Raw genomic sequence first — 72089 nt, 5'->3', positions numbered from 1 at the left:
AGAATTTCAATTCCAATTCAATTCTAATTCTGTAGAACCAAACGCACCCTTAGGATAATTTATGAATTTTTAATTACCAACAAAATCTAGTCGCATTCACATATGTGTTCGTAAAATTAAATTAAAAAAAAAAGAAACAAAACAGCAGTTAAATTTAAACAATAGCATTACTCACATGATAACACGTAAGTAACTAATTAACCAAAAAAATAAGGACAAGAAATTTGTTAAGCTATATGATTTCTTCAAGCTAGTGAACGAGTACTCTAGCCGGCGTTGGAGCATCTGGAGGACTCGGCTAATGAGGAATAATTTTAGTAACCCTTGGTCCGTCATCCCACTTGCGGCGGCCCTTGTGTTGCTTTATCTTGCTTTTGTGCAGAGTTTTTTTTTTTTTTTTTTTTTAAAGTTAAGGACTGTCCTTAAATCCTACATGAAGTGGTGGCCCATCTTCTGACACCCTAAAACAGATAATTCAAGGGGTTTTTCCTACAAAAATGAAATCATGATCTTGTGCCTGTTTCTATCTTGTTTAATCAGCTCCTTTTTTTTTTTTTTTTACCAAGAGGGACTTCGTGCCTATTTAATTAGTTGCTTGTGGAGTGGAACTCATATAAATGTTACAGGGGAGTTTTTGTGCATTTATTCTATGTGCGTAAGAATGTTTTGGTTGAGCTTGGACTTACCAAAGTCTAGCTCAAAAATCCCAGTTGACACAACTAATCATGAAACCGTTCAAGTGCTATTGATTGTTAAAATTGACTTCATGCCTTGCTGGTTTAATTTAACACTACTTTCTCGAGAATGTAGACAAAAAGAAAAAAAAAAAAGAGAATCATTTTCTTTTCAAAAGTGAAATATTAAAAAAAATCTATTTTTTCACACAATTTCTTTATAGTTTCTCAAAGTCTCTTCACCTCCTTTTGCGAGTATATCGAGTCGAACTATTTAGTTTTTTGTTCAACTCGACTACACAAAAAATGCAATCTATTTTTTTCAAAATATTTTAGGAGGGCAATGATGCAATTTGAAAAATGAAGAAAAAAAAGTATTTCAACTTTAACTATTAGATCAATATTTCAGCAACACAATTTGTTATTACTTTTAGTTATTTTCATTTCCTTTTCTTTTAGAATAGGGCGGCTGACGTAGCACTGTCATGGTGGCAAATTGAAGCACGGCAGTGGCACTATCAACTATCCCACCAAATGCTGACCCCGGCCACCACCATCCGTTGTGATTACCAATTCAAAAGGAAAGAAAAAATTATATCACTTCATAAGCAGCCCGTATTAGCGTGATGTTAAATGCATTACGGCACTAGCACCCTACCATGTTCAATTTAAGCCACAAATAAAGAGGGGACCGATTGATAATCTTTCCTGATAACTGAAAATTCCTCTTGGAGTTAATTCCCTGCTGCATCATTTAATTATACTTAAATCCCTAGTTTGGCAACTAAACGAAATGGAAATCAGGTTTTCCGTTTTTTGAAATATACGAATTTGGTTCGAATTCGATAATGAATTTTTTGAATTCAAAATCAGAAATCGAATACCTATTTTGATTTCAAATTCGTATGTTATATATATATATATATATATATATATATATATATATAGTACATGTAACATAAAATTTATATTATATAATAATACATCTAACTAATAATTGTATTATATAACAACACGATAATAAGTCCTATTAAGTTAGTTGTATATTATCTTATAATTATAAACATATATTATACAAAAGTTAGCATTTAGTTTAACAAAACTTATATACAATTCCAAAAAAAAAAATTAGAAATACAAAACAAAACTCCAAAAAGTTCCTAATGAATTCGGTGAACCAAATTCCGAATTGAATTCGGATTCGATATTTGTGAAATCAAAATTGAAATTGGTTGAAATTCCTAATGTCCGAATTTCGAAAGATTTCGAATTCAAAGTTCTGAATTACCGAATTCGATTTCGATGAACACCCCTATTTGTTATACGTTAGTATTTCCTACTTATGTACAAAATTTTGTCTTACTTTATTTCTTAAAATATAAAATATATCTCACTTAAGTGTAAAATATGTCCTATTTCCGACAATCATTTCACTTAAGTAGACAAAAAAAATTTTCTTAAGGACTAAAGGATCCCACTTTAGAACTTAGAAATTAAAGTGAAAATTCAAATATAGTTGAAGAGTGGGAATTGGAATTAACCGTTGCTCTAGTGATTTGAAATGTCTAGTCTTGACGTATCATAGTCAATTGATAGAAACCTTAAGCTATGCTCCCAACATAAGTCCGAATGATCAGTGTGCTAATACCCATTCATCACATCTTGAAATTGTAAGAGATATCCCATAGGGGTCACTTTTTTTGCAAGATAATCATCTGCAGGGTCCTTACTGACGGTTTCTGGAACCTTGTAACAGATATTTGTTCCTATATTCACCTTCTAATTATACTTTTGTTATCCCAACTTCAACCCCAAATGCACATCAAGTTCATAACCAATGGAGCAATTAATATATGACATGAGAGAGAAACACGCTGGAAATCATGGGAACAACTTCATTGTTTGTGACCTTACTATGAGTACGGTTATGGGAATAACTTCATTTCTTTGTTCGCCATTCCAAGGGAAGAAAATTCATCAGTTCTATTTTTCGTTTGATATGCATATCTACTAAAGAGATACTGTAAGTCTTGCATCCTAGAAGATTTGATGGGGGAGATGATGAAACAACTAAGAGGTAGAATTTGTCTCAAAAAGAAGGAAGGGGAGGAGAATCTTCTGGAGGACAAGGAGTTTTCAGATTGGGAGAGTTGCAGGAAGTGTCAGTGGTGGAACAAAGGAAAGGGACGAGACTAATGGAGTTGGGTGGGATGGAAGAGGTAAGAAGGCGGTGTTCATAATGGTGGTGGTAATTGGGTGGATTGAGGAGAGGAGACGGAGAGGAAAAGCTGGGTTAATTGCAATTTATTCTCTTGAGGTATGCCTTGATTTTCACTTTATCACTTTATTTTGTGCCATTTAACCCCCCGAAAGACAAAAGTATCCCTCAACTATGTAAGTTTTCTTTTCATTTTTTTTTCTCCCCACTTTTTTATTCCAAAATAGACTTCTTTTATCAAATTTTTATTAATAAGAAAATAGTAAATGTCTCCAATAGAAAAAATTTAGGATGTCCATTCTCTAATTTATATATATAAAAAATTACCAATCAATTTCATCTATTTTTCAATTTAAGAAATTAAGAAAAAAATTTTATTCTGTTTCCTTATAGTTACATTATTCAAAGTCAATTACCCATTTTGCTTATTAGGATCCTTTTTTGTCCTTTTTAAAAAAAAAAATCAATTATTAGTGTATTCCCTAATATATGTACTCTTCTCATGCGAAACTTTATCATCACCATCAATTAGAGTAGTCAAAACCAAATCACAGGTTAAAGTTTAATGATTATAGGAAGTAGAAAATTTAAAAATAAAAGCTTAGCATAATAGAGGTGTATTTTTGTGTCTTAGGGGTGAAATGACAGAAAATAAAGATTAAGGGATAAAGTGAGAGTCAAGATAATATTTTAAAGGGATAAATTGTCATTAACCCGGAAAACCTTGAAGCATCCTGTCATTGATAGATTTTATGAGGAAGAAAGAAGCTAAGAATGAAAAGAGAACGTGGCACATTATGGGTCATTCAGTTTACAAGTGGGGTTGTAGATTTTTTTTTTCAATAATAGGCATTTACAGAGAAAAAACTAAACAACACTCAGGGCACACCCAAGAGAGTCTCACTCAACCTAAGTGGGGTTGCAGATCTTGTCGAACCGAGTTTTTGCTAATCCTCAAAAAGCCACCATCACGTCAGCACAATTTTTTCAACAAATGTAGGCAATATTATGACTATTATGTATGAAGATGATGAAAGTAAGGGTCTATTTGGTACGACATAAATTATTTTTATTGGGAAAAAAATTTCATTGGAAGTCATTTTCTAGGAAAAAAAAATTCTTGTCTTCTTTGAAATTTTCATGTGTTGGGTTACTTCTGAAAAATACCTGTCCTGATGAATAATTAATTCAATTTGTCGCCATATCAACCACTCCTCCCCCAGCATCCTCCACCTATTCCACCCCTACAATCATTCTCCAATCAAGAAGAGAATAAAGCAATAGCCACATGATTGATCTAAAATTATTGAGATCTAAAAGATCTAAAAGATCTCATCATGGATTGAGATTTCCCAAGCAAAAGCATTGTTATTGCCGATTCATGTTGTTGGTGAATCCCGTCAGAACAATTTCCTATAGGCCTTCGACTTCTTACGTTGATAAAGGTGACTAAGGCCCCAGGGGATGAGAGACGCGAGGGTGGAAAATAACTTGGGTAAGTTTGTAACTGAAATTATTTACACACACCTATGCAAGAGGTTTTATTAAGAGAAACCATTTTCTCGGGGTTAAATATGAGCTAAAAAGCACAAATTAAGGAAAATATTTCGTTTTTGAAAAATTTTCAAAACAGTCCCTAAATTGCTCAACTATTCGGTCTTAACCATGTCAAAACTTTCCCCTTCTCAAATAGTTAGAAAGCCAAGGTGGCTCTTGCACTGTAAATACTGCTGCTAAGGTACTTGATCTATCTCACCACAACATTTTAGGTTTAGTACTCTCTTCACTCAGCCTTACATAGCAGAATTCTATTGTGGCATAAGTATTATGGACTTGCTCAAGCTCCTCCACTATCTTAATTTTTAACTTCGTGGTAATTTTGGGCAGTAGGGAAACTTAATTGCTGATAACTTCGATCTTTAAGAAAGTCATTACTCTTTTCTAGAAAAGCTTGCCTATTTTTTTTTTAACAAAAATTAACGCCGGACTAGAAAAAACAACACCTAATAAACACTAAAAGGTGATCATGATCCTATGCAATTCTTTTTGCAACCGAGTCAAGCTCATTACTTGAGAAATTTAGTGTCCTCATTAAACTTTTTTTTTCTTTTTGGATAGATAAAGATACAGAGATAAATTTAACAATTGTGTATAAAAGGAGACAATTCGTGAGTCTAAATTGAACAATTGTGTATAAAGTTTACAATGAGCAAAAAGTCTAATTCTTTTTTTTTTTTTCAATGCAAACCCCGTACACGAGGATAGGATTTTGACTCAAATTTTATTAATAAAACCAAAGAGATTATAAGGATGGGGATATGAACCTTACCTCCAAGAAATTACACGAGTAACTGACTAAAAGAACAAAATTAAAAGAAAAAAAAAACTAGCATTTCTTACACGATGATGGTAAGCCTAATCTATCAACTCTAACTTCTCCTCTAACCAAACGTGGAAGTTCTGCTTCAAAAGAATAAATCTTTGGCAGCCCTTTGGAACACCCGATATAAGAAAGCAAGTCCGCAGGTTTATTAGCAATGATATATCCCAGCAAAATTAATGAGCTGCAACTGACTAACTTCATGATGTAGAGTCCATGGGCAAGTAAACAACGTCACTACCTTTCTATCCGGATTTAAGTTCAATCTATAAGTTCATAATACAAAGTTGTGGAACAAGCTGCTGCAACCCAGATTTAAGCCCCAGCAAACAGCTCAGTCTGCTAGGACACTAGAAGCAGACACCTTGCTTCTTTCCAGTATCTCCAGTCTCTAATGATACCCTAAGCCCGGTACTGCGCTACTCAGGGGTGTTTGGTAAGAAAAAAGGGTTTCAAACCCCTAGACAGGATACCCATATTTTGTATTTGAGTAATGCCTATTAAAATAAGTTAATGGGAATAATAAACCTTATCCTATGGGTTGTTCAATTCCCCACTACTTTGAGGACTTTCAGCTCATCCAGCGTTACTATATATTAGTGAGTGCCAACTAACCATCTTCCTTCAAAATTCTGCAAAATTAACCCGTCCTCTAGTTCCATCTCAACACTTTGATTGCCTCGTATGATGTCTTTGCTGAAGGTATTTTCATTTCGATTGTATATGCCTATGGCCATCTGCTATCAATTTAAACCACATATAAGTAAAGGAGGATGGGACCAATGGATAAGAGATTGCTCTTTCCTATTCCAAGATTCATCTTGGAGCCCAAAAAGAAAATTCCACAGGTGATGTGAAATGTCTACGTCTCTAGCTAGGGCGCAATAGCCAATTTCAAGAAAGCATCAAGCGTTGTCCGCGACAAAATTCGAATGGCTGTGATTAATGTCCATTGTTCTGACCTGTTCGTCATATATATCTTGAAATTATGAGATATTTTTGAAGGTTCCTGCAATCAAAATCTAGTGCTCTGGACATCACATTAGCGCACATATATGGAAAAGATGAAGTTCATCCTTAGGAGCGCACATATATTGGAAGTACAGATTGCAATTCTTGTGCATACAATACAACTGATTAAAACAGTAGTATTTTATATAATCTTTGCTATATTAACCTAATTCTAATTATACTTTTATGTAGACGCACATCAAGTACGAAACTGATGGAGCAATCAATATATGCGAGGTATTATAGAATTCAGGAGAAAGATATTCAAATCATGAAAAGAACTTAACCCATTAGCATAGGGCACCTTAACTAACAATGCTCCCAGCAAGAGTCCGAATGGGTATGCTAATGCCCATTGTTCTAATTACCTATTCACCACATCTTGAAATGATAAGAGATATCCCCTGGGGGGGGGGGGGGGGGTTACTCTTTTTTTTTTTGCAAGATAATCATTTTCAGGGTCCTTTCTGAGGGTTCCTGCAGACTTGTAACAGATATCTGTTCCTATATATATTCACCTTCTAATTATGCTTTTATTCACGCAACTCCAAGCCCAATTGAGCATTAAGTACACAACCAATGGAGCAATTAACATATGAGAGCTATGGAATCCAAGAGAAACACATTGGAAATAACTTAACCCTTTGTGACCCTAATATGAGAAGGGTTATCTGATCATCCAGAAAACATATTGTGTCGGCAGACTTAGGCTCTGTTTGCATAAACTTGGCCCAGATTAAAAGACAAAGGTAGGAAATAAGAAAATATATATATTTCAATCAAATTTTTAGAACCTCCCATGATATCACCTGCCAATCATTCATTTATGAGTGGGGTCATGGACTATGTAGTCCTCAAAAAGCCACCATCGCCTCAGCAAAAATTTTTCCACTGACGTGGGGAAGATGCTGACTATTATATATGTTGATACTCCAGTCGTGCATACCACGAAAATTGAACAGTACAGGTTTTTTTTTTTTCTCACGTAGAAGTATCCCAAACTTTTGATCAGACTAATTTTCTAGGAGTTTTTTTTCTTTTCACTAAGGATCTATTGGGTACAATGTAAATAGTTATATCTGAGAAAACAATTTCATCGGAAGTCATTTTCCGGAAAAATAATTCTTGTTTTCTTTCTAATTTTCTTGTGTTTGCTTACTTCTAGGAATAGCTGTCGTGGCGAGTAAAGAGTAATTTAATTCAGCTCATCACCATATCAACCATTCCTCTCCAGCCTCCATCACCTCTCCCACCCAGCTATCATTTTCCGACCGAGAAAAGAATAAAACCATAGCGACATGATCAATATTAGCTTTCCAAATCAACCATAATCAGTCATAAGAAATTGTAGATGACGATGCAAAAACCAAGTCTCACAAGAATATTTTGCTGCCAAAATTATTTTAAAGATTTAAAAGATCTCATCCAAAGCAAATGCTGGACATTATTGTTGATATATAGAATTGTTCATCTCCCTCCTCCACAACCAATCTAAAAACACTCCCTCGGTTAGCACAAGGTACCTCATCTCGCCCATGATAGGGTGACTTGCTGCAACCATTTTGTTACCACCAAAAAAAAAATAGAGTATAAAAGCTACTATTGCTAATATCTTAAGTTAATATTTTTACTTACTAATCCTTGAGAAGAGACAATATTCATTGTATTGTTTAAATGTAGATTAGATAGCATCTGAGAGAATTAATGAAGCAAAGAAGACATGATCTTATTCAAGTTATTAGCTTAAAAGATTAATGTCTTTAGACATGTTTCGGTTGTAAAATGTATAAATTTGTATAGATTGTTGTCATATAATTTCTTACTAGATTTATTAGTTAGTTGTGACTTCTTTTTATGGAGAAACTTTCATTTTCCTGAGTTGTAATTAATTACCAGGATCAATAAGGGTAATTTGATTTTTAATTTCAAATTTTTTTTTTTACTTTTCTTAATTTTTTAGTGGCATTTCAAAGTGACAGGAAAGTTTTAATATAGTGGCATTTAAAGTTGTATCGAAACTCAAATTGATGGCATTTGCAAGTATCATAAAATAATGATGTAGTGGCACCTTGTCATGACACGTATTCCTGATATAATGGAATGCTAAAATGTTACCATAATAACCCAGTGGCACTTAAGGATGACAATGGAGGCGGATGCCTGCGGGGCTAATGGGGTAGGGGGCGGGGGTATTATAATAAATTAGTTATAAAATTTTAATCTAATGGCGTTTCCCCTGAGGTTTTTTTGATAATTTGTTTGGTGTACAAGAAATTAGTTTTAATTCAACCCTCTTGACATCAAGTCATGGATACTTGTAAATTGTAATATGGACCTATGCTAAAGGACAATCTCACATTAGATGTGGCCCTCCAATAGGACCAAAATGCTGGTAAGGTTTTTGTTTGCTCTTTAATAATTGGCAACACAAATATTACACCCCCCCCCCCTCCCCAACACACACACACACACACCTGTGTTATATATGGGGCTAGAGGGAAGGTCCGTTTAGATTAGAAGGGTGTAGTGGCACACACTAAGTTTTTTAAATTCAAAGGTATCAAGACCTTCGACTTACAAGTTACAACTCAGAGAGAAATTTTATATCCCTTCAGGGGTCCAAATTGGTTCTAAGCTGTTAGTATGACAGTTCAACAATACTCAATTATGACTTAAACCTTTTTAAACTAGTAGACAATATCAAATTTAAAACCATTTGAACTTATAATCCCCCTCTAAGTAGATAATATCAACTTGGCTTGGGAGTGCGACTGATTATCTGCCCATAAATAAGTAATTCTTGCTTAGCCTCTTCTCTGCCAATGGTAGTATCAATTATGTCGGTGTAATATTTCCTCAAACGTAAAGGTACTCGATGAGTATTATTGATGGTTGATGTACAAATTATGTGTACTATTTTACGTTGTATGATAATTGCAAAGTAGATCCTATAACAAAATATACCAAACTTTTGGATGAATCTACAACACATATATCAACCTTCTGGACCGAACCTGACCTCTACCTGTATCCATGTTTTTAAAAAAACATTTTCATCATCAGGGGAGAGATACGACTTAAGAAGCGCGAGGGGTAGAGGAATTTAAACCCAAAATCTTTAATTTCTAGAGTTTCAATTTTAACCACTAGACCAAGGCCTCCTTGGCATTCTGTATCCATGTTCTTATATAAACTTTTTCTTTCTTATGCAAGTTAATCTACCATAATAACAGAAATCTTCTAACGGGCGAGCTTTTACCTACTCTATTATTAGGCCAAGTTAATATGGAATCTACATAGTGATAATTGTATGTGTGTTTCATTCCAAATTGAACATTTTATTTCATTTTCCCAACCTTGCAGCAAAATTTACACTAGATTAAAGCATCTTCATGTGGATTGGAAGCATGCACAAATGTTCTTAAAGTTATAATTATTTTATTTTAATTTTTATTTATTCTTCAAATATGTAGTCTCCGTACTTCTTAGAGCCGTTCTTTAATGTTGGTGTATGATTGATGATGTAACTTCTGTCATTAGTGCAAATTTTAATAAAATTATGATGAATGTGTTTGGATAGGAGATTATTTGAAATAATTACTATAACATTTTTTATGATGTGATGTATCTAAGATAAAAAAAAATTATTAGGAACATACAATGTTGATTGAAAATTATAATTGTTATGCAAGTAAAATAGTATTTGATAAAAAGAATTGCTATCCAAACACACATTATTTTTATTGTGAGTTGAGCTTGGCTTGTCAAAGTCTTGCTCAAAATTCTCAATTGACACGCCCAATCATGGGACCATTTAAGTGCTATTGATTGCTGAAACTGACTTGATGCCATGCTGGTTTAATTTAACACTACCTTCTCGAGAACAGAGGAAAAAGAAGAAAGTAAATTTCTTTTCAACAGTAAAATATTAAAAAAAAAGTCTATTTTTGCAACATAATTTTTCCGTAGTTTCAAAAAGTCTCCTCACTTCTTTTTGCGAGTATATCGAGCTAAGCTATTTAGTTTTTTGTTCAACTCGACTACACAAAGAACACAATTTGTTTTTCTTTTTCCTCAAAATATTTTAGCCGGAGATGAATGGGATCTAAGAAATAGGAAAGAAAAAGGAGGATCTCAACTTAATTATTAGACCAAGGTCTCGTCAGCAATACAATTTGTTATTACTCATTAGACATCTATATATTTTTTTTAGCTATTTTCATTTCCTTTTCTTTTAGGCTGAGATGGCATCGTCACGGCGGCAAATTGAAGCACGCCAGTGGCACTATCAACTATCCCACCAAATGCCAACCCCGGCCGCCACCATTCGTCCGTATTAGCGATGATGATGTTAAATGCATTATGGGCCAATTAAAGCCACCAAAAAGGAGGGGACTGATTTATAAAAGATTCCTCTTTCCTGATGCCTAAAAATTCCTCTGGGAGTTAATTCTATGTTGCACCGTTTAACTATAGTTGAATCCCTAGTTTGGTACCTAAACTTGAAAATGAGACACTTTTATATCTAAAATATAAAATCTATTGAATTTAAGTGAAATTTGCCACACTTTAGTTCTATATGTATATGTGTATATATATATATATATATATATATATATATATATATATATATATAAAAGAAATATCCTACATATGAATAAAATTTGTTCTACTTTAGTTCTTAAAACATATGTATCTCACTTAAATATAAAATGTGTCCTATTTCCGTCAACCATTTTACTTAAGCACACAAATTTTATTTTTTAAGGAACAAAGTATTCCACTTTAAAATTTAGAAATTAAAGTGAAAATACAAATATAGATGAAAAGTGAAAATTGGAATTAACCGTTGCTCTTATGATTTGAAGTGTCTAGTCTTCACGTATCATAATCAATTGATAGAAACCTTAAATAATGCTCCCAACATAAGTCCAAATGATCAGTGTGCTAATGCCCATTGGTCTAACCTTATCATCACATCTTGAAATTATAAGAGATATCCCCTAGGGGCTACTTTTTTTTTTGCAAGATAATCATCTGCAGGGTCCTTCTGAGGGTTTCTGCAACCTTGTAACAGATATCTGTTCCTATATTCACCTTCTAATTATACTTTTTATTCGCCCAACTTATACCTCAAATGAACATCAAGTACAAAACCAACGGAGCAATTAATATATGTGAGAGATAGAATCCAAGAGAAACACATTGAAATCATGGAAATAACTTGAACTTTGTGACCCTAATATGAGAAGAAGGGTTATCTGATTATCCAAACCCCATTTAAATGGTGAGTTTTTTGGTTGTCTGTATAAAATTTTGTTGTAACTTACTGTAAAATTTGTGAAAAAACTTTTGTATAGTTAGGTATTTAAGAAATGTGTAAAAAAAAAAAAAACTTTCTTTTTTTTATTTTTCTTTTCCTTTTCTCCCCCCCCCCCACCCACAAATTCTCCCTCCTCCCTTCCTCCCCACTACTACCACCACTCTACTCCCTCCACTGTCAACTACTACCACCACTCCACTCCCTCCACCGTTCGCACCATCCAACTCCATCCCTACCTCCTTTTTTTTTTCTCTCTCTTCTCCTTCTTCCTCTCTCGATCTCCTTCCCTTTCTTTCTCCCTCTTTCCTCCTCCTCCTTCCCTTCCTTCCCCTGCCACCCCCTCTCCCTTCATCGAGCCCCTCCTCCTTCGCTGCTGGTCATGTGACCAGTCGAGGAAGGCGATGGGAGGGTTTGGTGAAGGGGAGGGAGAAGAGGGGATGGTAGGGGAAAGGAGGAGAAGAGAGGAGGCAAAGGGAGTGAGATAGAGAGAAAGGAAAGAAGGAGAGAGGGAGAGAGATAGAGGCCCTAGTGGTGATGAAGGTGCCTGTCAGCACGGGCCAATGGCAGAGATGGTGATGGGTCTAGGTGTAGAGAGGAAGAAAAAGAAAGAAAAGAAGGGAAAAATTTTTTTGTCTGTGTTTAGTTATTTTGAGCTATATTTTAAAAACTTTGAAAAGTTTTTTAAGGTTCCTATATATCTAAAATTTTTAAAAAATTTGTAGAAGAAAAACTACTTTAAAAACCTAGGTGCCAAACAGGTCCCATATTATGTGGATGCACTTATGCTCTGTTTGGTTAAACTTGGCATAGAAAAAAAAGTTAGAAATAAAAAAAAAAAATTTTTTAATCAACTTTTTAGAATGTTGCATAATATCTTGTGCCAATCATTCATTTATGAGATCATATCAGCAAAGCTTTTCAACTGATGTAGGCAAGATGATGACTATTATGAAAATACTCCATTGTTGCATATCATAAAAATTGAAAGGTACAGTGACTAAGGGTCTATTCGGTACCATATAAATTATTTTCTCTGGGAAACTAATTTCATTGGAAGTCATCTTTTGGAAAAAATTTTCTTCTTTTACTTCTAATTTTCATATGTTTGGTTACTTCTAGAAAATACCCGTCCTGATGAATAATTAATTCAGTTCGTCACCATATCAACCACTCCTGTCCAGTCCTCCACCACCTACACCACTCAGCGCTATTGTTCTCCGACCAAGAAGAGAATAAAGCAATAGCCACGTGAATGATCAATATTTAGTTTTCGAAATTAGCCATTATCTGCCACAAGAAATTGAGGATGATAATGCAATAAAGTCAAGACTCGCAAGAATATTTTACTGTCAAAATTCTTTTAAAGATCTAAAAGATTTCATCGTGGATTGAAATTTCCAAAGCAAAGGCTGGACATTGTTACTGGTATACAGAATTGCCGACTGATGTTGGTGAATCAGGCCACTGTACAATTTCCAATAAGCCTTTGACTTCTTGTGTTGATAAAGGTAACTAAAGCCAAAAGAGACGAGATACGAGGGTGGAAAATAACTTCAGTAAATTTGTAACTGGAATTATTTACGCACACTCATGCAAAACATTTTACCAAGAGATATCGTTTTCTGGGGTTTAAAATGAGCTAAAAAGCACAAATTGAGGAAACATTTTCTAAAAAAATTTTTCAATCGAAACAAACAGACCCTTAATGCTCAACTGTGCAGCATTAATCATGTCAAAACTTTTCCCCTCTCAAATATTTAGCAAGCCACTGTGGCTCTTGCACTTGTATAAATACTGCTGCCAAGGTTCTTGAGCTATCTCACATCAACATTTTGGTTTTAGTATCTCTTCACTCAGCCTTACATAGCCGAATTCTACTGTGGCATAAGTATTATGGACTTGCTCAAGCTCCTCTACTTTCTCACACTTGTTTCTGTGAGTGTGTATATATATATATATTTCAAAGTTACAGGCTATCTTAATTTTTAACTTCGTGATAATTTGCTTGCATTTTGGGCAGCCTGGAAACTTAATTGCTAATATATTCTTTTTGGGTATCGTGAAATTTATACCAGACAGGAGTTGTAGCAAAGCATGCAGATCTCGAAGTTTATTGGAAATCCAAGCTTCCAAACAGTCCGATGCCCAAAGCTGTCAGAGATATCGTACGCAATGGTTTGTCCGAGAACTGCTCCTTTCCAATCTTTATTATTTATTCCGCTTCTTCTATTGCTCGCCCAATTTCCTGTTTGTTTCCCCTAGATTTCAAGGGTTTTAATAGACACTAAACCAATTTCAAAAGCTAAAGAATTTTGAGAAAATTTACACCACAAATTTCTAGTTTCACTAAAGGGAAAACCAAAAAAAAATCACAAAATTATGCTCACAAACACAATAAATCTGGTCTTTATATTTCAATTGTCCCATTCAAGGACCAATAATGAAATGGGTAAAAGAGTTAAGGGTTTGTCCAACGAGAGTGGACATTCATTAAGATTGAGTTAATCTCTTAACTTTTTTAAAAAATAAAGTTAAGTGTAGGGATGGGTTTAAATGTAAAAGAGTATAATAATTGTTAGTATAATAAATGGAGTGCTGATTAGGTATTTGTTAGAAAAATCTAATATTTAATTATAAAAAAAGGGCAAATTACATTTTACTCTCCTATGGTTTAGCGTTTTTTTTTACATAACCCTCCTATGGTTTTAAAATGTATACATAACTCTCTCATGGTTTGAATTAAAGTGTCAAAGTGACGGAAATAGTCATTCGTAACGGAATCTAAAAATGTCAAAATTACCCTTATAAATACATGACACATGAACCCCGTATGATTTTTATATTTTACCATGTAACCCCCTTACGGTTTAATATTTTACCATATAACCTTCATATGGTTTTTAAAATATACACATAACCCCCCTTGGTTAATAAATAATTTTCAACTTTACATAAGAGTATTTTTGACATTTTAGGTGACTCCGTTGAGAATGATCATTCCCGTCACTTTGATATTTTAATCCAAACCATAAGAGGGTTATGTGAAAATGTTAAACTACAGGGAGATAAAGTGGAATTTGCCCTAAAAAAAGGGATTTGGTTAAATGTTTTATAATTATTTCATATTCATGCACTGTGTAAAAGCTTTTACCGACAAAATGAGTAAAATATCTTGAATTTTACATAATCATGTACACTACATTTAGTTCACAAGATCATACAAATATAGTGGTCCAGCAGAATCCCAGTTATGAAACCCAAAGAAAGTGTCACAACTCACAACCGTTCCCAATACTCGCTACAATTAGAGGTTCAGCAAGAGGGTCTAAGCTGTAAAAAAATTTAGATATATTTTCTATAAATTTAAACTCTTACCCCACAAAACTGTGAAACTTTTCTATGTTGCATATTATTAGTTTAAATATGTTAAATTTGGTCCCTCAAATATTTGGTATTTCACCTTGTTGCTCATCAATTAACTACAGGAAAGCCCCCGGGAGTTGGCAGTTTCAGCGTAAGACCAGACATATCGCCGTTGAAAATATATAAATACATTGCGCATTATAGTCCTACCGAAGACCAACTCCATTATCACCAAAAAGTAACAGCTTTCTTCTTGAAAAAGGACCTCCATCGCGGCTCAAGCGTGAATATGCAGTTTATTGAATCAGTGAATGATACTCCGGCCTTCTTACCCCGCCAGGTGGCTGATTCCACTCCCTTCTCATCCAAATCTGTTCCTGAAATTTTGAATAAATTCTCAGTGAACCCACATTCAGCACAAGCCGAAGCTATCAAGAAAACCATAGCAGAATGCGAGGAGCCTGCAATTGAAGGGGAAGATAAGTACTGTGCGACATCTCTCGAGTCGATGGTCGATTTCACTACTTCAAAGCTCGGCAAAAATGTTCTAGCATTTTCAAATGAAGCACCAAAAAATGCAGGAAAAATCCAAAAATATGGTATTGTGGATGTTTCCAAGCTGAACAATGATAAAGCAATCGTTGATGATGAATTGGTTGCATGTCACAAGCAAAACTATGTCTACGCAGTTTTTTACTGCCACAGCTTCCAGAACATCGATGCTTATATGGTTAACTTGGTTGGTTCTGATGGAGCAAAAGTCAAGGCTGTGGTTGTTTGTCACAAGGACACGTCTTCATGGGACCCCAGGCATTTGGCTTTTCAACTGCTCAAGGTGAAGCCTGGAACTGTTCCAATCTGCCATTTCCTTCCCGGGGATCACATTGTGTGGGTTCCAAAGCACTAAATATTCCGCAGCAGCAGCTTGTTGATATCGCACGAGTGATCAATATTTGTCGCTTTGATGTTTTGTGTGTGGTCTTCTGCAGCCTGGGACTTCTATTAATTATCTTCCCATAATTGAATAAATCCTTGTTTAGTCTCGTTTCTTCTGGTTGTATTAATTATCAATTATGTCAGTGTAATATTCTCCAAATGTAAAGGTACTAGGGGAATCGAGTATTTTTATTGGTTCAGTTGTATGCAATGTTTTTAAACCCGGATCGAGGAGTGAAACGAAAAATCTTTCGATTTACGGTTCAATCGGTTCGATTTCGGTTTAAAGGTTTAATAATTTTTTATTCATTTTAGTATTAAACATTTTGAATAAAACTAAAATATTTATTTTAAAAAATAAATACTTAATAAAATCGGTTGAACCTCCCCGTTTTTACCAGTTTTGACCGGTTCAATTAATTCTTTGAATTTTTAAGTAAATCGGACCGGAGGCATGATCGGTTCGCAGTTCAACCGATCGAACCAACCGATCCAATCCAATTTTCAAAATATTGGTTGTATGTAGTTGATCTGTATATCTACTATTTTACGTTGTGTACGATCATCAACATATCAAACTTCTGATGAATCTACGTCAAATACATCAACTCTTCCAGACCAACCCTGAACTCACCTACCGGTTTTCAGATCATGTAAGTACCAGTCAGGTTGTGCTAAATTCATACTGGCAAGTGTATCTGTGTTTTTTTCAGGTGAACTTTTATCTTTTTGCAGAAAGTTGACTTACCTGGTATTAACGAAACTTACCACCGAACTAACAAAAACAAAACGCTTCAGAAGTGGTCCCCGACATGAATACTACAAGATGATCGTGAACCCATGAAAATCTTGTCAAGCTTATCAATTGAGAAATTCAGTGTCCTTATAAACAATTATTCATGAAGTAAACAACGAGCAAAGAGTCCCATTCAATCTTGAAGTTCGTTATATTAAGTCGATGGAACCAGCTGCAACCTATGTTACTCAGGCTCTTCACTTTGCCCCGCCGTGCTCATGTCCGACGCCTTCATTTTCCACTAAAGTAGCCAAGTCAATGGAACTCTATAACTGAGTCCGAATAAGATACTAAAAAGCACACCACAAATTTTTTTTTCCCGCGCGGGGACCGGGGGGGTGTTTAGGGTTTGAGAGGTTTGATTGATTGTATCGTAATTAAAATAGAAAATGAAAAGTGAATGAAGTTATCATGATATTATAAATATGTATATAAATTATGAAGATACAAAGAAGTATGAAAGAATATTGAAGAACCTGATTTCCCCATCAAGCTGAATCTTTTACTAGACCAATAATTGCTCGATCAAACCGGTTGAACTATTCAATCAGCTCCGAATTAAAAAAACACTGCCAGTATTCCCCGAAGTACGGCCATAATTGAAACCATAAATAATAGAGGGGACAAATAGACCACATGTGATTTGGGCCAATAGATGTAGACATTTGGAATGTCTGCGTCTTCACGGTATACTAGCCAATTTGACAAAGCCTTACGGCTCTGTTTGGATTGAAGGAAAGGGGAGGGGAGGAAAGTAAAGGAGAGAATTCTAGTACAAAAGAAAAGGAGAGTGGAGAAAATCAAAATCCATTCATTTTGTATGGATTAAGAAAGGAAAGGAAAAGAAACTATCATGCATTAGTTACAATTTTATTCATAATTTAAAAGTCTAATTCATAAACACATAAAAGATTTTTTTAACAGTAGGCAAGCAGCATATTGATTACTGAACACAAAATATGCATTAGTTATTTATTAGTACAACTATACATCCTTAGAAAGTGGAGAGCAAAAAGCTACAATTTGAGTATCCTCTAATCTCAAACTTAATTAGTAGTTTCAACTTCACAGATAAAAGATTTTACACACACACATATACACACACATATATATATATAGATAGATACATGTATTAAGAATATCAATAGTGGTTCTTCACTCACCTTCAGATAAAAAATTATATGTATGCGTGACCAGGTATTTATAATTGAATTTTGATAGATAAAAAAAATGAAATAATTAATTGAAAAGTATGTACAAAATTTACTTTTAAAGTGGGGAGGGAGGGGGAAGGGACGAATTAGGTAGTATAAGGAGAAGGAATGTAAATGAAAGGTCTGAGCTTGTTTTAACTAGTCAACTTGTACTGCTAATACAACCATAACAAGATGAACTTTACAGATTATCAATAGTAAAACAGCGAGGTCAAAAAAATCTAAAGAATAAAAGTTTTAATTTTTCATAAAGCAAAAATTTGGTGGAGGGCAATGCAATTTTCTCAAAATTTAGGGGGAGAAGGGAGAAGGGAGAAGGAGGAAGGTGGGCGAAGAGAGAATTTTAATGGAAATTCCCATCGTCCCCGCACTGTGCATCCGACTGCCCGCCTTGGTCACCACTAGTTCCGCCCTTGCGCAAATAAGAGTAAACATCATCGGAAAATCGGCCGCATGAGACGCATGAGAGCTTCCATCTTTTGCTTAATTATTCTGTTGCCTTATCTAAAAGAACCGTAGCCAACTTTGCAGCATCCATGTATAGTATATACCCTACTTTTACATGTGTCATGATTACGCTCAATTCAAGCTAGCTTAGGAGATAATGTTAGGTGCTTAGATTCATAAATTTTGTTAGAAAAAACTAGTTTTAAGTCTCGCTCGTTGCATGGAAATTAATTTGGAAGAAAGGAGGATCCTTTTTTATATCCTGATACTTGTCGAACAAACTCATGGATACGGTGGGACCGTAGAACTTCATGTCAAGTAGAGGGAAATAGAGTGAAAAGTGTTCAAAAAAACCACCAAGTATATTTGTTATTAGTCAAATTCATCATTTTTCTAAATAAAAACTAGGAGCACCAACCTTTAGTGAAACCTTTTTTACGTTATAGAAGAGATGGCAGTTGGGACGAGTGCTCCACGAGAGCTAATAGGACAAGAGTTGGCCCCGACCCCCCGTTAAAAAATAGGGTGGGGGCGATAGAGTATTCCCCTATCCCGCCACTCGTTAAAAATATATATATATATATATATATTATTTATTTATTTTAATTAGTTATAAATTTATGATCATGATATTATAACTATTATGTAATGTACATTAGTATATATAATATAATTAATATTATCAATTATACTAATAATTCTATATGTATACTAATAGAAATTATTAATTAGTTATGCTAAATTTATTAATACATTTATACTAAATTCCTAATTACACTTAACACAATAAAATTATTTTTTTCAAAAAGACAAACACAATAATGACTTGGTGATTGTATTTGTTTCAAAAGTAAAAATTTGACCATTTTAATTGTATTTGTCTCATCATGTTGGACTGTATTCAAATCGCTTTTGTTTGATTGTTTTTATGGGTTTTAATTGTGAAATTACAGTGAATAATAATTTCGTGATGTGTTGGTATTTTAAGTTCTTGATTCTTAACTAAAATTTGGCTACGATACAATTATAGGAAAAACTTTTATCAGACCTACGGGGAAGCGAGGCGGGGGCCGGGGGACTAGTGGCCACCTCTGTCCCGTTGCCATTCCTACGTTATAGCACAGTACTTAACATGTTTTGCCAATTTCTAATTGACCCCAACTAGAGCTGGCAATTATACCCAAAACCCAACAACCCATCCAACCCACCCACTATTTGAGAGGTTGGGTTGGGTAAGTTGGGTTTTGGATTAATTTTGGGTTGGGTAATAAAAACTCAAATACATTTTGGGTGGTTTGGGTATTTGTGTTGGGCACCCATTACCCAACTTAAGTTAAAAAAACAAATTAACAAATTAAAATCAAGAAACAAAAAAAATGACCAGCCTTGTTGGATCAAGCAAAACCCATATATGTACTGGTATGTATAATTATCATATATAAACTACTACTACACACTGAGAAGGATGATCAACGAGTAATGCTTAAAAAGAACGAAAATTGAGAAATGAACGGTGCAGCACAAATGTCAGTAGGATTTTTTTTAAAAAAAAAAAGAAAAGAAAAAAGAAAATCCTTGTACTTTTCGCTCTTCACATCCATCCTTTTGCCGAGTTCCGGAAAAATGCATCCTACTGTTCTTCTTTTTCTTTTTCTTTTTTTCATTCAAAATGAAAAAACAAGTCCCCCCCATTTATTGATCACTTCATCGAGATCTCTTAGTTTTGTTCCACCCAAAATTATTGCTTCGGTCTCTTAGTTTGGACCAAAACTATACCCAATTTGAAAATCCTTAATTGTATAAAAAATAGTGAGTTCATCCAAGTAGTTTAAATAGTTAGTATGTGTGTGTATTTGTGAAAGTATATTAGTGTGTATTGTAATGTGTTTGTATGTGTAAAAATAACGTATTTCAAAAGAGTTTAAGAAGTGAGTGTGTGTGTCTATGAGTGTTTTAGTGTGTAAAAATATGTCTATCTATGTGAAATTTTTTTTTTGTATGTGAAAATGTATTTGAGAGAGTTTATGTATCAAAATCTATTAATTAATATATTGGGTCATATTTGGGTCATGGGTTTGAGATGACCCAATATGACCCAACCCAAAATTAACCCAATCTAAAGTTGAGCAGATTGGGTGTCACCCATTTAAATGAAAACCCAATATCAATCCGCCCAAAAACCGCCCAATCAGCCCAATTGCCAGGTATAACCCCAACCGTTAAAAGTTTTCCAAATTATGTTCTAGCCAGATACTGCAATAAATGATTTGCCTAATTGAGGAAGCTTTTACAGCTAAGTACGCGTTTCTCATACATGTCGCCAAATTACTTATATTTCTTTTATGGTAACTAACTTATATAAAGAACATGGGCTAATGCTAAATATCTTGCAACTCAATAACTTCGAACTAAACTCAAATTGACAATATGAGCAACCGTACTATCAAAATTCTTTTCTCCTTGCTTCTTTCCTCTCTTTTCCTGATTCAGGGTACACAAGTTCTTGCTATTTTTGAGGGATATGGCGTTTATATAGTGAATAATTTTCCGATCAATTCTCCACCCTTGAAGATCCACTGCCAATCTTTAGACTCTGATGTTGGTTCTCGTACACTTCAACCAAAAGAAAATTCCAGTTGGCATTTCTTTATTGTGTGGGAGACGCCTAGATATCTCTGTCATTTTTGGTGGAATACGAAAGTCATAACTTTCGATGTATTCAATTCTCGCTTGGCTGAAGCTTGTGGAGGCAAATGGCAAGGAAACATTTGCTATTGGTCAGTGACTGAAGACACCATCTATTTTGCCAATAACAGTAATCCATCTCCAACGGATTTGGTAAAAATGTATGATTGGTAGCTTATGCTCCATTGAGTTCAGTTTTGATGTCAGAATTAGTATGAATTAGTTCATCTTTTGGTTTGTGCGCAAAACAAATATAATTATCCTCAGTATAATGCCCTCGATTATATATTATTTCTGTATTTTAAGATCTAATTCTTTTCGATAAAGTATATCCTGCAGACATTTCTGCACTTAGCATATAGCAGCTGAAGAGAATAAATGAGATATTCATTAGACTGATGGGGCGGCAGAGGGCCAAAGGAAATGATAGATACACAATGTTCAATCGAAGCTGATGAGTAACAGGAACACTCAACGTTTGATATCAATTACATTTCGAGCTTAAACAATCAATAGGAACTACAAAATGTAATTTAAAACACGTTACACCTGATCAGGCCAGCACCTTCTGCATTCTACAGAAACCTCTCAAAATTACTAGAACATAGGCAAACTCAAGTATATGCCTTGGTTGGGGTAATCATCATCCCATCCAATTCTCACAGCAAGATCTGGATTCATCTTGTGATTGTTCTTCTCAGCCCTCTAACACTGAAAACACAACGCTGGAAGTTTCACTGCTAACCTCAACCACACTGGTGCCAGTTGTCCAATATCCATCTCATACAGCTGCTACCAAGCCTGTTTTCCCAGTTCCACTTCTTCTATCACTTGACATACACAATAAATTTCTTTGGACTTCTTTGCAGTTCTTACATTTCCAACACCAAAATCCAGTAAGCAAGATGAGGAACTTGAATCTTTCTAAATTGTACAGAAGGGACAATCCCTTCTAAAACCATCAAAGCCTGCATTAAAAATCATCAAAATATTCCATGGTCTGATTTGTCATTAATCCTTGTTGACAACTGCTGCCGCAAATTCTTGGTGTTAAGATTCCCCAGTTGCAATTGTTTGGTTCTCACGGCATTGTTGTGGACTCCACCTAGTGATTGTCCTTTCTCCAACAATGTAACTTTCTAAACATGATGGCAATGTTGCATTCTCTCCACATTTATCAATATTAAGAAGCAACAATGTCTTTGCAACACTGCCACAAAGTCTAAGTGTGCAATGATAATCAGACCAAACCATCAAACGCCCATTTGTTTCACCATTATTATCAGACAAAACAATCACAGCATACTCCGAATGCACCAAAGATGGATGATGCCGGTATGCAACAAAGTCCACACCATACTGTGATCCTGATCTAACCACCCAATTCTTCATCCGAAGATGAGAATAAGCTTTGAATAAATTCAGAAAATTTTCCTTTTTGGACATCATGTACATCCACAACTCTTCACTATCAATTTCACAATTATTTTCGTTGACGATTTTGATGCATTTTAGGACATAGAAGAGGTAAAAAGCTTCCTCCAGACCTAATTGGAACCACTGCTTATCCTTCTCAGCTGTGACTACCGGGCGGCCAAAACAAGCTCGATTAAGTAGATCAGTTTGTTTGGCATCTGCTTCAAAGAGTACGCTGGAATTCATCAATAAACCTTGAGAGCTTGACTGAACTAGAGAAGATTGAAGCTGAGAAACTATATTGGAAATGGGATCAGCAAGTGCTTTTGCTTCTGCTCCCTTTCCTTTCCATCTTGGCCCCATCACATCCTTCAGCAGGAGAACACCTTCAGAAGTCATGAAAGCTGTTAGTAGTAACTTCAACAATTCTGCACCAAACTGCTACTTAAACTAAATGATCGTCTAGTGTTAAAAATCATGAGGCAACCTTAACCTTGAAATTACCAATATGACAAAATAACCCATATTATTACAATATAAACTGAACTAAAAACAAACAAATACTCCACCCAAAAATATATATATCCTTAAAGATCCACTGCTTTGAGTACCCCCCAAAAAAAAAGGAGGAGAAAAACGTTGCCATGATTTAATTCAAGAAAAATGATAAACGAAAGCATTAACTTACCTAAATCTTCGAGTGGTGAATATGTGGAATAAGCCATAAATATCAACCCCCCCCCCCTTCTTTTTTTTGTTTTTTTGGGAAACAAAATTTTCAAACAAAACTCAGAAAATCTTAAAAACTGAAGTTCATGCTGGGCCCAATTTGACACTATAGTTATTTTTCCCCTAAATCTAAAAAAGTGAAAACATATAGAAACATAAGAAAATTGAAGAGTTTGCAAAAACCACATTTATTATATGCACGCAATAGAACAACAATGAAAATAGTAACATTGAGCAGAACAAAGTTGCGCTCAAAATCTGCACTAAAGCGAAGAAAAAATTTTATATACACACATTCACACGCACGTTCATATCATTTCATCCTTAGTGGCACAGCAACTTTGGTTGGACTTAAGGGTTTTTCATATGAAAGCCGAGACAGAGAACAACAGAATAATGCCCATCCAATTTAAATTTCTTCAACCTCAATATGCCAATAAACAACAACATATAGAACTACAGGCTAATAACACCCAGAATGAAAATTTTCATCAAGCAAATGGGGCATCAGATTTCAAAAGTTTCTTCAGGCAAAACAACAAACAGATAGCACGCATTATTAGACTTCACATTTCACACCACATAATAAACAAGTTAATCGATAACTACATAAACAAGTCACCAGTTCGGACCTGAATTACTGCAACTTCCGAAATAATGATGATCTTTCAGAAAGTTCAGCTTCCAGCAAGGACTAGGCACAGTATTATCATAGCAAAACAATGTCCCCTCTCTCAAGAATCCATAATAATCCCAAAGCACTAACAAGATGATGGTGACAATACCCTGCCGGTGCAGCAGAATAGTGTCGCCGGAGGTCGCAACGACGGAGAAATGGTTAGAGAGCAATTGTCGTCGAGAGAATCCACAGATGGTTTTTATGCTTTTGGACGGGAGGAGTTTTTATTTTGTATAATCGCGTTCGCTTTATTTTGGGTTTGGTGGTTTTACCAACTTACCCATTTCATTGGATTAGTACGTACAAGGGCTAAATGCACCAAACCCCCTGAACTTTGCCTTTAATTATGTTTTGCCTCCCAAACTCATTAAATAAACACTTTATCCCGATATTTGATATTTTCGGACAAAAGTACCTCTCCATATTAATTATTGTGTAACTTATCTAAAGTCATCTATGGTAATTTATAAATTCGTACCCATTTATTGAACTTTATGTTTTATTTACTAAACTTTTTATTTAGCTAATGTGATCGCTCAACTCATTAAAAGTGCATCTTTTGTTGTTCAATCGATTAAAAAAAACAAACTTTTTATCACTCATCTAATAAAAACTTATATTTATTGGCTTTCAAAATGTACGAGTACATTATAATTAGATGAATGACCATAAGTAAAAAGCTTAATAATCAAGATAAAGAAATATTAAATAGTTTAATAACTATTTTTGGCATTTATTCTAAGACCATATAATAAGGATTATTTTTATCATTTGCTCTAATACCAAACAAAAATATGTAGGAGTACATTTTATATAGATGAATAACCATTTTATTTAAATAAAAGTTTAATAACCAAAACAATAAATGTTAAATATTTTACTAACTATCTTTACCTAAGTAGAAGGTTTTGGTTCAAAACTTTCCACTTACCAAAAAAAAAAAAAAAAAGAGACTATTTTTGCAATTTGCTCTATTGTTACATTATATAAGCAAAGCTGCACGTATGGCAGCTGAATTGAAGTAACTTGGGCCCGATACATGACATCCTGCGGCCCAATTACTTGGGCAGCTTGGAGCTAGGCCTCATGTTGTTTGCCCTTCATTCACGCTGAGTTGGCGTTCTAATAAACGTGAAGATTGCAATGAAGGAAATTTTGATTTATAATAAGAATGTTACCCAAATATTTGCAAGAACAGTTCTTATCCAGAATTTTGGGTTTTTTTATAATTGAGAACTTGGGCAATCACAATTTGACCCTTTGGCAAATTGCATATAAAAGTCGTATTTTTTTTTCCTCTTCTGGGAGAATACAGCAAAATGTATTTGTGTATTAAAATTGCGCTCTGAAACTTTTAATTTAGGTGACCAAAAATCAAATTTTAATAAGTAAAAGATTAAGTTGGAGTAAATATCTTGTTGGAGTTGAACTGTGAAATACTTCATTTTTTTTTGCCTTGGATATTTGTGCAATAACAATACCAGACCTAGACAAAATTCATCTGGCAAATGATAATTGCAACAGCCCGTATTTTAATTCCACCGCATTTTGCGTTAAAATGACAATATTGCCTCTCCTAAGTCTAAATTGCATTTGGACTTGAGAAGGGTAATTATGGTATTTTGTGCAAGAATGGTCGTAGAAATGGAAAAAAAATGGGCTGTGGCATTAATAGCTCCCAATTCATGAAGGCTTCAAAATTAATATTGCAATGAAGTTTGTATTAAATTGTGTACCTAACTGTAAACCTTTCAAAACTGGAAGTCATGCTTTCAATTAATGTCTATATACAGCTGAATAGCTCCTACAAAAATGCTAGAAGATACCATAATTTGAAACAAGAAAGGGCAGGCAAGAGGGACAAAACTTTACACTCAATCCTCACTATATCACTTTCCCTTGTTGAAAAAATGCATGTAATTGCTGTTCTTGAATCGTATGATATATATGTGGCCAGTGGCCATCCTAACAATGATATATCCCTTTGAAGACTCGTTGCCAATCGAACAAAGGTGATGATCTTGGTGACCGTTTTCTTCATGTAGGAGAGAAATATTGTTGGCATCTTCGGATGGATCTTCGAGAAAGCCTAAAATACTATTGTTTCTTTTGGTGGGGAGAGAAAACCATGCATGATTTTTTATGTTTTCAATACATTCATAGCTATTGCCTGTGGAGGTGACTTTTATGGTAACGTTTGCTATTGGATGGCCAGGGAAGATGGTTTTCATCCTTCTTTAGGGAATATGACAAAATATTACAATTGGCAATAAATAGTTTTCAACTTTGGATTTCTCTATGTAATTGTAATAGAGAATAATGGAAATTGGTACGGTAATGTAAAGAAATGGAGGGTTCAAGCTTCAGCACCATCCCCTTTCCATAAGATAATGATGATTTGGTGATCAGGAAGAATTTAAAACAAAAAAGAAAATGTCTCGATAAAACAGAACATTTTACAAATATATTTTTGTTCGAGAATGAAAATCTTCTAGTACTGTCTCAAATGGAGCACTTTAGGGGAAAAAAAAAAAAAAAACTTCAAGTTGTATACCATACAATTTCCAAATCTCTGGGGAAGTTTGTAATTTTTTCAAATCTCAGGGATTGTTTCATAATTTGGCCAAACCACAAGGGAGATAAATGTAATTAAACCGAAGAGTTTTTATTTCAAGTTTGCTTTATTTTGGGTTTGGTGGTTTTGCCATCTTACCCTTTTTTTTTGGATAGGTATAATTGTGTAACCTATTTAAACTCATTTATGATAATTTATAAATTAGTACCCATTTATTGAATATTATGTTTTAGTTACTAAAATTTTTACTTAGCTAATGTGATCATTCAACTTATAAAAAGTACATTTGTTGGCACTCAATTGATAAAAACCAAACTTTTTATCACTTATCTAACAAAAATTTATACTTATTAGCCTTAAAAAGGTAAGAGTACGTTCTAATTAGATGAATGACCACAAGTAAAAATTATAATAATCAGAATAAAGAAATGTTAAACAGTTTAATGACTATTCTTGCCATTTATTCTAATACTATATAATAAGAATTATTTTTATCATTTGCTCTAATACTATCCAAAAAATGTAGGAGTACATTTTAATTAGATGAATATCTACTTTAGTTAAATAAATAATTAGGGGGAGGGATGGGTTGGGTGGTTTGAAGAAAGGGAGTGTAAGTGAGAGATTTCGGGTTTGAACCCTCTCACTTATACTATTAAAAAAAAAGTCAAATAAAAATTTAAGAACCAAAACAAGAATTGTGAAATAGTTTAATAACTATTTTTGCCATTTGCCCTATTGCTAAATTATACAAGGAAAGATCCACAGGGGGTAGCTGAATTGAAGAAATTTGAGCCCTATTAGGCAATATTCTGCTGCCCAATTACTTGGGCAGAGAGCCCCGGTCCATCCATGAAACAAGGCAGCTTCGAACTAGGCCTAAAGTTATTTGCTTTTTATTCGCAAAGAGTTGGCGTTCTAACGAAAATGAAAATTGCAGTGAAGGAAATTTTGATTTGTAAGAATGTCACCCAAATCATTTTTCATCCAGAATTTTGGATTTTGCTTAAATTGAGAACTTGAGCAATCACAATCTGACCCTTTGGCAAATTGCAGATAAATGTTGTGTATTTTTTTTCTCTCTTCTAGGAGAATACAGCTAAATGTATTTATGTGCTAAAATTGCACTCCGAAACTCATATTTAGGTGATCAAATTTTCATAAGTGAAAGATTAAATTGACATCAATAGCTTGTTGGAGTTGAACTGTGAAACTTGATGAATACTTCATTCATCCGCTTTACCTGAGATATTTGTGCAATAACAATATCAGATCTAGACAAAAAAAAAAAAAAAAATTTCATGTGGGAAATAATAATGCCACAGTCCATAGGACTGTCAATGGAGCTGGGTCAGCCCGAGTTTGGCTCGTTTGGCCCGACAAAAAGCCCGATGAGCCCTACCATTTAGAGAGCTGGTCAGAGTTTGAGCCTAAAAATTAGGCCCGAATTAAATATGAGCCAAACTTGGGCCTTATTAGGCTCAAACCCGATATAGACCCGACCCTTTAATTACCTATATATAATATTTATATTTTGATATTATGTATAATCATATATCCAAATATATTATTACTAAATACTAAATATATATATATAAATTACAAAGTACAAAAATACATCTAAAGACTCTTCTATGAGCTTTCTTGAGAACCAATATTAATAATGCATAACTAAATGTCTAACTTTTCTTATTGGTTGAGTAAATTTTGTATTGGCATAATATTGGTTGATTTCTTTTTGGTCTACAAACACAAATCATCAAGCATATTTGGATTTAAATCACAAGATTATAAAAAAAGTTTCAACTTTTAAAGATGTCTTGGGTTATGATCGCATGTTTTATTACTATTTTTCATGCATTTTGAACGAATTAAATATAAATATTGTTGAAAAAATTTTGGTTTATATACTTTTTAAGAACTATTATTTGTTCATGTTTAGTTTTAATATTATAGTCTTGTAAATGTTAAATTAGTTTTACAACTTAATAGTTTTAGTAATTATATTAGAAAATTAAGGAGTAATAAGTGAGTTTGAGCTAAACCCGATTAAACCTCACAACCCGAATATTATGTGAGTTGAGTATGAGCTTCACATTTATGAACCCGAAACTCATAGCCCGAAACCCGAAAATGTTTCAAATTAAATGAGTTGAGCCTGAGCTTATCAAAGTCTGGCTCATTAAACCCGATTGACAGGCCTAACAATCCATAGTTTATTTCCACAGCAATTTATGTTAAAATGATAAAATTGCCCCTTCTAAGTCTAAATTGAATTTGGACCTGAGAACGGTAATTTTGGTATTTTATGGAAAATGACTATGGATTCATGGAACCGAAAAAATGGACTGTGGCATTAACAGCACCCAATTCATGTAGGCTTATTGCAATGAAGTTTGTATTAAATTGTGTACCTGACTGAAAACGTTTCAAATGTGCAAGTCATGCTTTCAATTAATGTTTTTTTTGTTATTTTTCTCCATTATATGCAGCTCACAAACTCCTATAAGATTGCTAGAAGATATCATAATTTGAAACAAGAAAAGGCAAGATGGACTATACAACCATCAAAAGACTTTACTCAATCCTTATCGTATCACTTTTCCTTGTTGAAAAAATACATGTATTTGCTGCTTATGAATCATATGATATATATGTGGCCAGTGGCCTTCCCAACAACGATATCCCCTTGAAGACTCAATGCCAATCGAGCAAAGGTGCTGATCTTGGCGAACGTTTTCTTCGTGTAGGAGAAGAATATAGTTGGCATCTTCGGATGGATCTTCAAGGAACCATAAAATACTATTGTTTCTTCTGGTGGGGAGAGAAAACCATGCATGATTTTTGATGTTTTCAATAGATTCATAGCTGTTGCCTGTGGACGTAAGTTCTACGGTAACGTATGCTACTGGATGGCCAGGGAAGATGGCTTTTATCTCGGCAGGGAGGTTCACCCTTCTTTAGGGAACATGACAAAATATTACAATTGGCAATGAATAGTTATTGTAACAGAGAATAATGAAAATTGTTGCAGTAATATAAGGAAATGGAGGATTCAATCTTCAGTACTACCATCCCCTTTCCATAAGATAATAGTTTTCTTGATTGACTAAAACTTAAACTACTACAATTAGAGTAAAACCCTGATATATTTCCTGGAATTAATGATGGTGATTTTACCATAATTAGATGGGAGAAAATAGGTCAAAGGACTCAAACTTGTCTTAAATTTTTCAGCAGGGATTTTGGTCCCTAGAAGAATAAACCTTTGTTTGATTTGTATTCATCAGCAAGTCTCGTATACTCAATCCACTGGTGTAGCCTTTGATGTAAACAGCAGAACTTCCACTTAAACTTGAGGTCTATAGAAGTGTAAGGTTAGGTATATAAGTTAGCATTTTACAACATTGTATTGTATTCTGGAAATAAAGATTATCGTTGTCGTTGTTGGTGAAATGGGAAGGGAAAAAAATACAAGTATATGGAAATTTTACTAGTTTTTGTATGTCATGAGAAGACAACAAGAATTTTCTTCTTAATTTTGTGTAAGATTCTGCAAGAAAATCCAAAGAAGAAGAACTATACAGAAGTTTTTTTTTTTTTTTTGTTCTACAAGAAAACAAATACTTAAGTGAAATATAGCTAGAAAACCAGTCTATAGATTTTCAGACGTTGTCAATCTACTTCCTATCTTGTTAACTAATAATTCAATGCATAAAACCTTTATACTTAATTCATGTATTAAACTGACATTATTTATAAACATGGAGACCTAACTAAAACGAAACAGACCATCTGCATGGACTTGTTATCAAAAACTTCAAAACAGGTTTCAACAATTTTTTTCCAACAAACAATGTAAATTTATCCAGAGAAAACCACTGCAATAATAACTTTGGAAAGATACTCAGAAAAATAATTAACCTACCATCCAAACAAAGAAAACAGGGACCCTTTTGGTCTTCCTCAACTCTGGTTTTAAAATACCATGCTGTAGCAAGCCATGGTGTTCAAATTGTCAATTTGTTACAATCAACATCACCCCAACACATAATTAATCTGGACTGTTATTGTTAAAAAAGAAAGTGGCCCAAATTTGATGAAGTCATCGTCAATTCTCAGCAGATTGAGAGACAACGCATAATATGATTTGCATGTAAACCAGCAAACTACCTCATTAATGGTTGCTTTATATATCTGTTTTGTACTGTAGCGAAAATATTCAATACTAACGTTGAAGTGATAATTTTATTTTACATCTTTTAAATAACCTATGAAATTAACATTTCTTTTCTATTATTTCTCCTTTTTTTGAATATTTCCCTTCATGTCAAATCAACTATAAATGTCAGTGTTTCATTTTTAACGAGCGTTCTCCTTTTTATACATGAATCTCTCGGTCTAAGGGAAAAACAGCTACCACATTTCATAGTAGCTAACAAATGCAAAATCTTTTTTATGACCGAACAAGAATTCAGATTACACCCAAAAAAACAGAAAGAATTCAGATTACACATCAGAAGAAATACCCGAAGTTTCTATCAGTTTGAGTAACCTCCAAAGTAGGTGTGAAGCTGGGTAGTATATGTCATTAATTAGTGGAAAGTAGGACCATCTTCTGATATCCCACTATTTTTTTGTTATCTTAAACTTCATTTTGCAAATAAACATGAACTTGCATTATCGGGCAAACATTATTATATAACAGATTGTTTATTATTGCGGGCCAGTATGGTCATAAAATTCAATTTGGCTCGGCAACAGTACTTTGAGAGCTTCGAGAGTTCGCATCAAAAGAAAAGAACAAAATTGAAAAACTAACCCAAAATTTCTCTTCGTATCCATTGTAACAACTGTATGAATGAAGATACGCAAGGTGCAGTTTAATAATCTAACTGTCCCCTTTAATTTTGCGAGAGAACCGTCTATGAAATTGTTATAGCGCATTGGTCCTAGCCCTATCAGAGTAGTCATCACCCTTTATTAAGAGTTTGGCATACACTAGTGCCAAGGACACACACATGCGTGCAGTTTAAGAATAAATTAATTTTTATAAAATTTTCTCTACTAAATTATTAACTATCTTGGTAGTTATGCTGTTGGTAGTCATGTTGGTAATATGTTTTTAGGTAGTTATGGTGAAAATCATGTTGGTTATATATAATTAGATAATTAAGGAAAAAATTATTTTTTGTGAGGATAAAATTGAAAATTTAAAAAGTGACAAAAGAATTTATATCAACCCCCTTCCTCTAAAGGTGGCAACGAGTCGAGTCGAGTCAAGTTTAAATAGTGTTATACTCGAGTTCAAACTCGATACTATATAAGCCTACTCGAGCTCGACTCAAGCGAGCAGAAATTTGTGTAACTCGACTCAACTCAACAATATGCATTTCCAAAATCGAGCTCGACTCGTTTAGTCTCGAGCCTTAACAAGCTCAAGGGTTCAAAATAAAACTCGAAAAAAAAGGATCGAAAATTTATGATAAATTATCTAAAATCCTTGTTTCTTTTCTAGTCTTTACAATATTACATTTTTTCCATTTATGAATTTTATTGAGTAGATGACACTTATGGCAAATTACCAAAAACATAAACCTTTATTAGTCATTTCATACTTAAAATAAAAATATAATATAAATAATATATCAATAATCAAGTTACTTAATGAGCACTCAAGTAGCACAAATAGAGGCTCGAACTCGACTTAATATATGCATTGAGCTACTCGAGGTCGAGCTCGAATTCGATCAAACGAAGTTCAACTCGAGCATTTGACCGAACTGCTCGCGAGTTACTTGTAAGCTGCTCGACTTGCCAACAGCTACCTTCCTCCCACTTTATATATAGAATAGATGTTACATCTGACAAATGATGTGAAAACACATGCATAGTTTATAGCAATGTTGTCAATATGCTATAACTCTTTTTTTGTTGGCATGTACTGTTAATTTCAATTTTGGTCAAAACTAAGTTGGATTAATTGGTAAGAATGAACTATTTTCTCAAAGAAGGTCATGTATTTGAATTCAACTACCAATATGAGGGTTATGTTGGTTAGTTATGTGCAAGAATACTTATAAGTGACCTATAATCTTGTGGCATGCCTTGACTCATGGTAGTGACTGAAGTTGAATGTATCCAAACTTTTTTTTGAACCAAAAAAAATCAATTTTGGACTCATTGAGCCCCAAAGTTTCATATCTATCCCATTTATGTCTAAGTATTAATAGTTTTAAGAAGATTAACATAGTGTTTGTGCGTACACACCCACCCATACATCTATTAGTGAGCAAGTTAAATCTCACTTTGTACCCCAAATTATTACCCTTTTGCATATTGCAAACCTAAATTCTAATCTTTGGACACATTAAACTTTTTAACTTTGTTTTTGTCTATTGCTACAAACTTTGTTACGTGCAGTAGACATGTTTAAATTTTTATCTAATATGTGGCACACCCTGTCACTGTCAAATTTTAAAAATTTATTTTTTAAATCATTTTCTATCTGTGTTTCTATATATATACATCATTGATAAGTATATAAGTCGATGGTAACAAAATGAGTTGGACATACAATAAGATATAAAAGAAAGTGTATTAACCAACAACTATTATGACATCATTAGTACTCAAGCATGAACATTCTAGTCTGTTTTCTTATAATCAACTTTTAAATCATGTTATCTATAATTCATTAAACAGTTCAAAACATTACTACTATGAATAAAAAGTTGACCAGGTTTATTTATCGGTTAGTAAATCATTTGTGAATAATAGCCATTCACTGTTAATAACACCTAAATCAATGTCGTGCTCTGTTCCTCTATTGGACATGCCTTATCCTTTTGTTGGTTAAGCAAAATGTTCGTCATTGTAGAAATAATATAATAATTTACAAAATTAAACTAATAAAATTGACCAAGGCGATACATGTCTTCTGGGTTACCTTTCACATTTCTATAAAGTCTATAAATAAAACCAAACTAGTGCTACAATATGTCTAAAAATTAGAGTTTGGGGTGAAGATTTTTTTTTTTCTAACTAACTATTTATGGGTGATGGACATGCTTTGAGAAATTCATTATTTATCTCAAAACAGTGAATAAAAAAAGTCAATGTGGGATGGACATGAAAGATCAGGATACATTATGTCCAAAATTATAACTCAAAGTGCAAATTAAAGTGAGAATTAATGATATGTTAGCGGGTGCACAATGGAATTAGTTTTATCTTTGTAGCTATAGCGTCACAAATATATTACTGTGCTAAATGGAAATGGCCAATTATAAGTTAAGGATGCAAAATGAAAATTGACTTGCTGAGAAACTTATTAATTTTCTCAACACGATCGATTAAATAAAGGATCAAAATAGGACTAGAAAGAAAGCTTTGGTGCATTGTGTACAATGCTGGAATTGAGTATGTATGGTGAGAAATTAATAAAATGAATACATAGCTCTGTAGCATAGGTTTATTCACCCGAGCGGGTGAGTTATAACATTGATCTCGTGCTCGAGAACTCAGCATCGTATTCCGTATACGCTAACCCAATTTCCTGTGCATTAAAATTCCTAACTTTAAGTGCTGTTACCAGATATCCTAGTATACTTGTCTCAAATGTCAATCCAAACTTCAAAAGGGTTGTAGAAACTCGTAAACGAAAAAAATAAATAAATAATAAATTTAAAAAAAAAAAAAAAAGGCTGTGGAAACCAAAGAGGCATGCAGCAAAATCTTATTCAATAGTTTACAAGCGTGACAATAGTGAAAAAGGAGCCGGTTGGGATTACATACAATTTGATCCGGTTGTTGTAGTTTTAACATTATTTGATGTACATTTTGTTATATTTGTAGAAAAAGTGAGGTACATAAATAAAATATTTAGCTTATACATTACAAATCTAAATATATATAACAACTGAACCAAATTGTATAAATCATAACCCTATTGGCCCTAGTCCGACAAAGAGTAGGTCCAAACATCTTTCCTGTGTTGAAATCTGAGCTTGGGTAGGACTGATTATCAGCATAAAATTTTAGTAACAATTATCCACACAGATTACTTGTACAATTTTGTGATAGTGAAATGAAAAACTTAGTATTGTTCGAAATAACATGTTAGTTGTACCGAAATTACACGACATTATCCGAATATTAACCTGTCTGATAACTCAATTCAGCAGTTAAACTTAATGAATTCAGATCTTAACATATTCAAACCGGTTCACAACCAAAAATTGAACATTTGAATTAATTAAGTGGCTCTGAATTTTCTAGGTAAAACTTGCTTCCAAAATTAAGTAATAAATTATTCACTTTATCACTGAATATGATATGCACTTAAATATATTAGATTTAAGATCAGTTTGATAACATAAAAAAGTGTTGGAACTAAACCTTTTCAGACATTCAGATGTTTTGAGTGTTTGATAACTGAAAATCTATCTGCTGAACTTATGTGTATTTTTTTCAACACAATAATCCTAACTGAATGCTTAATTCTGATAAGAATCAATAGAATTATTTCAACTATCTTATCTTATCTACCAAATCTACCCTTGTTTGTTAATTATGTTTAAAATTCTTCTCTAATTTCTCTATCTAATGGTTTTCAGTTTCTCTTTTCTCCCTTTTCAATGACTTTCACATCTTCTCCGTACTCCTCATATAATATATTTCATCTTTTATATTAATTTGATTTAAAAATAAATATTGTCATTTTCATACCTAACAATTTTAAGCTAATTAAATCATAGGTTCTATTCTTTTTTGAATGAAAAGATATAAGGGCAAAATTATCAAATTAAACTTATTAAACATTCAGTTATAAAAATTTATCAAACAGTATAAATAGGGTTAGCATTAAAATTCAGACATTCATATATTTCTTTTTAGTGTTTAAAATTCAGCAAATTAATCGTTTCAATATTCAGATTTCAGAATTCAGACTTCAAAATTCGGATTCAGTTTTATCAAACGGAATCTTAATACTTAACAATTCAATAATATAATGGATTCAGATTTCAGATTTCAGACTTTAGTTTTCAGATTTCAGTTTTATCAAATACACCATAAGACTCCCTTGAGGCTTGAACTGCTATTTGTCTCTTTTTTTGGTGATAAAAGAGACTTGTGATTCTTAAAAATCCGGAATTATGAATTGACTACTTTGGCCCAATCGGTAGCTGCACATTAATTATTGAAAGATGATTGATCATTTAAAATTAACTCTTAGTTATTACTCCTTTTGTCCCACTTTGACAGTCTTATTCTCATTTTTCATCTGTCTCAAATTATAATTCATTTTTTGATTAAAGAGTATAGTTAATTGTTAACTTTTTAAAAATATCCTTATCTAATGCACTTTGTTATCAGTGAGTGTAGTCTACTATATTCAATAATTGTTTTGATTCATGTCTTGAATGGTAAACTTTTAATCAGTATTGTTGTTGTAATTAATATAAAGATTTAATGATTAGTCAATATAAAGATTTAATGATTAGTCATATTCCTAATATTATTAACATAAGGATATTTTAGAAAAACAATAGGTTAGATTTATTTTTCCAACAAATTTAACTAATTTTTCTTAAACGGTGTGAAAAATAAAAATCAAGACCATCAAAGTGGGAAGGAGGAAGTACAACTTATTTTGTTTGTTGCTCGAACTCACTAGTCAAGGAGCCAAAAAATATGATTGGTTAAATTATTCCTCACGTACTGATATGCTGTTTATACTTTATACAGAGCACTTGTTCTTTCCACTTAGCAGCCTACTAGAATTAACTTCTTGAATAAGATGGATAGCTGCAAGTCCTACTCAAAAGACATTTTTCCATGTTTCTCATTACCAAGAAATAAGTGGTAGGGTACTTGAAAACTCATGAAAGAGTACTGGATATAATTAATACTGCAATGAGTAAGTTGTCATGTATGTCACCACGATGTGTTATTCCAACAAATGGCTAGTCCCGAATTACAAATTTCATTAACAGCCATTTCCTAAATATACATTAGCACCACCAAATGTGTTGAAGTAATTTCATGACTATAGATACATGATGATAGTAAAATACATGCTAAATCAAATTGGTGGAAAACATAATTTAATCTGGACGGTTAAACTTGGTCTAATCGAATTTACGTATGTTTTGGACCTACTGTCTTTACACTAATTGTTTTTGTCTTTATACTACTACTTAGTATTTATCAACAAACTAACTCAGATTATTATTAGTTTGCCATCCTTAAAGTAACTGCGAAAATGAGTTTTCACATGTTTATTGATTATTGGTGGCGAGTTGGCCAGGAAGTGGCTTTAAAGGCTCGAATAAACTTCCCCATGCCCCATTGGTTCCAACTTCTTTTCTTTTCTTTTTTTTTGGTACGGCTTGTTTCCAACTTCTGAGTTCTCAGCAACTGGCCAATATGGCTCGTGGTCTTACCACTTGACCAATAGTGTCAGTGGTGATTGGGAACCTCCCCCAAGTTTGTGGGACAGTTTGTCGTAATTGTATGGTTAACTCTTTATTTGTACCCCTAAAAAATGTATATATATCTTTGCTGATTCAATGCCAACTGAATTAGCATAACTCCACGATGTGATCTTCAATCAATGATGATGGAAGTATCTATCAGTCGAGAGCATCGTGTGCAAATATTGTTCTTGAGAATTGAGCAAAAAGGATGATATTTGGAAATATTAAAAGATAGTATGTCCAAATGAAAGACAAAGATGCAGCAACAGTTTCTAGGTAGTAAACTGAAATTATGCCAAGAAGCAACAGGTAGCATCCTTTGCACTTGGATTGTATTTCTTAGTAGTGTTCCTAAAAAGCAATATCTGTACTACGTTCGTGATGAGAAGTATTTGATGTAAAAAGATTGTTGGAAAAATAAAGATGTATTTTAAATTCATACTCAGAGAACATTTCCAAAAACTGACAATTAAAACCAGGGAGCCATGCTAGAACTATGGCCTTAATAAGCAACCCATGTGTCTGAAAACTTTGAGACTTCTATTGTGCCATAGATATCAAAATGAGTCCCATGAAATGGACTAATCGATATATGCATGGACCAGGCTTCCGGGCTTCTAGCCAAAGTCCCTAATAGAGCTGTTAAGCAAAACAAGCAGCTCGAAAGCTCGTTAGAGCTCGGCTCGATAAGGCTCGAGCTCGGCTCGTTAATTTCAATTAACGAGTCGAGCTCGAGCTCGAAAAATACTCGTTTAGTAATCGAGCCGAGTAGGCTCGAACTCGCTTCTTTATCGAGTAGCTCGGTTGAGCTCGACAAAGAAGGGTATTTTTGTCATTTTAATAGTCAACAAGTAGAAATTTGGACTAGGGTTGAAAACTTGATATTGCATCGTTTCATTCTTCATTTCCGCCTCTCCCTCTCTGCCGCACCCCGCAGCTACTTGTTTTGCTAGCAACCCACAGGCCACAGCCAGCTAGCAACCCACAACCCTACCCACAACCCCGCAGCCCCACAGCCTCACAACACCGCAACCCCGCAGCCCCGCAACACCACAACCCAGCAACCCCGCAGCCAGCAACCTCGCAACCCCGCAGCCTCGCAACCACAGCCCCGCAACCCCGCAACCCGCAGCCGCACCCACAGCCCCGCCGTACTCCACAGCAAGCCGCAGTCCACAGCCGCAACCCACAGCAACGTCTGCCTCCACCGCCGCCCACAGACTCAACCCACAGGCCACAGCCTCTGTTTTCTGCCATTAACAACCGGTCCACCGCCGGGGCCAAAACCAGTCCAATTTGACTGGTTTCTCTAATCCTTCGTGATTTCTGGTAAGTCTTGTCTCTTTTCGTAGGTAAATTATACTAAATGACAAGAGTTCAGAACCTGCGATGTTTCGGCCCCCAAATCTGGTTTTAGGTTTCATTGCTGCTTACGGTTCAAAAACTTAACATGTGATGTGAGAAGGACTTAAATGTCTGGTGACCGTCTTCTACTTGCAAGGCTTTTAAGGATTTTGCATAATTTCTGTAATTTCTGTAATTTGCATAATCAATAATGACCCGTAATTTCTGTTCTGTAGTAGTTAATTTTTTAATTTTGTAATGTTTTTACATTCCAAAATGGATAGCTTATGCAATTTCAGAAAGAAGACTGTTGTCTTGGAAATCCAATTTAAGTTTGATACGTACAGACGTTATATTACACTTCAATTTTCTCTTTTTAATGTTTTTGACTGTATTAATTATGATTTATGAAGAATCCAAAAATTTTGTCATTCAAATGCCAAGTTGGGTAGCATGATGTTATATGGGACTGTTATGTCAGTGCTTCAAAGCTAAAGCTGCCAAATTTGGTTTCCAATTAAGAGTTTTCATCTTAGAGTTTAACCTCAACTCTGCAAAGCCTCTCCAAAGGGTGGTTCATTTTTTACTCACAAAGCCTTACGGGCTTAATTTGGACAGCATACTTCTCTTTTTTTTTTTTTTTTTGCCCTTTCTTTAGTTTCTTTAGTTGTTTGCTACCCACTAAATCAATTAACTAATAATTTATTAGCGACTAAATTAGTTACTCTTAAACTACAACTAATAAATTTATACATTCAACTTTCTATATTATAATTGACACTAAATATGTAAAGAATGTAACCCCCTAAAGTATAAGTTCATCACACTTTAGTTCTTAATCTAATCAATCACCTACTAGGAACTTTCTAATCATCACACTTTAGTTCTTAATCTAATCAATCACTTTAGTTGTAACTTTCTTGTTTTCATTTTGTAGGAACCACTCGATGTTTCCGAATCATCTACAATTGAAGAAATTGATCTTCCGGACATTTGAAGGCTGTTTTTTGGAATATGTGATGCTGTTTCTTGTGATTTGTAAAGCTGGACTTGTGAAGCTGTACTTTTTCTTGTGATTTCTGAAGGGGTTGTACTTTTTCTTGTGATTTCTGAAGTTGGACAATTTTTAAGCTATGTAGCAGTGTTTTTCATGGTTATTTGGCTGTAGTTTGTGCGTTTATTTGGCTGGCCATAACCTGTTATGGTATATTGGCTCTAATGAATGTTGTCTTGAATGGAATTAGACTGTAGTTTGTGTATTTGTTTTGTTTTATTCCTAAAGTTTGTGTTGGATGGATGTTATGGTCATATTTGTCTTGGATGAAATGTGGTTAGAGTTTGTGTATTGTTGAATGTGAATGCCATTGGTTGCCAATCCTAATATTTTTTGTTGATTTTGGATAGCCTAAATCTGGATATGCTGGAGTAGAACTTCGTAAACTGATTGTTCAATTGCGAAATCGAGCCTCAAAATCGAGCCTCGAGCTTCGAACTCGAGTCTAAAATCGAGCTTCGAACTCGAGTCTAAAATCGAGCCTCGAGCCTCGAACTCGAGCCTCGAGCTCGGATACATATTTCGAGCTCGAGCTCGAGCTCGTCCGAGCCCAGCTCGTTTTTGATAAACGAGTCGAGCTCGAGCTCGAGCTCGAGTCACATTTCCATTTTTCGAGTCGAGTTCGAGTGCATATCATAGCTCGTCTGTGCTATCGAGCGAGCTCGAGCTTGGCTCGAATTCTTCACGAGTCGAGCTCGACGCTCAGATACTCGGCTCGACTCGGCTCGATTAACAGCACTAGTCCCTAACATACCAATTTCCAATCAGAAGATACGTGTGATACAAAAATTTACGTGGTGCAGCATGCATGCAGAGTTCAAATTAGTAGGGTTAAGTATTAGCCTTATTAAATTTGGTGGTTGATCGTTATTAGCTAGACGATTCAAAAGTCCAACACAATAAGGGCCGTCCCATTCTATTATCCCTTGGTTCACTGATGAGCAGGGGGACGACACTAGATATGCCATATAGTCATTTCTTGTCCCCCTTTAAGGCTCTAACCCTTGAGAACGGAACTAGATAATATGGCTGACAACTTTCTGGCAAATTTGTACGAATATCGTCCATCCGTGTTTAATTTGTACCCCACATTCACATGTGGCTTCATTGCATTGAATGGCCAAAAGCCTAAGACAGTTGAAGCAATTAAACTGGTCATCAATTTAGGTGATACGTTGCTTTTCTCAAGCACCTAATTTTCATAATGTTCGCTTATAAATAATGATGCCAATTTACTCTGTGTTGTACATCTTGCCCTTCAGTACCACTTAAAAAAGTCCGTCTCAGTTCCAACCACTCTGCCCTGTGTTTTGTTTTTGTCCAAACTGTCATGGAATTGCTCAAGCTCCTCCACATTTGTACATTTCTTTCCGTGAGTATAAACTTCTCTTTTTCCATGAACAATATTGAATGTTTGCTAATTAATTTCTCTGGGAATCCCTGTTACTTTTCTGATCATTTTTCTTTGTACTATAACTTATGTCAGCTGGCAGTTGTGGCAAGCCATGCAGATCTTGATATTTATTGGAAATCCAAGCTGCCAAACACTCCTATGCCAAAGGCAGTTAGGGACATTCTACACAGTGGTTCGTCTTCCTTGGGTCATTTTTCGGTTCTTGTGCTTGTAATCTTTCTGCTTGTGGATTTTTTTGTATGTTTCCCTTAGAGCATGAAGGATATATATGCATTATGATTAGTGAGTGGTAGCATGCCAACGATTTTGACACTCCAAAAACATCATTTTGACTTGATACCATTTGAATAGAATATTTATAGTCGTAGCATGGCAATAATTTAAATAGCACTCACTACGTTCCAAAGCTTAAACGCTTAGATGTACAATTTTAGAACTTTTGGAGTTTCACTACAAATGCTCTTCACAAAACTAGAAATGAATTTGTTTCATCTTTGACAAAGATGAAAACGCATTCTCTCTCTCTCTCTCTCTGCCATTTTAGTTTCTTTCTTTCTAATTTCTTTCCAAGATTAATTACCAATACAAGTGCTATAGAGTGGTTTTACATCTGAAAGTGACTTTTCATATACAGAAAATGCTCCAGGTACTGCATGCGCATCAATTGTGTAATTTAGTAGCCAGCAACCACTTCAAACAATAGTTGATGGTGTCCTCTCTGAATTAAATAGTAGATGGTGACTTATACATAAAAAATAAAATAAAACATTAAACCAGAAATAGTTGATGGTGACCCCTATATTAAGTGCTTGAGTGGTTAGCTGTGCATTTTCTAGTTTTAAATAATGTGAGATACAAGGAATTTTTGCATTTGTTCTTGTCCACAAAATGATGTTTTGTCACCAGTTCACTATGTGGAAAAATTGTGAATGAAATATGGAAACTGAATTCCAACAAAAAATTTTCTAGTAGAGAATTTAAAGCTAGAAAGTGAAATCAATCTTCTTTCGCAAATATAGTAAGTGTATCAATTGCACCATTCTACTTTGTACAGTGACTTAAAAGATCACTAAAAGATACTTCAGATTACAACCTTCCGATTACTAATTAGCTATATCTTCTCCTTTGTACCCTCTATTCTAAAACTTTTTGATTAATCCTCACTAGCCTCAATCCATCTATTATAACTGAGAATATTATGCCTTTCTATACAAAAGAATTGGTACATGGAATTATAAAATGAGGTTCAGTTTCAATGACCTTGCTATGTATAAAGATTGAGTGATATTTTCCCAGAATGGTTAGAAGACAAGAGCACTTCAGTTGCAGTAGGAAAGGGAGGAGTAAACGTCAATACTGGGAAAGGAAAGCCCGCTGGCAGCGGCACCAATGTTGGTGTTGGTCACAGAGGCGTCGGAGTAACCGCCGGAAAGCCCCAAACCAGCGTCGGCGTCGGAAAGGGAGGCGTTATCGTTCACGCCGGCCACAAGGGTCGTCCAGTATATGTTGGAGTAGCACCAGGTTACAGCCCATTCAACTACTTGTATGCAGCCACCGAGGATCAACTCCATGATAATCCAAATGTAGCCCTTTTCTTCTTGAAAAAGGATCTCCACCGCGGGACAAGCATGAATTTGCAGTTTGTCAAATCATCAAATCCCGCAACTTTCTTGCCTCGCAAGGTTGCTGATTCCATACCTTTCTCATCCAAATCCATACCCGAAATTTTCGACAAATTCTCAGTGAAGCCGGAATCTGTCGAAGCTGAGACGATTAAGAATACGATAAAGGAGTGCGAGGAGCCAGGAATCAAAGGGGAGGACAAATACTGTGCAACTTCCCTCGAGTCCATGGTCGATTTCAGCACGTCCAAGTTAGGAAATAATGTTCAGGCAGTTTCCACAGAAGCAGAAGAGGACACCAAAGCCCAGAAATATGGTATTGTGGGTGTCAAGAAGTTAAACAATAACAAGGCTGTGGTTTGCCACAAGCAAAACTATGCCTACGCAATTTTTTACTGCCATTCCACGCAGGCCACCGAAGCATATGAGGTTACTTTGGTTGGAGCGGATGGAAAGAAAGCTAAAGCTATGGCTGTTTGCCACGAAGATACAGCAAAATGGAACCCAAAGCATTTGGCTTTCCAGGTGCTAAAGGTGAAGCCAGGAACCGTTCCAATCTGCCATTTCCTTCCTGAGGACCATGTTGTTTGGGTTCCCAAGAACTGAATTTGTGAAGAAAATCCTTGAGATCCCTCCTTTACTTTAGTCTTATCCATTTCGAGTTGTCTTTACTTTATGTTCCGTTCCATCGTAGCTTCAGTTAGCTTGGAGTTTGTAGCTCTGCTCATAGAGACGAGATGAGTGCTAAAACCCTGAAATACTTGTGTACTTCTGCAGCTTTGTCCTTAAAATTATCTGTATGAATTATGGTTTCCAGAGTATACCTACACCAGATGTGAATCAGATACTAATCATATTATTGCATATTAGTCTCTTTAGTAATTTTAGTTAGATGGAGTCCTTTTGCAGAAGTTTCTTCTAGTTTTTAATATATTGACTACGTACAGAAAAAAAAATTCTTAACAATCTATGGTTAATTTGCCTATCTCAACTTGATCTTGGTTAAGAAAATACAAGGGGAAGGAATTTTTCCACTCAAATTTCATTGCCTTCTAATGCAAGAAGATGAAAAGTTTAGTTTGAGGAAGTATTTAGTCAATGGTAAATGACCGTAAATCCCTTTTAACATTTGGTCCCAAGACAACTTAATTTGCCACTTACACTAATGATCAAAGCTAATCGAAAGATAAAAATTAGTTAAATAAGACAAAAAATCTCCACTATCCACAGAATATTTCAAAATCAAAGGACAAAGATAAAAAAAATGTCGTTCTATTATTTTTTTTTTCTAAGATGTCATTTTATTATTACAAAAAATTGAATTACAAACAAGATTTTACCTTCAAAAAATCTAAGGTGTGTAGAATGTGTTCATTACATGTACGGATAAGTGTAATAAATACATTCTAGAGTTTCTGCATTACTGAAATTTTAATAGTAATAGTAAAAGAACAAAATGTAGTCCTTAAGAAAGTACTAGGCAGTATTGAATACAGGCAGGAGGTTTGAAGGTATAAGAGATAACAACCACCCCAGCTACCAACAAACTGTTTGAATTTGAGTGGCACATTTATTGCAGCATATTACAATAATGAAAGTCGGCAAAATGTATCAAAAAAATCAGATCGTATACATTACTCGAGAGAAACAATTTTTTTGATTAAACAACTCACAAAATGCGTTGTCCGAAGTTGGAGAAAGTAAAATGTTCGGTCTTAAAAGAACAATTTTTTATTTGGTGTTAGAAAAAAATAATACCGGACGCACTTCTTACTTGTTATCTACTAAAAGGATGAACAATAAAAAATGAAAACTTAAATGTTCATGACAAATACGGTTATATAGTTCGATTTTATGCTAAAAAAAAAAAATTATACCATAACAAGAAAACCGGGATTGGATATGCACCATAATTTCACAACGCCAAACAGTTTGCTTTCAAACTTGCAAGCAAGAAAAGTATGAAAATAGTTAATGGCTTTCTGTGTATAAAAATAGTAGTTAATAGGTATGCATATAACCGGTTCCAACCATAATACGTTTATGTGATTTTTTTGACATTCTTCTGTGACTGAAAGATGATCATCCAAATCCTGTAGCTAAGCTTAGTAAAACTAGCAAACCACTTTGGATATACTTCAAGTTTGTCAGCCACATTAAGAGCAGGATTGATGCCATACGTCAAAAACTTGAAAAAAAAAACTACTAACTAATCGATAAAGATGACACCAGATTGCCATAAGCGTAAGGCTTAAAACTTAAGCTCTCAACTTCCAGCTGAAACCCTTTGTCTGATAGCATTGATCAAGTAAGGATTGACCATTATCAGATCAGACCAGACAGGATTCCCGTTTGCGTATGCAATTATGAAACAGGCATCTGTATCTCACACAGAAACGCGCAGAACTTCACACATGTAACTCACTGATACATTTGGCTCAATTGGCATTAATGCGTTTAAGCCACAGTTGGAAGTGATTAGAGCACAAGTCATCAGTAGAGATGATCTGTTGCTTGTCTGCTGACATTTTACCCTGAACCCACATTCGGCTATAAATAGCACTATAGTTGTTGCCTTTTATCTTCAAGAAAGTTGTGGTTTCATTTTTCACATCTATCATAAAATTTCACTTCTGTTTACACTTCCCTTGGCAGCCAGTCTCTTACAAAATGGAGTTTCGACCCCTACATCTCTTCATCTTTGTTGCTGTGAGTACAACATTGCATCAATTATTTACGCTTTTGCCAATAAAATGTATTCTCTTTTACGCTTTTTCCAATAAAATGTTCACTTGTTCGTCTGTGTGTTTCAGCTAGCTTGTGTGTCAAGCCACGCAGCACAACCTGCTGAGACATATTGGAAATCTGTGCTCCCTAACAGTCCTATGCCGAAAGCTATCGAGGATCTTATACAATCTGGTCAGACTCAAACCTAAAAGCTGTTCTTTCACTGTTGTTATTCAAAAACAAAATGCTTTTTTGTCTCAATGCATTTCATGTTTCTACATGCCAGTAATGTTCTCGAGAAACCACAAATTAGGCTTAGGCAATAAACAGTGATACAAAGGTTAAAAGGGAACGAGTCAGCAAACTCTAGAATAAATACTACTACAGAGCATAAGACATTAAATTACCTTTTTTTAGCAAAAAATTGGCAAATCCGGTACATGAAAAGGAAAGTAGATTTTTAACAGTTCTTACACAAGGAAAACTAATCCTATCTAAAGAAAGAAAGAATAAGACATTAAATTACCTATAAGGTGGTAAGAATAGTATATTCATCCGTGTGTTCATGCTAACTGGTTGTTATGGCAGAAACGGTGGATGATAAAAGTACTTCAGTCGGAGTAAGTGGTGGTGGAGTAGATGTTAATGCTCAGGGTGGAAATCCAGGAGGCACCAACGTGAATGCTGGGCACGGTGGCGTAGATGTAAATACACCAGGAGGCACCAATGTAAACGTCGGGCCTGGTGGAGTAGGTGTTAATACACCAGGAGGCACCAACGTGAATGTTGGACCGGGGGATCCAGGAGGTTCCGAGACACAGGGCAGAAATCCTGAAGGCACCGATGTGAATGTCGGGCATGGTGGAGGTGTAACCGTATCCTCAGGCCACCACAGGGGGAAACCAGTATATGTGGGAGTAAGGCCAGGGACATCACCATTCTTGTATAACTACGCAGCAACCAAGGATCAGCTCCATGACAACCCAAATGTAGCTCTTTTCTTCTTGGAAAATAACATGACTCGAGGATCAAAGATGAACTTGCATTTCTTCAAGACTTCACTTGGAGCCACTTTCTTACCTCGCCAGGTTGCTGAATCAATTCCTTTCTCATCAAACAAAATGACTGAAATCTTGAACAAATTCTCGGTGAAGCCCAACTCACAGGAAGCTGAAGTTATGAAAAATACAATAAAAGAGTGCGAGAAGCCAGGCATCCAGGGAGAGGAGAAGTTCTGTGCAACATCATTGGAAGCAATGGTAGATTTCACCACCTCCAAACTGGGGAAGAACGTTCAGGCGATATCAACAAATTCAGAGAAAGATACTCCACTGCAGAAATATACCATTACAGGAGTGAAAAAGATGACAAATGACAAAGCTGTAGTATGCCACCAGCAAAATTATGCATATGCTGTATTTTACTGCCACAAAACACAAGCTACTAGAGCATATACACTTTCCTTGGTGGGTGCAGATGGAACAAAAGTTAAAGCAGTCGCAGTATGCCACGAAGATACAACAAAATGGAACCCAAAACACTTGGCTTTCAAAGTTCTGCAGATCAAGCCAGGACAAGTTCCTGTTTGCCATTTCCTTCCTGAGGATCATGTTGTCTGGGTACCTAAATAAATATGTGCAGGAAACTCCAAATGCTTGCCCATTTGGTTCTATTGTAAAGCAATAATATACTGGTTGTAGTACCACTAATAAACATATCCCTCTTATTTACTCAAAAGTTTAGACTTCTCTTCCTTTGATTGGATTTCAGAGTGAACAAATCCTTCAAGTGCTTATCAGTAGCACAATGCAGATTAAAAAATCATTTTTTACTATAATTGCAAATCAAATAATCTCCCCCTGCACAGGAATAAAATTGCACTAAAAGTCTTTTAGCATCAGTTATGAGCAAAATAATTGACAAATTCCAATTCTCGGTATAGATTAGAGATGGTAACAGAGTAGAGGATGAAGTTAAATGCCTACCACATAACTGTAAACAAAAGTAATTGATGGATTTAGTATAAGACTGTTTAATATCACTTCAACAAACATAGATGGTTTTACTCAGATAGAAGATTCAGAGTAGTATGTTTCAGACAACAGCTACAAATCCACTGCTAGTGTCTGAATGTGCCTCCTTATTGTGGATTTCGCATCCCTCGTTAACCATCAAGACTTCAGCAGTTCCAGTAAGGTGGCCAAATATCCATCATAAATTGGCCATTGACAAGTTACTTTCGAGTCTTTAGTAACTTGGAGTGGATAACTTTCATTCCTCCTTTAGATCCTCCTATTATAAAATTGAAAAACAACATGAAACTACTTGGTTCAAATTAAACGACTTCAAGTGGATGCCAAAGTGATATTATGAATTATAGATGTTAGTCCCTTGGATGATTTATACAACAGAGCAAAGGACGAGATTGAAAGACAAGAAGAAGTTTTCTTTTTTCAAATGTCTACTAAGAAAGAAATCAATTACAACTATTATCTGTACTCAGGATGTAGTTTGACCAGCTATACTAAAAGACATCTTGAGTATTAGATTCTATGCTTAGACTATATGTCAGATAGTGAGTGAGTTTCTTTATGTAAGGCAAGGCTCTCATGTCCTCCTCTGAAGTTGTAATTTCATTCGAGTACTTATGGAACTGGTATGGTGGGTCAGCCAATAACAAACCACTGTAAGGCGTCTTTCTTTAAAGACAAGACAACAACAACAAAGATTTCAAAACCACTCCTCACATCTTTCCCTGAAATACAGAAATGCTCAACCCAAAAGCAACCTAGGCCAACCGAAAATAGATTTCTAACAAACAGAATCAAGAATTACAGAAAGAAAGAAAAAAAAATGAGGTGATGGAACAGAGAAAAAAATAAATAAAAGAAGTCCTTGTCATGCGAGAAGTGTTTTTAGAATGCATTTTGAAACCACAAGTGTGCAAAAAACAGCAACAAATGAAAAATTAAATAGTGGCCACCTGATCCTCCAAGATAACACTAGGTGAATAAGCATGATATGCAGGAAGTATTGTACTGTGAGCCTTCATCTTCAGGCCATGTCAATGTAATAACTAAAATATTCTTCAGTTTATCAAATGTTACCTGTGAATCTCAAAGAAACAACTGATGAAACAAATCCAGCATACCCACTCCATCTCATCTTAAACATCTTAAGTTCAATTGCGCTAGAGATTGTGGTTTGGATATTGCTCTGACAATGCATATATGAGATCTTTACTTTGTGCAAGACCTTCCATGCAATATCCATTCATACTGCCACCACAGCATCCTTGGAATTTTCTTCTGAATCTTCAATTTTAGTCATCTAAGAGATGCAACAATATTCTTCAACAGAAAAACCACTTAATTCCTGAAAAGCTTTAACAAATGGCTTTCAATAATTTGGCAATAAAGTTAAGAACCCTCCAGCCAATGCTTTAGCATGACAACAAATTTTGAATAGAACACTAGCGGAGCCTTGTTATCATACTAAAAAGAACAACAATAAACTCTTGATAGCATTTGTCCAGCTCAAGTTAATTAACATTGGGCTGGCTTCAATCAGCAAGGGAAAGAGAACCTTCCCACAATTAAAATTCAGATAGAACATGCCTATACACCCTTCACTCAAGGCCAAGGCAAAAAGACATGTTTCTTAATACAACATTAAATGGTCTGTTAAATCATTTTAGCATGCTTTAGTTCAATCAGGACTAACATTAAAATGTTTTAGTTTAGATCAATCCGGACTAACCTTAAAATGTAGAGATGCTTTTCCTCAATTGGATCATGCAGTCATGAGAATTATGCATCAGTAACCACTCCTCTGAAAGAATAGCATCTCCAACTTTTGACCGTCTGCAGGATGAAAAACGCAAACCCCCTTCGTTAAACTGCACTATTATCAGCCTAACAACCATTAATAGATGATAAAATGGATCATGTGTGAGTAGCAGACTTGTGTTCTCTGAAACAGCTTCATGAGTCCTGAGATTACAGAGGAAATAAAGTTAACTGAACAAAGAGGAGGCCTTTTTTAGCAATTGTTTCATCCAAAACTCATCAACTAAAATCTAACTGAAACGAACTTGAGATGTGCTCCGTCAGCTGCCAGAAAACTCGTGGAAGACACACTTATCAAATTGAGCATGTCAACTAACTCGTGGAAGACACACTTATCAAATTGAGCATGTCAACTTTTGAAAGCAATCCACTGCCAGGCAAAGATATTTAATCGCTGCTTATAAATGGCCATTGGAAACACCAGTTCAGAAGAAGCAGCAATTTCACAACAATCAATTTGCTAACATGTTTCAGGATGTTTATATATTGCATACGGCATGTATCTTGTTCTAAGGATGACATTGCCCTTTAATCAAGGGAACAACGAAAGCCCAGAGTTGTCAAGGGTTAGGCTCTTGGAGAACTGTCTTTATTTTATTCAGGATGGAAAGGCTCCATAGATCCCCATGTTTTTCCGACCTTCACTTTAACAAGCAAGGGAACTGAGAAAGCAACAAGAAAATCAATATGAGCATATTAATTTTCAGAAGAAGGCTACTCAGTTTTATTTTACATATAACCAGAAAGGGCAAAAGGGAGGAAAACAGATAAAACAGTAACAAGGCAAAGGTCATTTAAACAAAAGGAATGAGGCTGGTAGACTTAGAACATATGTGTGTGTTTTTGTGTCTATGAATTATGTACATCTATATAAATATGTAATTTTTTTTTGGGGGGGGGAGGGGGATGGGTTGTTAGAGAGAGAGAAAGGGAGGGAGGGACGGTGAGAGAGACAGACAGACAGACAGAGAGGGAGTGAGGAAGGGACGGTGGGAAGAAGGGAGAGAAAGATGAGAAACAAATGATACAAATGATACAAAAGTAAGCCCCTAATAAACAGATGCTTTCTTTCACTTCCTTGGAAGCACTCAGACCAATGGTTTCATGTGCATTGCATACGCCTTTTGTTAGCCCCTTACCAAGAAGTGAAGCAGCACTTTCCATGCTCAATTGAAGCAACAATCCCGCTTCTTTTACAACTAAAGGATCTGCTTCCATCACTAATTCATCATGTACCTGAATAGCATTTAAATAAAGCATCTATTAAAGTACTTATTCAGAAAGAAATAAACAATCCATAAAGCTTCTTCATAGTAACTAACAGTGATATGAAGTTGTTACTCGGAAAAGGTCAGCGGAAACTTTTTTTTTTAATGAATAAAAGAGTCCCTTATCTATTTCCAAACATGAATTATAACAGGAAAGGATACTAAATGAAGTTTCACTTCTAGCAGGAATGTTATATGCAACTGTAACAAGACTAAATGATCATGACATCATGCCTGTAGCATGTGATAACTTTCATATGGCTTAATCAGTGGCTATTTTACACCTTCAAGCATTTTGCCATATATGTCTTCCAAACTACAGCAATTTAGCTATGATTGTTGGTCAGTGAGCTAATCATTATAAACCAAGAGATCCTTAAAGCATTTTCTCCTCCCCCACCAATCAGGCCAGCCTTACAATTAGCAAAAGAATTTATCATCTGACAAGAACCGCAGGAGATCTGAACAATTTACTGCAATTAGTTTTTTCTAAAAAGCATAATAACTCACATACTTCAATCTTTAATACAAGTGCATTCACTTGAATCTGCACATGAAAGAAAAGTTCACATTCTAACTGGCCACCAGGACATGAAGAAAAAGACAAATTGATCAACATGTCTCCCATTAGACATACTCATACAAGCTTGCAAAATATATTAAAGCTCGACATTCGTTTACAAAAACTTAGCTTCCCTCACAACTAACAAGAAATGTAAAATGAAGCTTTTTCTTGATGGCATCTCATTTCTGCTCTTCATCACAGGGAATGATTTTCTATTACCTGTTTACAGCTGCCCCTTTACACTAACACGAAATGTAAAATGAAGCTTTTCCTTGATTGAATCTCATCTGTTATCTTCATCACAGGGAATGATTTTTAGCTACCTGTTTACAGCTATTTAAAGAATGAAAAACATGATTGTCGAAGGCATCTGCTTAGGCTAACACTTTTACATAAATCTTGGTCTATCATCCTCAAAGTCTTAAGACATGACAGCCATGGTCCATACATACCAGTTATCAATTTTCAGAGACATGAATATTCGAGTGTTACCCTAATCGGTATAGTCATATACAGAGTCTATTACTTGCCTGTAAAAGGATTCTGCAGCGGCCTTTTAGCATGTGAAATTTTTCAGCTAACACACAACTAGAGCAAGACGTGTCAGCATCTTCAGCAACCACAGAGTGAAGATTGATCATCGCAATTTTAATGATATCGGCAGCTGAACCCTGAAGAACAGAAATCAGTTTAATCTAAATGATTCTAGCCACTAGTCTGACAATTAGTCAAAAGAAAAGATACAAAGCACAAAAAAAAATAGATATAAAAATGGAACATGAAGATACTACCTGACATATAGAATTCACGGCTTGTCTATGAGCTTTAGATTTTTCTTTGCTGTTTCCAAATTTTATCTTCGCCAAGAAACGCTTTCGCCCCTTGAGAGTCTTCACATATCTAAATGGAACAGAAAATCAGATTACCATAAATCCAGAATATTGTCCACGGAGTTGAGACAACCTGATAAAAGCACATAGCTAATCCTAGAGCCCAGGTATGAGTTGAGAAAATTATAAGAATCTCAAGTAGTAACCGACACTATAGTTCACCTTCATAGAAAGAGAAACATCCAGAGGTTGAACATAAACATGCATAAATAGAAGTAAACCAATTAATCCTCATTTCAATTGAACCTTAAAAGCCCCATTTCTATCAAACACCCACCATGGTCACCAAGTGAATTTTGGTCTAATTTTTCCCACCTTATAGATTTTCCCCCAGCCATGTTATAGAATACAGATAATATGGCATTCAAATCTCATTCTTTTAAGATTCAAATGTAACATGTAAGCAACCATATTAGGGGCAAAGAGCACCAAGAACCATTTTATACCAGCTCAGAGATGGAATATGACAGACCAAAAGGATTAACTGTATTGACTTAGGCTTTTTAAAACCAACATTCAAACATAGTTAATCAAACTCTGAGAAGTAAAATCCAGGGTAAACATATCAATGCACTCATATTAACAGAACAGACCCTTTCTGGCGACAAGATGTAACCACTTCCTGAAGCCACGTAGCAACACCAGGAAAAGATGTCTTAAAACAGCGAATTCTTTCTGCAGCTTCATCTGAAGTGCAGTTCAACTGTTCTGCCAGGCTATTAGCTCCCATTCCATACAGCATCCCATAGACAAGCCTCTTCGTTTGATCTCTCTCTTGTGAGCTGACACTAGACTCCACTTTTCCGGTCCATTTTGCAGCGATCATACTAAAAACATCACTGTCACGCTTATTAAGTAGCTCAACCAGCGAAGGATCTTTAGAGAAATGAGCCATCAATCGCATTTCAATCTGAGAATAATCTGCCGTTAAAAGATACCAGTTATCCTGCGAAATCATTATATGAAACAGTTAAAAGAAAACCAATATGAAAATCTATTGATAATTCCCCAATAATTACATTTGTAATACCAAAATCTTAATCTTCAATACCTGAGTAGCTACAAAGAATTCACGAGCATTGACTTTGTGGTATTCGTCAACAAGCTCTTTGCCATCTAGATCAATTCTATTCATCTTGAAGTCAACCACATGTTCAACACACTATAAAATCAAAAGCCAGAAAGAAATCAATCATAAAATGTTAGTGAAGAACAATACAGAAGAAAAGTCATTGAAAGTATGGCAAAAATGATAAAACCTGGAGATTAGGTTCCTCCATTGAAAGCCTCCCAGTTGCTGTAGAAGTTTGGAGCCAATGTCCGTGGAGTGTATATCTTTGTGTCCTTGCAGACAGTTTAGAAAGGGAACAAATGGATCCCAATGTACAATTCAAGAGCTTTGCAAATGTCCGGTGTTCTTTAATAACAGGAATGATAGGATGCTCATTCCTGACAAGCAAGCACATCAAGCATATGAGATTCTTAACTTCAAGTATCAAAATTGACTAAGTTGGAAATTTTTTTCATGACTAAGATAATAGAAAGAATAAAAAATGAAGAACCAGTAAGGTCAAAAATTCATTTGTTCTTTGCAACAAGAAAGCAAAACAAGAAGGCGGACGATATCTTAATGAGCAAACTGAAAAAGAAAAACATCATGAAGAAAGAAGAATCAAAGGCATGCTATTCACCATGAAATCACAAGGTGTTGCCTGAAGGCCTAAATGTGTACATCCTGGTGCAAAAACAAAGTAGAAACATAACTAGTAAAAAATTGCTGAAGAAACATATCTTCATATATATTAAACTGTTTTCCAACAAAATGAGGACACATGTGCAGAATAGCTTATATCAAACTCCATAATGCAGTCATTGGATCTGGCTGAATAACCAGCCCAACCATCAGGTTAGCTATTTTACAAAAACATTCATGTAAATATCATAAACTTGTCAAAATATAAGAACTAAATGCCATCCAGAAAATGTGGATATGCAAATGATAGGATCATATTTATGGTTGATTTTTTTCCTGATGAAATCATTAATTCCGATCAGATAGTAAAGATTCATTAAGGACTGAATGGCTTACGTTATTTGTGGTCTACTTCACAATTAAGACAATCATATTGAAGCAAAAAGAAAGCTAAAAATTTCAATAGACAAGATTGCCAACACTTGCTGCACCAGTTTTCCAGTTCAGCCAGTTGGACCAGCAAGTTATGTAGATGTTGCTTAACATAAAGTTCATAGAATTTTCATAATTAGTAGGCTTATTGGCATATAAAAAGGTTGTCCCATAATAAAAAGCAATTAGCACTAAAACTCCTTCAATACCTCAGCAAATCAAGACAACGCTTGTCAGTACTAGGGTGATATTTGCCTTTGTTGTGCCCTTCTGGTATAGGAATCTTCAAGTGTTCATACAGTACATTTGCAATATCTGCTGCCATGTATAATGAAAATGACATCCCAGCCAACTGGTGAGCTTCTTTCTCAAGATATTTTAATTTTTTTCCCAAGATATTCCGTGCAAGAAGGCATCCTTCCATGTCAACGCCAATGCCCCAAAGCTCCATATCTGCAAGAACATTGACCTGCAAAACAAGATAACAAAAATTTATATTGAGGAACGTACATAGAAGCAAGCAAGAGAGCATGTCCTTCTGAAAAGCACAGACATAAAAGATATACAAGCCAGAAAAGGAAAAGCAGCGAAAGCCAATTCTACTATGCAATGAAAAATATTTCTTCTAGTATGTAATTTCAAGAATTTGCAATCGTACATATCAAATAATCAACAGACGTCAGTTCAGAAAATCCACTGCCTAATCCAGTGAATGTTTCTTTTTTGAAAAATGAATATTCTCTTCCAGAATTAGACGATGGTGGTTCCCACTAATCAAAATAAAATCATCAGCTGATCTCAGTGGAGAAAATCCAGGGCCCTAGCCATTGTGTGAATAGAAGTCTCTTTATAGAAACATTTCTATCATCACCGGTTGCTTGAACAGAAGATTTATCTGTTTCCCAAATTAACATTTCCAAAGCCACCACAAATTCAATTTACTTTCCATCCAATTTTCATTGTTGGATGCACATTCAAAGTTGTGGAAAATCTATAAAACACATCTATCATCCTCCATGCAAAATGTATTTAAATTAAACTAACTTTATCCTTCTCTCATAAAGAAAAATTCTCACCAGTGGGATTTCAATGCTCAAAAAGGCTTCAACAAGTTCTTCAGATATTAGTAATTTCCAAAGGACAGAAGATAATGCTCGTATTTGTGCAACCCGTCTGCAGCAACCATTATGAGCAACTCTTCGCATTTGATTCTTCCATCTACCATTCCGGCTAGCTGCTGCTGCCGCTTCGCAGGATAACCTTTTCTTAATTTCCTATATAATACATATAGAATTCAGAAAATACAAGTAAACACAAACAAACATATGATCAGAAATTACTCGTGAGATGTAGACAAGTTAATAACTTCCAAAGAAGTGTTTAGATTTATATCACACATCATAAAACACATGAAAGAGCCTTCGCCCCAAGATGCTTATAACATTCTATCTACAACCTATTTTTCATCCTAATACAGTTGAGAATCGATAAACAAAAACAATTACTGTTATCAGGAGAAAAAAGAAATTATTCACACACATAGAATTATGAGCTGTCCAAGGAGAAAGATCCTCATAAGTCCTAGCATTATGCACTTTCTTCCAAAACAATCTCCACATTATGAGTTCTTGGTGGGCCCAATATAATTTGCAATCAGAACATAGATATAAATCTTTTATTGAGTTTTACAATCTTCAGCTGAATCCAAAAGTATGACACTCAACTGTTAGTTAAATTGCCAAAACTAGAACTCTTTCCTTTGATAAAATAAGTAACTTCAACACCTAAAATTGGAGAATTCATGATTACCTGTCATTGATGCACAGGTGTGCAAATTTTAAAAAAAAAAAAGTCAAAAAGTTACAATTTTCTGTAAACAAATATGGATTGTAGAAAGAAACAAAATGTTAGGGCTAATTAATAGTATTTATAACTGATCATAACAAACTAAGCAGTACTTATTTGACCAGTAAAATACAAAACCTGCACATCTTGAAGAAGGACGTTTTTTGGAGATACAAAAAGTGACATTTCTTTTAACACCAAACTGGCTGCTCCCGCTTTATTAATAGTAGGATATTAACAAAAGGTAACATTAAGAAATGATAAAATTTCAAAGATACAGGTTATAACACGTCTCCTGATTTTGGTTTCATAAATCCACCATTTACACATGCAGATATAAACTTTGCATAACTACAAGTACTCATACTTCTAGCCATAATTTAAGCAAACAAATTAGGCAAAGATCTTATTTTTCTACTCATAGAACTTGTACAGTGGCAAACACAACTTAATTCATTGTTTCTATCCCATGCTGCACTAAATCCAGAAAGCAGTGCACAGGAATGATCAAATCACATATAGTTTTTAGATGTAATTTAGTACTCCTCTTCCATGACGAATTACGGTACCATCACTTACTGCTGATGCCAAATCAAAAAAAAGTACTATATACTTTTGAATCCTTGACTCATGGCTATACCAAACATAATAATGTTCTTTCTTAAAGTTGACAGTGGAAAAACGAACGAGTTCTTTATAATAAAAAATACTTTTTACTGAAAGTCATAGTGAGATTGTTGACATGACGCTGATGATTACCTTTTCCAGATTAGGATTGGAACTTTTCTCCTCATCAGGCCAGAGGATCCACGCAGCAATAGACAGGTCTATAAAATTTTGCACATAAAGGGGGGACAGAACAAAATATGAGTCATCAATAAGTTCCAGACCCACAGATTTGACAGCAGAATTCAGGTTACCCAACCTATGAATGGAAACAGCAGGATACCTAAGCACCTGTATCTGAACTTTTGAATTCCATGTGAATTTTCTGACATCTTTCTTCCCTATTATTTTTCCAATTCTTTGCCAGCGAGATTTGCCCAAATCAAACTGATCCATTGGAGGTATTACATTCCCGTTATCAGCAGAAATATTTGACAACATTTTATCCGTCTTTCTGCTGTTAGACAACAATAGATCCTTGGGAATACTCACATAATACACAGGTGAATTCTCCCAACAAATTGCCATACCATGTATTTCAAAAAGAACAGTTGAATTAACTTCAGATCTTCTGTTAAAGTGAACATCCAAGTAAAACTCTTGACTATTATCCCACCAGTTTAAAAAAGTGTCAAATCCACCAGGAATGTTGGATGCGTTTATGGGACCTTTGTCCAGTAACCTTTCTTTACTTGCAGTATGTGGAATGCCTCTGTTTTGCTGCTGCTCCCCAAAATTATCGATCTTGTCAACATAACCACTTCTTCCATGGTTAATACTAGATAATTGACAAGATAGGGAAGTGTTTGCATTGTCTACATAATCAGAAGTAGAATTATGCATGTAAGGAGCATTAGGACCTTCCATCACTGATGCAGTCTTGTCGGCAACAACCTCACCTTGCTTGGCACCAGCTGAATTTACCCCAGTAAATGATGTCCTCGCTAACTTCTGTTCATGAGCTTTTGATACAAACCCAGTTATATTGTCAGTTTGCTCATTGTGTTTCAAACCACCAAAGCTACTAGTTGACTCCTCTCCGGAAGAGCTGGATGCTTCTTTCTGTGGTGCATTTCCAGCAGCAATGGATAATAAGGGTCGAGAAAGAGGTGGAACTTCAAGTCCAAGTGATTTGAAAGCTGAGAAAGCAGCAATCCTAGCCTCTTCTGCTTTCTCAAGAACAATCCTTCGTGCACCATTTTTAATCTTCTTGGCAACTCCCAATTGTATTCTCCACTGTGCTGTGCCTTTAATATCCAGTTATCCATGGAGTAGAACCAGGTCAGAGAAAAGTTAGGAGACAAATAATGCAACAAACATGGCAAAGCCAAATAAGCACAATATGCTTTTCTTATTACAAATTTCGCAGCTGCAATACGATTGGAATCATTAGACTGGAAGTCAAAGCCTTGTGATATAACATGTGTATGAATACCTAACTCCACTGTATCCTTTGAAATTTAAGCGGGACACACAACTACCACATACTGAGTTCATGTGGCAAAAGAATAAAAGGGGAAGATAAATTCATAGTCATCTCCATTGATGCAATACACAATTCTAACATTTCCAGTCACTATGGGTATGATAAATTGTCAAACAAAAGAAAAGTCAGATGACATAAGCAGAAGTCGAACTAAACTCAAATGTATAAGAGTGGGGGAAGCGAATAGCCTGTCAACACACTTGAATTCAAAGTGCAAACATGCATATGCTACATGCAATTATTAACTAAATATATAGTAAAGTTAAACTTCATCTACCCAAAATGACAAGCATGTAAGCTAGAAATAACAGAAGGAAGCACATAACCAACAAATATCTCAAGGGATACTACAACATTGTACCTTGTGCAGCCCATGATGAAGATTCAAACAGTGCTTTGGCAATCTCAGGAATTGATGCCTCAGCAATTGTTTGAGGAGTTCGCAGACCAGCTTTATAAAGTGCTCTAGCTCGCGAACCCTAAGTTGTATAGGTTTCTGTTTAGATTCACCTGAAAACCTTAAAAAAGACAATATGGCAATGTAACTAACCTTAACATAGGGTATGGTGGTAAGCTCCACTATCTCGGCCTTAACTCCAAATGAAACACGATTCTGAAACTTGGCAACCAAATCTGCGAGATCATGCCAGCCAAGCCTTTCACAGAAAACAGAAACCATGGATGCAAACCTTCCTGCATTATCTTGTAAAGCTTGAACCATGCCTCTGGCCACTTTAAAAGCCGCACACACCTCAGCAACGGGGACTTCCTAGAACATGAGTATAAAATTATCTTGTTAGGGTATGAAAACAATTATAGGCTTATTGTTTTTAAGAAGATGCATATAATTGAATTAACTTTCACCTGCACAAGTGTCAACAAGATTAGAGCAACATAAAACCGTCTGGACACTCGAAGCATTTGTTCATCTGAAAGCATTGCAGAGTTCCACATTGCAATACAATTTGGTTTTGCCTGCAAGCCTTTGCTGTTATTCTTCAATCTATTAGAGGTGCGAAGTGGTGCTCCATGGGCCATACGCATCAAAAATGGTTCTTGTACTCCAACTCGGTTGCCAACTGACTGCATCTCATATGGGGAAAGAATTTAAGTTGTATGCAAATAAATAACATTGGCAAATGGTTCGCATATTGTCCTAAATACAGCTATCAGTATAAACCAGCTTCAAGATGATGTCATGTTTTATTCTGGATAAGTTCGACCAAGTAAAACATACAGGACCTCACAGGCCAAGCAAAAGCACATAAGACAAGACAATCCCATTGAGAAAAGAACCAAAGATGCTAAGTATAAACAATACAATAGCCTAGATGGAAATAAAAACAAAGAAGAGATACTGTACAGTTATCATGCATCTATGGGTGTCATTTTTTGCCTCAAGTGTTTTGTGCTTTACTTCAAAACCAGCATTCTGGGACATGCATGCCTATACTTCCAGCAATAAAAACAGCCAATTTTGTAACATAATTTGTCATATGAGATGATGCACACCTCTATGGGTCAAACAGTGTAAAACTTGCTAGCACATACGCAACTGAAGATGTTATCCTCCAAAGATGGAGCAGAATATGACATTAACATGGAAGGCCAGTGGAGAATAAGAAGTAAAATTACCTTATCTAGAGCAGACAACTCCATGAATCTTTCATAGTACAACTCCCAGTCTGGCTCAACATCCACATTTGTCGGTGTTACTAAGTATACCAAATGTAAATCAGATGCTAGCACAAATCCATCCCTTGCCCTCGTCAAATCATCCAGCACAATCTAGGAAAAATTAAGAACGTGGAACAGAATGAAATGTTAACAAAGTCACAAAAACTCACATAATACACTTCTCTGGTAGGGCAGAATTACAAAAAGTGGCCTCAAATCAATGTTAAGACATCAAAGGAAAGCAAACCGGAAAAGAGAATGAAGAGATACAGCAGAATCAGAAATTTACCATTGACTCTTCTGGGCTGAGAGAACTGCCAAAAGATGCACGGCCAAGAGGAGTTGTGGTATACAGCTTAGTGTCTTCACTCCATTCAAGAAACTTTTTATGGCATAGCCAGCGGAGAGAATCCTGTGCTGATCTCACAACATCTCCAAATGGTTTTGTTGAGTTGAGAAGTGTACACCTTACATATCGATGTATATCGTTAGCAGTTTGAACAATCCCACCAGCAACAACTTCCAATATTGCATGGGTCATCCCATTTTTATCTTCTGACAAGCAAGAATACAGTGCTGGACAGCCCTCATTTAAGATCCCCAAAATTCTTTTGGTCTCTTCTGGCTTGCAAATTAGAACCTGTATCCAGAAAGTTAAAGATATAGAATCAAGATGACACTTTTTAATTATATAGGTGATATTACAATAGAAACCAAAGATTAGCCAAACAAATAAAAAAGCTCCAAAATGAAAAAGTAAACACCAAGAAGGAAATAGACAATAATCCCTCCACACCAAGTTGAATGCCTTAAAATTTGTACACATTCTCTCTCATTTATTCATTTGCTCCCCACAGAATAAGTATTTAAGAGAACTGAAGTTGGTTTCATACCAAACATGGAATACAAGAAAAGAAAGAATCTACAAGTAATTTCATTTTCTTGAAAGCAAATCAGTGGATGGGAAAAGAACATCACTAAGTCCAGTTCAGAAACAGGAAATGCTCTCCAACAATTTCATTTTCTTCAGATCAAATCAATGGATGGGGAAAAGGACACCATTTAGTCCAGCTCTTAAACAGAAAACACTCTCCAATTTTGGACATGATAACACACAAATATTGCTATCAGTTAAATAGGTGATATCAAAAGCTAGCACTAAAGGACTAAACTTACACTCTCTCCCTTTGTATCTATACCAGTCCGACCAGCTCGGCCAGCCATCTGCCTGTATCTTGTCCCATCAATAAAATCACGACCAATACGAGGTTGCCGGAAAATGACTCTCCTTGCAGGCAGGTTCACACCAGCAGCCAATGTAGATGTTGCCGTTAAGACCCGCACAAATCCTTTACGGTAACATGTTTCAACAGTTTCCCTTTCTTCAACCTTCACAATTACAGATCCAGCATGTCAGGAGGAAACTATAGGATGGATATTGCAGATAACTAGAAATATATGAGAATTGGCAAAAAGAAATACAATTCCTCACAAAAGGCAAGACCACAAAATCCACTATAGATAAGTTCAACAAGAGAACAGCAACCAATGCTAGCATAAAATTCATTCCAAAAGACTAAAATTGAAAACACACCGTAAGGCCAGCATGGTGATAGGCTACGCCAGCAGGAAGAGTCTCTTCTAGTACAGGATCTAAACCTGCCGGAGATCTACGCAAGGCATCAATAGCAAATTCAAGATCCATTAACTCATTCTGACCATTCTGGGGGCTGACAGAAAACTTCTTAAGGTACTTTACAACATGTCTAGCAGTTGACTCGCATCCTTTCCGACTCGAGCAAAATATCAAAACTGAGTGACCTTCTTGAACAATCTCATTGCATAATTCAACGATATGATCTGGATCTTTACCACCAATATCAGCTATTTTAGGAATTGTCCTAACGATGTTCATTTCTTTGTTATAGATGGTGTAACCCACTTTAATGTATTCTTCCAGTGGAACAGGCCGAAAATCAGTCTCATAGAGAGCAGCCTGCTCAAAAGACAATAAAAAGATCAGTTACAAAGTACAACACACAGCCTTTTATTTTTTTTCACCAAACGAGGTAGCACTCTGGAACACCTAAAGACAGAACACCTACATACAGATACATATAAACAAGTAAACCAGTGTATGCATGTTAAAAGGAAATTGTTGTACAGTGTATGATTTCATATTTAAAATTGTCGAGTACTCACGCATTGGCTTTGCGCATTACATACTGTCAAATGTTTTTCAAATAACATTTGTGAGGTATCCTTGTCAGTGCAGGTTTAATAAAACACGACACTTGATTCACCTAGTCATCGAGGAGCTTATAAAGCATGTTCCAGTTCCATATCGTCTACTCCCATTTGTGAGGTATTATCATTGCAACACCAGCAACACAAAGAAAAGCACGATAACAAAAGCACAATTGTGAGAATGCTGCCTACAGCAAACATGACATTCAAAAATCAACCTTTGGATCCCTTACCGTATATCTGATAGCCAAAGAGTTACAGAGTTGATTTATTATTTTCTAGTATTCTATGAGATGATAAACAAAATAATCGGCCATTAATTTTAATCTGCAGAGATATTAGGGTCTGCTGAGATAATGTTTCCGAAATTTTGAACTTGAGTACCAATTTAATGGTCAATCGATGTTACAAAATGTTAGACAAGTTAAAATAGGAAAGAAACATTTGTTGACTCAATAACAAAATAATAGGTTCCAAGTCACGTCAAATGGTTTTTTATTTTCTGGATTTTAGAAAGCATTTTCCTACCATTTGATCCCTCAATTTTAATATGAAGATCTGACCTCAAAAATGAAAAGGGGAAAAAATCTCGCCACTGTTTAAAGCCAAATGAAGATGCCCAACTCTTATAAAAATCAAACATAAGCAAATGTTATCAACATTAGAAGTTCAGTGAAGAGGCCAAACTCTTAATTGTACAGATATAGATCAGTATAAAACTTTCAATATTGTTTCAACCAGTAGAATTGATGACTGAACACAATATGTCTCCACATTAATTCATTAATTATTTCATTGTAAAATAGTCTTGAATAAAGCATATTAGGCAAGATCCTAAAGCCAGTTCATAAAAAGATGCATCCTGACCTAAGAGCAATCTTCACAAAAAGCAGATAATCTGTCTAATCAAATTACTTAAGTGCATGACAGATTTTTTTTTTTTTTCAATTTCATATTATCATTTGAGGAGCTGCTTCTGCCAGAGTAAATCGTCAAGAAAGACTGCAAAATTCATCTGATGATCTGCATGTAAAGAACACACACAGCAATGAGATACCACATACTTGAAGCCAGTCAGCTACTGCAGCTACATTCGGCAAAGTTGCACTCATCCCAACAATTTGGAGACCACGTACAGGGTCAGCTTTACTGCTGCCTGTACCTGAACTTTCCCCACTAGATGATTCTGCACTGCCTTCACCTGCTGCATAGCGAAGTTTGGTAAGCAAAAGTTCCAATAGATAACCCCTATGCTGGTCACCAACCTGCCAGAAAAATGCATGATGTTATGCTATGAACACAAAACATGTAATTGATTTGTGAAACACATAACTATGAGAGAGCAGAATAAGCTTTGTTGCAGCATTACAAAAAAACTAAATTGAAAACATACCATGTGTAGTTCATCTATCACAATGATACCAAGTTCTGAAAGACGACCCTCTTCTAACAGTCTGTTAATTAAGGAGTTTGCTTTCTCAATTGTGCATACTGCCACAGAGGTATCCTTAGGAAGAGTTGCACCACCTTGATTACCATAGTAACTACGTACTTGCTTACCAAGTGGCTCCAAAAGCACCTCAAGATGTTCGGCCTGCATCAGTTAGATACTAAATAAACACAAGACAAGTATATCAAGTCCTCGAGAAAGCTATTTGTAGAACAAAATCCAAACACCACCTTTTCTGCACATATAGACACATATGGCAGAACAAGAAGTGCCATTTTTCCGGTTGACAGGATTCGTCGTAGCATCAGTATCTCAGCAACAAAACTTTTGCCAGCACTACAGGAAACAAAGAGGAAAATAAGGATAACCTGGACAAACTTATCGAAGTATCTTACATATGCAATGCTTTTTGCTTGTTTAATCAATTAGAGAAACCCCCGGAAACCTCAATAATGAATGCATCCAAATGTACAAATTAGAAAAGAGCAGTTAAGGAAAGACTATGGACAAATTAAAGCATAAAAAAGGAAAACAGAATAGCATGTGGTAAGAATTAATTTCAACTAAGTTTTACAGTAACAAAGATCATGGTATAAGTAGAGATTACGTAGATATAACAGTTAACATCATGCTGAAAATATCACTGTAGCATTGTATTTTGTGAGAAGTATTCCATTTTCTCTGAAAGTTAATGCTTCTCCGGGAGTTTCAGAAGTTAACAATATCAGTAGACGATAAAGCTTAGATGGATGTTCAAAGAAAGCAACATTTGGAAAATAGTTGGTAGTAGAATGACCAATTTCACTGAAGGTATTGAAATGAACTACAAATTGATTTGCAAAATTACCTTGTAGATGCAGAGTATACAAGATTCCTGTTCTGCAAAACACCATCCACCTGAAGGCAGTCAACCTAAAGAAAAAACAACAATCTTAACTCAACTGTTAGATGAACCATCTTAATGTGCCATGAAATGAAATCTTAAGTCACTAATTCCTAAAAATAGCATAGGATAAGGACCAAATAGAGGTGAAAATAAAAAGGTAAAACATCACCTAACTTCATCTATTAAGTCCTATCAAACCACTATGCCAGCACTATAACAGATGAATCTCCAAAATCCAAGGCTGCTTTCAGATTTAAGACAGTTTACAACATGGAAAATGAAGTACAGACACCTAGCACAATATGATCAACCAAGACAATGACACCTGTTCTGATAAGTAATTTATCAAATTCTTTAGACACGGAAAGAAAGATATGCCAAAACAACACATGAACCCAGATGTTAGTTGCCAACATATTAGAATGCAGAGGCTTCTAGCACAGATCCTATAACAGCAATAGCAAAACTTGTCCATTCTAAGACTTTACAAAACATTGACCTACAGCCAACATATGATTTGCATCTATGAGCATAGATCCATAGTACAGGAACACAGGTTCTCAATCACCCATCAATATATCTCTTCATGAGTTCCCCTTCTTCTTGTCGTTATATAAAAGGGAAGACATCATGTCTATATTACATATTACATATCTTTTCTTGCTTAAAAACCAATCAACAACATAAACATCTCACATTGTTTTTACCCTAGAAACGAGCCAACAAATAACAGAACCTAAGTTAACATGAAGTATGGACCACAATAACAGAACCTAAGTTAACATGAAGTAGGGACCAACCAATTGGTCCAAAGCATTAGTGCCAACGGTAGCAAACTAATATTGATAGCACTCACCAAAGGTGAAAGACATACCTGCCATGGATACAATTTTGACATTCCTCTTTTCTTATATATGCTGCATAATTCAGAAGGCAGCCAGTTGTTGAGGTCCAAACGATCCTCAAGTGGTAAAAAGCTTGAAGGACTATCATCTTGATTGAAGCCACCTTTAGGAGTTAAATCATTCAATCTCCTATCCTTTGTGGTAAACATGTCACTGTGATCTTGCGCCCAAATATTCAACTTATTTTCAGTGGCATCATATTTGGATATCATATCTTGTACTCCAAGCAAATCACATTCTGTATGAGCAGCATTATGCTGAGGGCTCAAATTGTGACAAATTTGTTTATTTTCTTGATTTTGGGACGCACAACCAGGTGTTTTTCCTTTAATAATATGTTGTGAGCTTAAATTAACATAAGACGGGGTTTCCTCATCCATGTTGTTGTCCTCAATCTTAGAAAAATCAAAATGCTTTACAGGAAGTGGAGAAACTTCTTTAACCAAATCTTTGCTGTGCTTCAATAGTGGTCCAACAACAGAATTAATTCCACCATTAGAATCTCTGGCAACACCTGCATCCAGCAAGTTATTCAACTTATTGCCACAACCTCCACCTGGTAAATTATTTGCCATACTTGTCTCTTTATCAGGCTTCAAATGTTGAGATTCTAAAGCAAATTGGGAATGCAAATTATCTTTAGGAATAAGCAAACCATCAGCAACTTGAATTGCTTCCTTCCAGAAAGTTTCTCCAGGTGAAAATATGGAGCTTCCGCGTCCTGACTTGGGCGTTTCAGGACGTCCAAGTTTACCATTGAGTGAACCAGGTGTAATACATCCAGCTGCATCAATGGTCAAAGAGGCATTTACACATCTCTTCAAGCTTGTTCCAGGTACTGTTTCATTATCACCCAATTCTATCTGCAAAAGTCATGTAATGACATACACAAACTTCAAAACTATCGGGGTAAATTAGGTCATAGAAGTAATTCTAATAGATACTCACCTTTGTGGAGCATTTGGAAACAGCATTTCCAGATTCATCAATAATTGCACTCTGCAGGGGCTTGCTATGTACATCTCCAGAACAAGTACCTTCACCTTCAACATGCAACTGACTCATATTAATATTGCAATGCCTTCTCTTATATGATCTATCCTCTGAATCAAGTGCAGATGGACTACCATGCCTTTTAATTGCGTGTACATTTGTTTCTGATGGTACACTTGCACTACAAGGCAGACAGCAGAAAGGATAGGATATGAATTATGATAGAAGAGACAACAGGGATGAGCACCAACTAATTGTCAGTAACAGCAGATGAACAGAATTTGTCCTATGTATTTATCATCTCAATTAACTATGGATTCACTGCTAAAATAAAGCCAATACCTGCAATACAAGGACAAAAAATTCGTTGCAAACCGCTTTAATTCCGGGTTTTCAGCTTCTCCAGCTGGTGCATTTTCTGGAACTTCCTTACTTGCTCCAGCTACAGAACCACCAAAATCATTCGAAGTTTCAGAATTTACCCTCTGAGCATCTCCAAATAAATCAAGACCTTGAGAACGGACTTCCATCGGCAAAAGAGCATCTTTCTTTTCATCTTCAGAAGATAAACTAATCTCCAACGTTAAATTTCTCTTAATTGGAACTCGCTTAACTGGTGATTCGCTAGCTGCCCGATTAGGGCTATTTTTGTTCTCCTCTGAACCTACTAAAAAATTATCCAAAGAGCCTTTGGTACCAGGAGATCCTTCAACTGCAATCTTTGCATCTTTTCCAACTTTCTTGGACTTCACACTTGGTGATATAGCCTTCCTCTTCTTCTTCGAAGCAAAGAACTGTCCACAACAACAAATAAACCCAAAAACAAAAACCATAGATAAAATTCAGCCAAATAAATCACGCAATCAAAATTTACAATCACAAAATTAATTCAAGGTGACAAGAGGAGGAATTTTACCTGAAAGTACCATAAAAACCTCACCTTTACTGAAAGATTCTTAACAATCATACTATTTTTTAATGCCAAATTGTATGAAGAAGTTAAATACAAGAGAATTTTCCCAGATAACTCAAAACCCAGAAACAATATGCTAAAAGAATCCAAAAAAGATCAAATTTTTACAGAAAAAATGCATAAATTTTTTGACTCTAGCATAGCCATACATAAGTTTACATATCCCTTTTGTCCTCATCATTTTATGACATTAAGGATGGAGAAATACGGATACCTGGTCGATTCGGGCTCGAGGGGAATCCCCGGACGCCATGGCCAAGAACTGTAAAACGTAAGGGATTAAGGCTTCACGAGGCCTGAATTCTTGAAAACACGAAATGAATTAAGATAAATCCAGTGGAATTAAACATGTGGAAATCAACAAGATTCAAGTATAAACCCATTCTTAGGCTGCCTAGAAAACATCCCAGAAAGTGAATACTGTAGGGGCGGGGCGAGGGAGGGACCTTTCTGGGCTCAATTCAAATGTTTTGGGTATTTGCTATAGTGCCCCGCTATCTTATCAAATTTGATTGGCAGTTTTACGGACTGGTCCCCCAAGTTAGTAATTAATGGCACCGAGAACATCGCGAGATATGTCATTTTGCTATATGGGACATGGAGATTAGTTAAGTATGGGTACATTAAAATAGTAACAATGTATAGAAAGTGTAGGCACCAAATTGCGCTTTAGAGGTGGAAACACGCACAATTTTTGCTTTGAAGCTGGAAATATGCAGAATTGAACTATGGACATATGCACTAAATAAACCGTAATTAGTAACTAAGCTAGAATGATTCAATTTCTCATCACCTATATCACTTTTTTTTTAAAGCACCTCTCCGTAATAGAAAAGAAATACTCCAAGTGTTATTATTCAAGCGGCGGCCTTCATGTGTTGGTTTAAGGGTGTTTTGATAAGTTATGATAATATTTAAACTTTTTCTTAGCAATTTGTATTATTTTGATATGGAAGCATTTTTTCACATTGATGTGGGCAAAATATGTTTCTGTGTATCTTACAAGTTGAATTAAGTTACTCAATACTCAATAAAAGCTTATCTGATCTTGGTTCACCGACTAAATCAAGTGAAGAATTAACAAAATTTAGTATTTATTAAAATCATGTGCTTAGTGAGAATTTATTTTAATTAGTATAAGATTAAAAAATTCATACGTAAATAGTTGAAGATACGAGCTTGGTCTCATAAAAGCTCATGAAGTTCAACTCGGTTTATATACATGTCAAGTTTGAGCACAATTTCAAATTTATTAAAAATACACAAAGAATATTGAACATTGTAGTTTTGGCAGTAATTAGGCTCATGTACATCCTTAATCCTTACCAGTATTCTTTATTCAACATTATCTTCTACTTCTATTCCTCTCTGTTATGTTGCTATGCGTTGCTGGTTCTTATTCTCTTCTCCCTTGTTATGAATAACTCGTTTCCTTATTCATTATGTTTTTCTTACCTTTCTTGTGTTTTATTGCTCATGGTTGTGCTATCGAAGTTTTCCATTATATTCTACCTCTTTCGATGCATTTTGATATTTTGTCGCAAGTGTTCTTTCCTAACAAAGCATATGTCATTATTTTGTTTATGCAATTGTCAGTGGCACTTCTTTTGACATTTTAATTACATATCTTATTTGCTTTAAGGAATTGTTAATGGCACTTCTTTTTGACACTGAAAAAATCTATACTAAACAACATATGATTTAAACAACAAAAACAAATAAAAAGATGTCTCACCTCCTTGATTTTAGAAATTCTCATATATGTGTCTATTGCTTAGGGATATCATGGGGTCCGTTTGGATTAGCTGTTTTTGGGGTTGTTTTTCAAAAACAATACTGTAGCATTTCGTTTATGAAATACAAGTCCGTTTGGATTAGTTATTTTTGGGGTTGTTTTTCAAAAACTATATGAAAAACTTTTACTGTAGATGTTTTTTGGATTATTTTTAGAGGTATTTTTAAAACATATTTTTGAGTATTTTATAATTTATAATTTTTATATTTTTATATTTATATACATTTATGCATTTATAAAACATTTATAAATAAATATATTTATATATTTATATAAAAATATATCAATATATTATAAATGTATTATATTATACATAATACATAATATAAATATATTTATAAATGTATAAATGTATATTATTATAAATGTATAAATTATAAATGAATATTATATAAATGTAAAAATTATAAATTATAAATTATAAATTTTATATTTTTATATAAATATATGTTTATGCATTTATAATACATTTATAAATATTTATAAATAAATATATTTATATATTTATATATATTATAAATAAATATATTATATTATATATAATACATAATATATATTTCGAAATGTATAAGTGTATATTATTATAAATATATAAATTATAAATGAATATTATATAAATGTATAAATTAATATATCATAAATATATATTAATATTATGTATAAATGTATTAATATAATTAATATAAATATATAAATGTATTAATATTATGTATAAATGTAAAATTAATATTATGTATATTAATATAAATGTATAAATGTTTTATAAATGTATTATATTATATATAATAATAATATAAATATATATTATAAATATACATAAATATATATTATGTATAAATGTACATTTATATAAATGTATAACCTATATAATATAATATATATTATATTATATATAATTTTATAATATATATTTTTAATATAAATATATTATAAATATATAAAAATATGTATTAAATAAATAAATTATATATAATATGAATAAATAAATATATAAATATATTATTTATAAATATCTAATATATATAATATACATTAATATTAATTATAAATATTTGAATATTAATAAATATGGTGTTTATATAATATTTCAATTTGTAATATTTATTGTATATTTCATTATATAAATATATAATATAAAATTTTGCAATTTGTATAATATAAATAATATTGTATATATATAATATAATATACATAATATACATTTATACATTATTACATATTATGTATATTATATATTATACATAACATTATTATACACAATAATGTGCATAATAATGAAAGTACATTAATAATGTATATATTATAATATAATGTACATAATATATTATGTATAAATATTTATACATTTATTTATACAATATTACATATTATGTATATTATATTATATTATGTATAATATTAATGTATATAAATATTTATATAATATATAATATATAACATATATAACATATAAATATATAATTTTCAAATTGTATATTTCAATTTATATTAATATAATATATATATAATATAAATAATTCAAATATACATATTAAATTTGTATATTTGGAGTTGTTTTTGATATAATGTTTGGATAGGGTGATGATTTACAGGTATTTCAATAAAAATACCCCTATAAATTCATTAAACTTATAATGAAAAGTATAGGCATTTTTATCCTTTCATGTGAGTTAGAAAAGCTATAAGGATTGTTACTAACAATCAAAAGAGTACAAATATCTCTCTTTGCTTATTTAGATCATCATTTATGACACTTTCAATAAGCCTCTTAATTTGTATTTCTTTTTTTCATTTTTGAAATGTTCCTTTTTTGCAACTTTTGTTGCTTTGTATTTTATATCTCATTTGCTTATATCCGCCTATGGATTATGTCCTATGTTAATTAGCTTTTTGTATCTTTATGTTCTAAATTTCTTTTTTATTCGTACTATATTCATGGATACAAATTTTGATCGATACACTTTTTGTGTTAATACTATTTGAATTTATATGTTTTCATTATTCTTGAATTGTACCTTGTATTGAATGGTTTTCAGTTTATTCATACCAAAAGAATTCCCCAATACAATTTATTTCAAATTTAAGTTTTTAATGTCATTGAATTTAAAATAATTTGATATATTGCCTCTAATAAATTACTATTAGATGAATTAAGAGTTTTTCCAAAGAGAAAATAACTCTTATATCCAAATAGGCAAAAGAACTTCATCCAAAATAAAATAAAAAATTCAATCACCTCAATAAAGGAGATTTGTCTGAGGAAAACTAAAAAAGTCAACCGAGAACCTTCGTTGTTTTGGAAAAAAAAGGACCAAGAATGTTTGTCCAAAGTCAAATTTGAACCTTATTGCCCTTATAAAGTGATAATTAGGTATTTTTGGAACTCTCTCATAGTCTTGAAATAAAAAATGCTTCCAGTAAAATAACAGTGCCTTACTACTAACTTTGTTTATTGTTGTGTATGAATGTTTCTATTTTTTATATATGGATATTTATATGTTATATATATATATATATATTACAAAGTATATTTGGTAGTATTTGTCTATATATTCATATCATCAATAAACAAATTTCTTAATCAACATTTTGTTCTTCCTATTTGTATTTTCTTCATAACAAATTTATTAAACAATATGCTCTATGTACAGGTGTACATGCTTACTGCCTATGTTAGCCTAACAGCTAATCTTATTATTGGAAAAATATTTTTCAAAAGCAATTCTTTATATTGAACATATTTGCAAACAATGCCTACAAGTTTTGAAAATCTTATATAATCCTCTTATATATATGTTTAAGGTTTCGAAAGCTTTTTCTTTGGACCTTAAGGAAAAAGGAAGTGAGAGACAAAGATGATATTCAAAATGGTAGGTAGGCAGAGAATAGCTTAAAAAAAAGGAACTGAATTAAACATTATTCAAGAAAACAATTAATTTTGGATCATTTTGACGTGGAAAAGCTGAGAAATGAACTCTTGCGCAATTATACTTTCATGATTAAGGTCAAGAACATTAAGAGATTAGTTGGTATGGCATCGGAGTCAAATTGTGGCACCAATTTGACTATATTTTCATATTCGAACCGAGTATCAATTCGGCTGAACTTAGGGGTCAGGAGTCAATGAATTCGACAGGATTTAACTAGGAATCGAATCGGATGACATCATAAATATATAGTAATGATATATAAATAAAATAATATATAAAAAATTCCCTATAAATTGGTGGTTTACAACTTTACATACATATTTCATGAATTTAAATTTAGTCCTAAAGGATTGCCCTTAAAAAACTTAAAGGCTATAGGTAACATTGTAGTTTAAAAAATATAAAGGATTAATTATACTTATTAAAATAATATGGGATCAAAATAAATTATT

At 34.3% G+C, this 72089-nt stretch overlaps 5 protein-coding genes and 1 long non-coding RNA gene across 19 annotated transcripts; 4 read left to right on the top strand and 2 right to left on the bottom strand.

The window, feature by feature from the left end:
• The first annotated feature begins 13382 nt into the window (after positions 1-13382).
• LOC113703154 (BURP domain protein RD22-like) lies at positions 13383-16172 on the top strand. The gene is made up of 3 exons (XM_027224431.2): positions 13383-13541; positions 13682-13781; positions 15092-16172. Exons 1-3 carry the CDS (start codon positions 13500-13502, stop codon positions 15874-15876), a joined length of 927 nt encoding a protein of 308 aa, XP_027080232.2. The 5' UTR covers positions 13383-13499; the 3' UTR covers positions 15877-16172.
• A 5679-nt stretch (positions 16173-21851) lies between these two features.
• On the bottom strand, positions 21852-24079 carry LOC113702978 (tRNA-splicing endonuclease subunit Sen2-1-like). Its single transcript, XM_027224175.2, has 2 exons — positions 23825-24079; positions 21852-22849 (listed from the first exon to the last, which is right to left on the bottom strand). The coding sequence occupies exon 2, from the start codon at positions 22824-22826 to the stop codon at positions 22098-22100; it is 729 nt and encodes a 242-aa protein (XP_027079976.1). The 5' UTR covers positions 22827-22849; positions 23825-24079; the 3' UTR covers positions 21852-22097.
• Positions 24080-37850: 13771 nt separating this feature from the next.
• LOC113702857 (uncharacterized) lies at positions 37851-39530 on the top strand. Its single transcript, XR_003451285.2, has 2 exons — positions 37851-38256; positions 39209-39530. It is a non-coding gene; the product is annotated as an uncharacterized lncRNA (long non-coding RNA).
• A 1007-nt stretch (positions 39531-40537) lies between these two features.
• LOC113702926 (BURP domain protein RD22) lies at positions 40538-43225 on the top strand. The gene is made up of 3 exons (XM_027224105.2): positions 40538-40697; positions 40812-40911; positions 42036-43225. The coding sequence occupies exons 1-3, from the start codon at positions 40656-40658 to the stop codon at positions 42965-42967; spliced, it is 1074 nt and encodes a 357-aa protein (XP_027079906.1). The 5' UTR covers positions 40538-40655; the 3' UTR covers positions 42968-43225.
• A 1686-nt stretch (positions 43226-44911) lies between these two features.
• On the top strand, positions 44912-46825 carry LOC113704006 (BURP domain protein RD22-like). Its single transcript, XM_027225596.2, has 3 exons — positions 44912-45070; positions 45175-45280; positions 45677-46825. The coding sequence occupies exons 1-3, from the start codon at positions 45032-45034 to the stop codon at positions 46717-46719; spliced, it is 1188 nt and encodes a 395-aa protein (XP_027081397.2). The 5' UTR covers positions 44912-45031; the 3' UTR covers positions 46720-46825.
• On the bottom strand, positions 46194-67383 carry LOC113704005 (helicase and polymerase-containing protein TEBICHI). Of its 14 annotated transcripts, none has more exons than XM_072060854.1 (30): positions 67292-67350; positions 67127-67208; positions 66282-66733; positions 65895-66120; positions 64916-65809; positions 64003-64067; positions 63386-63491; positions 63099-63299; positions 62770-62970; positions 61053-61454; positions 60635-60847; positions 59748-60098; positions 59417-59569; positions 58646-58864; positions 58332-58550; positions 58143-58260; positions 56389-57542; positions 54861-55058; positions 53994-54253; positions 52919-53108; positions 52711-52821; positions 52253-52605; positions 51561-51669; positions 51300-51440; positions 50076-50172; positions 49182-49598; positions 49052-49080; positions 48848-48951; positions 48196-48471; positions 46194-47380 (listed from the first exon to the last, which is right to left on the bottom strand). In XM_072060854.1, the coding sequence occupies exons 1-26, from the start codon at positions 67315-67317 to the stop codon at positions 49531-49533; spliced, it is 6609 nt and encodes a 2202-aa protein (XP_071916955.1). In that variant the 5' UTR covers positions 67318-67350; the 3' UTR covers positions 46194-47380; positions 48196-48471; positions 48848-48951; positions 49052-49080; positions 49182-49530. The 14 variants fall into 14 exon arrangements, with proteins under 14 accessions (XP_071916955.1, XP_071916957.1, XP_071916959.1 ...); XM_072060856.1 differs by having other exon boundaries at positions 48196-48463; XM_072060858.1 differs by having other exon boundaries at positions 48196-48418.
• Between the last annotated feature and the right edge of the window lie 4706 nt (positions 67384-72089).

Source organism: Coffea arabica, chromosome 8e (genome assembly GCF_036785885.1).
Source record: "Coffea arabica cultivar ET-39 chromosome 8e, Coffea Arabica ET-39 HiFi, whole genome shotgun sequence".
In the NCBI taxonomy this organism is placed as follows: domain Eukaryota; kingdom Viridiplantae; phylum Streptophyta; class Magnoliopsida; order Gentianales; family Rubiaceae; genus Coffea; species Coffea arabica.
Note: the sequence above shows the minus strand (reverse complement) of the source record. Positions and strands in the feature narration are given on the sequence as shown.

Bases quoted from the DNA above. Each gene is read 5' to 3' on its own strand.
- LOC113703154 (XM_027224431.2), top strand. From the start codon at position 13,500: ATGGACTTGCTCAAGCTCCTCTACTTTCTCACACTTGTTTCT. The intron at 13,542-13,681 runs GTGAGTGTGTAT...AATTTATACCAG, and splicing joins ACTTTCTCACACTTGTTTCT to ACAGGAGTTGTAGCAAAGCA. The intron at 13,782-15,091 runs GTTTGTCCGAGA...AATTAACTACAG, and splicing joins CAGAGATATCGTACGCAATG to GAAAGCCCCCGGGAGTTGGC.
- LOC113702978 (XM_027224175.2), bottom strand. From the start codon at position 22,826: ATGGGGCCAAGATGGAAAGGAAAGGGAGCAGAAGCAAAAGCACTTGCT.
- LOC113702926 (XM_027224105.2), top strand. From the start codon at position 40,656: ATGGAATTGCTCAAGCTCCTCCACATTTGTACATTTCTTTCC. The intron at 40,698-40,811 runs GTGAGTATAAAC...AACTTATGTCAG, and splicing joins ACATTTGTACATTTCTTTCC to CTGGCAGTTGTGGCAAGCCA. The intron at 40,912-42,035 runs GTTCGTCTTCCT...ATATTTTCCCAG, and splicing joins TAGGGACATTCTACACAGTG to AATGGTTAGAAGACAAGAGC.
- LOC113704006 (XM_027225596.2), top strand. From the start codon at position 45,032: ATGGAGTTTCGACCCCTACATCTCTTCATCTTTGTTGCT. The intron at 45,071-45,174 runs GTGAGTACAACA...TGTGTGTTTCAG, and splicing joins ATCTCTTCATCTTTGTTGCT to CTAGCTTGTGTGTCAAGCCA. The intron at 45,281-45,676 runs GTCAGACTCAAA...TTGTTATGGCAG, and splicing joins CGAGGATCTTATACAATCTG to AAACGGTGGATGATAAAAGT.
- LOC113704005 (XM_072060848.1), bottom strand. From the start codon at position 67,317: ATGTTTTCTAGGCAGCCTAAGAATGG. The intron at 63,300-63,385 runs GTGGTGTTTGGA...TAACTGATGCAG, and splicing joins TGTCTATATGTGCAGAAAAG to GCCGAACATCTTGAGGTGCT. The intron at 58,261-58,331 runs GTTAGTTACATT...TATACAACTTAG, and splicing joins CCACCATACCCTATGTTAAG to GGTTCGCGAGCTAGAGCACT.